At 41.0% G+C, this 60,948-nt stretch overlaps 1 protein-coding gene across 1 annotated transcript; it reads right to left on the bottom strand.

Annotated features, from left to right (window-relative positions):
* Window positions 1-20,007: 20,007 nt before the first annotated feature.
* LOC308225276 (protein FAM169B-like) lies at window positions 20,008-59,038 on the bottom strand (the record flags this gene model as incomplete). The annotated part of the gene is given in 11 exon segments (XM_080625983.1): window positions 20,008-20,070; window positions 20,072-20,155; window positions 20,158-20,214; window positions 21,220-21,296; window positions 24,410-24,538; window positions 27,460-27,642; window positions 35,405-35,579; window positions 37,147-37,232; window positions 43,935-44,034; window positions 46,682-46,815; window positions 59,005-59,038. Coding segments are annotated over 11 exon segments (1,122 nt in total).
* Between the last annotated feature and the right edge of the window lie 1,910 nt (window positions 59,039-60,948).

Below are 60,948 nucleotides of genomic sequence, written 5' to 3' on the forward strand. Positions count from 1 at the left end.
GAAATAGAAATGCTAATTTGACCGTACAAAGATTGCATCAATGCAGAGATTCAGACCGGGGGATGTTTTCTACATTCATTAATGCAGAATAAACTGCTCCGCTTTTCAGGAGCTAAGGATCAAGGACTGTCTTTTACATAATTAAAACTCTGAAATTTTAATATTATCTTCCCTGCACGAGATTCAGAATTCAGGAAACACCTCTCTGAGTATTAATTGTGCAGAATAATATGGCTGGCTGGCTGTATGATCTCTCCATCCTTTGATGTTTAAATTGATCCTCGTATTCTGGAGACAGCTTCTGCAGAACTGATTTCCTTGTCTTTATTTTAGCTAGGTTCATTCAAAGGGCAAAATATCCAAGCATTCAGCTTTTGACCCTACTAGCAAATATTTAATGTATGAATTAAACTGGACAGCACTTTGCCAGAAGCTCTCTTCATGTTTTATTTCTGAAGCTATTTTTACCAACATTTAATCGCTTAAATGTAAGGAGATAAAGACATCTCTGACAAACTGTGTTTATTGAGCTAAATGCCATCAAGGAAAGCCCTTTTATTTTTTCATAATGGGTTCAGCACACTTTGCATCTCTGGCTTTATTCTGAAACTCACTGTTACAGTCCTAAAGGATGATACAGTAGCTAGTATTACCACTAAATAAATGCACAAGTGGACGGACACAGGAGGCAACTTGACAAAGAGACGGATGGATAAAGTGGAAACAGCCTTTAATAGGCTCCCAGGAAATAAAAGAGTGGTCTACGATCTCCAGTTACTCTCCTGCCCTTTCTGTATATATTTACAAGGGACCATTCTGTAAGAACCATCAGCAAGCAAACAACAGTCAGACACCTGATTAAAGGTCAAACCAGCAGCAACAAAGCACAAATTAAAAGGGAAATCCCTGATTTTCACTCCCCTCCCCTGCTCCCACCAGCCAGCAGGCGTTACAGACCAGATTGCTGCGAGTCAGCAAGATCCTCTGGTGTCCAAAATATTTTAGGATATTAATGGTGGATTTTGGGATGGCCAAGAAGGGGAGGAAGGCAGTGAGGAGGAGAGGGCTCTAAGAACAAATAGCCAAAAGGTGGAGAGGGCAGCAGCAGAATGGTGAATGACAAAACCAAGCCTCCACCAGGTGGAAAGGGCACTGGGGGAGAATGTGATCAAGACATTAGCAGGTGGAAGGGGAAGTTAAGGGTCAAAATCAATCTGTCAGGGGGCAGGAGGGAGGTATTATCACTGCAACTGGCTCTTGACTGATCAGCACAAGGGTAGGTCCACAGGTTGGTGGTAGGAAATTGCTGTTAAGCATTTGCCTCCAGCCTGTGCTGGCTGCAGCACACTCCACCATGGCCCAAACTTCTACTGCACACCAACCACTGCTGCTTCTGCTATGCTTGCTCATTTCTGAGGGGAAAACATGACTTTGTTTTCCCCTAGCAGGTAGATGATGAACAGGCAACCTGCTGTGATATCCAGCTTTTCGTTTCTCTAAACAGGGGGACATACATTCCCAAACTAATTCCAGTCTACAAACCATTTTAACACAAGTAATTAAACACAATGGACCCTCCACTTCACTTCCCAGCCATCCTGGACCTCAACTTGTTTCTTTTAAATTGTTCCTATCAGGACTTGTGTTGCTCCTTTTGCCATGACAATGCAAACAGCAAGTATGTACTAGACACACGGGGAGGTATCTCCCCAAAGACATAAGGGGAATTTATACTTTCTTCTGATTTCAAGCACAAAACTGTGTCTCTGTCTTTCTGAACTACCTATCCTTTGATGTTCAAATCTCCCCTCAAGTACTGGATAGAGCACTGTAGAACTGAATTCCTTGTCTTTATTTTTTGTGAGGTTCATGCAAAGGTCAAAGATCCAAGTATTCAGCTTTTGACCCTAACTAATCTGGTGGGCAGTACCACAGACAGGAGAACTCTGTCTATAGTAAAAAGCCAGAGCAGCAAGTGCTGAGCCAAACTTCCCCACCACACGTCCTACAGAGCAGACTGCTGACAAATTGACATTTACCATAAGGGAGAGAGCAGTGTTGTAGCAGGTGAAGCCCTCCACCACTGCCCAGTCACCCTTTGGTGCCCCTGAGGAGGCCAATAATAGTGGTAATTTTTGTTATGGGGCAGTGATCTGTAATTTAAGTGGAGACATTCATCATTCAGAAGTCACAGTCGAACAAGCTGCTCAATGATGACCCGAGGGCACTCCCAGCCATGGAATCAGACTCAAACAGCGAGCTGGGGATATAAACACTCACGTTTAGGGATGAATGTTTACATCTTGTCTCTCTTTCTCTCACTACTTCTACTGTTTAAAATGGGTTGAAACCTCATGTGATGTCCTTCAAGAGTTTATAAAGAGCTGCAGCAGTTCCAGCAATCAAAAGGAAAAGGAGATTGTTAACAGTCCACACCAATGATCCACTTACATTCTTCACAAACTGACCAAAAAAATTTAAGAGTCAAAAACTCTTTTCCCCAAGAAGCCTCTAAATCCATTTTCAGGCTGGACCCAGCAAAGAATGCTGAGATTTTTCATGGAGAAGGGCTGGAAGTCAATACAATTCAGAGAACATTTCATGGCCAGCACACCATATGAGAGATGCTGGTGAGTAGATGATCAGGCATCCTTCTGACTGTCTAGTTACCATGCCCATCTAATTACCTATTGGAAATATTCTATCCATCATCTACCTTCAGTGAGAACAATACTACTGTCTGCTCCAGTTTCCAAGTCAAAGCAGATTGCCATGAACAGTAGCAATAATGACATCCCCTTCTGTCCTCACAGGAGCTGAACACAGAAATAGAGCTGCTGGGATTCTTCTGCACACTTTTGCCAGCTCTCCTGCCAGGTTCTAGCTGGAAGACTGGATCCAGAGATGGCTTCATAAAGTGAAGATAAAAAGAAGGAAAACCACCAAAACTCCCTAACGACCAGATGTGCCCCGGAACTGAGAAGAGTCCCTTGCTCTCATGCAGCTTTATGAAACTTGCAGCACTATGTGAGAAACAGCTTTAGCTCAAAGATAAAATAGGACATCAGAACTCCTAGGATTTTGCTCTTGCCACTTATCCTTCTGCAATTCACTCCTCTATGCCTTGGTATCCCTTGTCTCAATGGGGATGACAGTACTTTCCCATGCCTTCATGGTTTTATGAGGTTTAACCCTTATTAACATTTGCAAAGCAGATTGGGACCATTGAATGGAAGGCTGAAAAGAATTTTCAAAGCTTTATTACTTGAGAGAAAAATGTTGGGGGGGGAAATATCCCAGTTAGGAGCAGAAGACTCTGTTCCCCTTCTTGATCTGGCAGTATTCAACTCTCTGGGACCATTTTAACCCTATTCTGTAGGGCCATTCCCTGGCTCAGCTGACTCTGAACAATCCTGCTCTGCAACCACCTCTTTTCATCCCCATTACAAAAGGTGAGCAATATTTATTGGTTCAAGCAGGGCCAAGGGCTGACATTAAGCAAATTTCAAGGGTTATTTGAAGTTAATTGAGTTTAATCATATAATGATTTTATAATTAGTCAAAGTTCCCAGTCTTGTACTGAAAAAGTCACACTTAAGAATTATTTAAAAGAAAATTAAAGCCACTTTCTAAGAAGAAGGAGGAAACTACACCAGTGATAGGTGGGATGGGGTGAGGGGATCAGAAAGTGTGTTGGCTAAATGCGCTAACTGCTTTAGTGCACTGAATCTCTGCCTTTAAGTACAGTGAGCTGAAGTCTCAGCTGGGGACTTGCACTGTGGGTAAAGACAGCAATAAGCTTCCAAACGTTAGTCCTGCTGTCTGGTGGTATTTCTCACTGGCAATGAGCGGGATGGATCCTGCCCCAGGGGAAAAGAAACTTCAGAGTTTTCCCACCTCACTGGAGTCAGGTCCACCTACCTGATTCAAACGCAAAGACCAGGAAATTGTGTTTATATGTCCTCAAGACAGGACTTGCCAGTGAAAAACTATACTCCTCAGTTATAAAAGGAGAAGGTAAATCCTACAATGTAGCTACTCTAGAACTTCAAGCATGTGTTTGGAAGTTGAATCTGAAAAGAAATTTTACTTTCTTTATAAGATTCCTGCGAAAATGGCATGCACAGCATAAATGGGGTGTCAATAGATCAGCATCAATGAGTTCTGTGAAGTTATTACACTAATCCATCATCCATTCTATCCCCACTCTGCAAGGCATTCAGGACACGGTCAAATAACCACCTGTGGAACATAGCATCTCAGAAAGTAAAACTAAATCTCTGCTTAGGGATAAAGGACTTACTTGGGTACAAAGGACTGACAGATCAAACAGCTAACTACCTGCTTGGCACCTCCTGCTAATCTAGGACACTCCTTACAGCAGTCTTGATGAGCTGGGTATCATCATGCAATATTAAAACACAGCATGTAATGGGGGGAGTTCATTGTGGGTTTAGACACCATGTGTGGTGGAGGCAACATGCAAGTCAGGCTCATACATTTTCACTGTCTGTGCCTCTGAGTCTCTATATACTGTGAATATCTAGTCTCTAAAAGTAAGTGTATTCCTAGGAAGAGAAAACCCATTGCTTCCAGAGAAGAACTGATATGGTTCCCACCAAAGCTGCCTAAGGTGTAGAAAAAGTAGGAAGCAGCACGAGAACCAACTGCAATTGTGACTGTTGGGATTGAGGAGGTCAAAATGTAAGGCTGTAATATCTTGGAGAAGCCAGAAAGTGCTTCCCAAGAACAAAAGCTGTGCTCTTGCCCACCTTGCCCCACAGCAACAGAAGCCTCCTTCTGCTGTCCCTTCTGGTTCTGCTCTACTTCTATCTCAAACCCTCCTAGACACAGCTCTCTGGAGGTGACGGCCCTGCTCCTTCCCTTGGTATTATTTCTCACGCCTGAAAGGCACCCAAAGTCTTACCTGTGCAACTGAGCAGCCTCACAAGGATGCTGACTGGCTCCATCTTGTCCTGCTGCAAAGGTTTCACTGCAGACTGTGGTGTGGAACGGCACCATCGCATGCAGCAGCATGACCATGTTCAGGGCAGACCCCAAGGACTATGTGACTCCTGAAAAAATTCAGTGTTTACAGGTACCAGTTCAGTAAAGATTCTTACCACTCTGCACAGAAACATAATTATTGATAAAATTATACTTCTCCTCATCACCTACTGATAATTCTTTCATAATTGTCTTGATTATTTATACCAAATTACAGAACTGATGTGTCCCAGCACTTGGCAATGCTGAGCCACCAGCAAGGCTAGCTGAGACAGCTTTTTACTTTCAAACACTCAAATTGTGTGGAAAATTCATCCAAGGAAAAATAATCGGACAAACAAAAATCCAGAGCAAACCCAAAAATTAAGTAGAACCTTCTCTAACCACAACACGCTAAAAAGTACATTGAGTTTTCACTTCAGAAATAAGATTTTGAAGTGCCACCTCCTAACTTTGTTTACAGTATTGCAAATGTATATATTCCAGCTTGAAATGAGTGTTTCTGCTTTTACTGAGGAAGAGAGGTTTCAGTGATGAAGCTGAGACAAGACTTTCAGAGCAGCCCTGTAAATACCAGGCCTCATTCTCGTAAGCAAAGGAGTAACTGGGAGGCAATGCTGTGCCCGTGCTGCTGCAGGACCTGAGCCCTTGCAAAGCCTGACAACACCGCAGTGTGTGCCCAGGACACCACAATGCTCAGTGCTGCCTGATGCAAAGCCTTTGGTCCTTCTTGAGAGAAAAATCAAGAACAAGAGGAACCAGAAGTCTGTGAGACAGGACCAGTCTAAACACTAATTTGAAAAATTAAAGGAACTAAATATAAACTAGCAAGTTGTGACTACAGCAAAGCTCCTCTCTGGATTCAAACAGAGGAAGTTTAGATTGGATATAAGGAAGAAATTCTTTACTGTGAGGGTGGTGAGGCACTGGAATGGGTTGCCCAGGGAGGTTGTGAATGCTCCATCCTTGGCGGTGTTCAAGGCCAGGTTGGATGAGGCCTTGGGTGACATGGTTTAGTGTGAGGTGTTCCTGCCAACGGCAGGGGGGTTGGAACTAGATGATCTTAAGGTCCTTTCCAACCCTAAATGTTCTATGATTCTATGTTCAGCAGGAACCACACCACGGGACATGCAGTGTGCCCCATGGATAGCAGAATCACAGACACTCACTTTGGTGGCCAATTCTTTCAGAGCAATTCCTCTGAAAGTCAAAAGTCCCTCCTCAAAGTCCCAGGACAGTTTCCAAAAGCTAATACTTTAACTCCAGAAGGCAGTGTTTAAAATGATGTGCATAAAAAAGGCTTCTTCTCAGTTTAAACACAGCCTTCGCCACAGAATTCTTCCCTACAGCCATAAAAAATACCAGTGTATTACTTAATGATATGGCTTATTTATTATTTATTTAAATGATTTATGTAGAGCCTATAGCCTTAACAACTATAGCGATAACGATTCAAAAACCAGAAGCACCATGAAAAGGAGATGCTTAAATAATTAAAAGCCTCCCTCCTTTCCTGAAAGAGAGCCGAGGAGCCATGTGTTTTTCTTTCTTGAGCTTTTTAGTTCTCCTACAAGTGAAAGGGCAGAGTGCCATTGGCTAAATGCCGCCTTAGCAAAGGAAAACCAATAAATCAGGATAACCAGTGTTACTGTAGCTCTTGTCTAGCTCTTCCCATCCATGCACCTCAGAGGAGGGTCAGTACCACAGGACCTATTTTACAGAAGGTGAAACTGAGGACAAGGAGGTGATAGAAGTGGTCCACGGTCACCCATGTGCAAAGTTCATGTGCAAAGCTGGGCATAAATCATTCCTTCCCTCTGCTAGACCAGACCTCATCCACCAAGCCACTGCTTTCTTGTTTTCTCTTCTTAATTTCTTTATTTAGTCTCTGCCTTTTTAAGCATTTACCATGTTCCTTCTTTCTGTCCATCTCTCTTCCATGCCTCTGTTCTCAGTTCCAAGCATTCTGCTTCCCCTGGTAGTCTTTCCCTCCAGGTTTACCCCTCCTGGTATCCACATTTTGCCCAAGTTTTCCAAATAGGTTTTATCCTCTGCAACTAGGCAAATAGTTGGCAACTCACAGCACAAGTGGGTAATTGAGCACAGTTGTAAGTGGATTATCATTGAAATGAGTGATTTTACACAATGCAGTGGGTTCAAGGCAGCAACAGGGTGCTTTGCAATTCAAACATTGTAAGGAGAGGGGAAATATTTTCAGGTTTCATTTTAAAACTTTCTGAATGCAAAAATGGAAGCTGCTTCCCCAGTGGCAAGGCATAAATACACACTGGAAACTCCAGTCACCAAATGGTTGCCTAGTTCTATTAAGGAGAACACATGAATTATGAGAATCAGACATGGCAGAGCAGCTGGAGCAGTAAAAAACTATATAAAATGGTAAAATATATTCTGGACTAGTCTTCAAACAAGCCAAAAAGACAGAAGGTCCTTGGTATTGGTCTTGGAGTGCAAGAGGAAACCCTTAACACTGAAACTTTGGGATCTCAAAGTTTACACCCATGCTGTGGAGCATCCACAAAAACAGCATTGAGAATTCCTGGTCTTGACTGGAAATGCCTAAAGCCAAATCCAACAGCTCTCTAGGGATCTTATCTGTCAGTTTAACATAAAACTAACTCTTTAGCAAATGGATTCCTTCATTTTCACTGGTTTAATTGGGAGTACATAAAGATAAATGAATACCGATTATGATTCTTTTAAAAAAGCATATTCAGGACACTGGACTGAGATTTGGTAAAACTAATTCAATATCCAGCTTTGCCACAAACTTTCTATGACCTTGGAAAAGTCATTTAGGTCTTCCCATCTACATCAGGAAGTTAATCCACCTCTCTAATGCAGAGAGACAGAGGCAGGCACCAGAAGGGTGGGGATGCAGACCACCTAAATAATACATAAAGATATTATTTTCTCCTACTCTTCATCTCCTCTATTGAGTATTGTCTGTTCGATGATGCATTATCTTTATGGCTTAGACTTTCCTCCCACCCCCAATAGGATCCCCACTTCATACACCAGCCTGAAGGAGTGCATTAATACAAATCAGAATACAAGTTCCAAATCGTTATATTTATCTCATCAGAGCTGCTTACATTTAAAAGATGTAACTGTCACAGCGAACAGCTCGCAAGCAATCTGCAAAGTGAAAAGGCGAATAAATGTTTTGTTAAAAGTTCTTTGAGGAGTGATTCTAAAAACCACAATCAACACAAGAAAACCACGGTCTGCTCAGTGACCCATCGAGAACATAAAGAGATATGAAGTTTGAATGAAAAACTTCACAACTTAATCTGCCAAACTACCTCTCTTTATTCTCGGAAACAGCAAATAAAGGAGAGCATTCGTGAATAAGGACTATTCATGGCTGGAAGCAGGTACATTAGATATGGTGGACTGAGAAAGCAGACTCAGTCTGCTGGAGACAGACAGTCGCAACAATTTCCAGTGTCAAAGAAAAATCTGGCACCTTGTTAAATATTAATAAGCTGTCGGGGTCAAAATGTTTAGGTCCTCCCAACTCAATCACTTTCATTTCTACTTCTCAGAAGCCATTCAATTGGAAATACCCTTTCCTGTCTTGCCCCTCCTCATCCTGCCTTCTCACCAAGAACCACACAGAATCAGATGAAAACGGACAGTAAATGAGTTGGCAGCCAAATGACTTTTTTGCCTCCCCTGCCTTTGCTGCTATGCAGCCTGTTATTTTTAGCGAGGCACAGAAAACTTAAACACAAGAAAAAGAACAATGTGAAGAGTTGGTTTAGCAAATCTCTGCTGCATTTTCTGCAGGTTAGTGTTATTGATTACTGACACCTAAGGGTCTGACACATAATCGATAGACCTCATGACCCACATATGTGACATGGCCTGTGGGGGCCTTAGAAACAAGAATGAACATGGCAGCTCCAGCCAAGGCTTTTCATATAATATTTATTTATTTATTTGCAGGCAAAGCTGTTTCTACTCCAATTACTGTCATGGTGAAAGGGATTTGCTCATTTCTTCTCCTGGTACCTAAAGACTAGAGAAAAAAATAATACCTTAACAGGTGAAACAAAAATCTAACTCTACATTAGCAACCTAAGAGCTGAAACACCTCTTCCCTCCCAAATCTACTTACTCACAATGAGAACTAGCCATCTGATGGAGAAAGAACTGCTTGAATAAGAGAAAGAGGCAGAAAGTGTTTCACCAGCTTAGCTATCTTTCTGCAAGGTGCCAGGGCAGCACATGCTAGCGTGGAAAGCACCAGTTTGATTTCAGAAGATTGGAGGGACACAGTCCTCAAAGGTAGATAGTGAGAAAAGCTTTTGTACTGCAGTTTGGAGACCACAGTCTTCTCCAAACACCATTCTTTGTTTCATTTTTGTCTTCTCCCAATACAAAGTGATCACATAGGATTACAGCTGGATCACAAGGGTTCCTTGACTGCAGCATTGCTTTCAGCTGGGATTTTACACTGCCAGAGCTTTCGTTCTTGCAGGTCACTATCTTTGCTGGTTCTGAATGGGTACTGTCTTCTCTTAACAGTATTGACTTTTAGCTTGAGGAGTCTCAGGGCTGAATTCCTACATAGGCAGTATTCAAAGGAAGTCAAACATCTGAAATTGTCCATCTGGATTTTCAGATATTACTGAAGTTTCTCCTCCCACTTCTCCAGTCTATTCTATCGGTTGCCATTTTTCTAGTTTGTTTCTTTTACTGCCTGAAGTGCAATTGCTATAAATTAGTCATTATATCACTGTTTTCTAAGACCAGCCCATACACATAAGCCACATGCAGGCTGCTTGTGGTGGCCACTAAGATAAAGGCAGGCATGTAACTTCAGGAGCATGAACAACTGAGAGCACTATATACAGAGTTAGTGGATCCTGGCTGCAAGAAAACAGGAAACCAAAGAAAGTTAACCATGATCAGGTGGTCTGAGTATGGCTCTGGGTATACATCTTCACCCACATAAACTGACCCTGTCACATAGCAGGGCTATCACCAAGGCTGAATGAAGATCAGCAGGCTTAAGTCTTAGCCTAGTCTCATGTCACTGGAGTGCTCTGCTCTGTAAGGGCTAGATTCTTCACTGCTTTAGGGACTTCAGTATACACAGGAGAGAATGTCATACCACAACTAGGCACCCTGCCCAATCACAGCAAGTTCTTTCCTGGGTGAGAAAATCCATGCCAGAATAGCCTAGACTTCTTCTTAAGTGAGCAATGGCTTTTGTACAGTATCTGCCTTTTTACAGCAAGCAATATAGCTTGCTTTCAAGCCAGACCCCAGGAATCACTCAGTGAGGCTGTGTGAGGCCACAGAATACATCCTGCTGTTCTCTTGCCTGTAGACTTTTTATCCCGCTTTTGTCACATTGACACTTCCCTGGCATATTTTGAATGAAAACACATTTCTGACCCAAAGCTATGTGGACTTTCAATACTTCTTCCAAATCACAAAGAACCAAACTGCTGGAACCAAAGAGTTCCCACCAATAGCAAATAACCAGGACAGAAGCTAAGATCTCACAGCAATCCTTTCTTATATTAAATGCCCTACAATAGCACCTAATCTTGAAATATCAGTCAGCAAAAGTCAATTGAAAGGCTGTTGACAAGTCCCTCCACAGCCTTGTTCTCTGTGCCAGCTTTTGTGTAATGCTGGTAAGATTTCAGTTCTAATAAATTCCTTGTCAACACGAGAAAAGTTTTTATTAGGCCACTGAAGCATGTATTCTGTAATGCATTTAGTGTACTGCACTGTGTGTCATACAGAGGCTAATGCAGCTTAGGCGGTAGAAATGGAAGTATGTGAGGGGGACACACAATCCACACTCACCTGGTGGCCTTCAAGCCACTACAGTTCTATAGCAGTTCACTGCAGCTCTCAGTTCTATTTCAAATGCTTACTACTAAGCCAAGCTTGGCAATTCAATCCTTTCCATTCAAACCCTTTCCTGAACATCTAACTCCAGTGCTTTTCTTCTCTCCCTTAATAAAAACATTGATTCCTGATGCTGGGCAGCTTCACCTCAGTGTTGTGCTCCACCCCAAGCTGGCTGCCCTTGAGGGTGGCATATAGCATACAGCATTCTTGGCTTTGGAAGTGTTCTAAATCCTTCAGGATAGATAACACTACACATTTTACCCCCACACATCTTACACAAGCCACCTACCTGCTTTTTTTCCCCTCTAGTTTTCAATTTCTTTCAAGACACTGTTATTTTATGGAGAGATGAAAAATACCCGTAAGTAAGTCAGAGGCAAATAATAACACCCAGTCAGTTCACCACTAAATACCCGAGGAAGATTTTCTTTTTCCACCAGGCTCAGCACTATCCTGCAGGAGAGATGGCCTGCTGCTATCATTTTAGAGGTGCAATCTCTTTCTTTTTTCCATCCTTCCTGCCACAGAAAATCCTTCACCAGCTCCTGGTAAACACTATTTCTGTTTTATCCTGTTGTGCCACATGGGGATACACTCTGCTGGGTGCAGGTTATTCCTGGTATCTATTTTATGCCTCTGGGAGTTTTCCAGCAGCCGGCAATAATATAGAAGATCACCAGGGCCTGAGATGTGACCAATTACAGCAGACAGCAGTTATTTATAGAAAAGTCAGCAGCACTGAAGCTTAACACCAGCCAGCACACCCCTCTGCTTCCCATCACATAGTGCGTGCTAGCATCCTGCAACGCCCTGAGTAGCAAGGAGTTTTAAGGCAATCACCTTGGTACCTCACAAGACTGTAGAGACACATGGCATATGCCCACAGGACAAGGAAGGAGTAGCACTTTACACACACGGTATCTTCAAACTGCCACAGCACATTTCAGTTTCATAAATCGCTGACCCTAGATGACACTTTCATTCTGAAATCCTTGCCTGCCTACTCAGCAGCATAGCACATGAGGGCACAGCACAGTCGATGTGTACGACCCTGTAACACACACCTTCCTGATTCCCAGCTCTTTGCAAGTGTCTCTTCTCATCTTCTCCAGGACCTGCTATAAGGTCTTTCCAAATATTACAGTACAACACAAGACGACATGTTAGTTAGGTGCCTTTCTGAACTTCCCCAATCATGATATAAACTAAACTACTCGATTCAGCTTTCACTCTCTTGATGCAAAGGTGGAAAATCCACCAAAAAAGCTACAAAAACCACAATAAACAAGTGGAAGATGTTACTTCAGAGGTCATATACTGCTTCACTGAATCCCTCCCACAAGACAGACAATGCTGATGGTACCTAACAAGGCCCATTCTCAGAGCTGACACGCAGGATTGGGACTGTTTGGGTGCTATAGTTTGTAACTCAGGAACCTCACAGCAGTTGCTAAAGAAATGTGGGTTCAAAATGGAATTTCGAATTCTTTTGCCTCTGGAATATTTAAGAGGCTATGTAAGTGCAAACCCGCTCTTGGAAGCTGAGGGGAAAAGTTCATGGCCCCTTTCTGAGGTGAGCATTGAGAGCATAGCACGCTGCAGAATGAAATGCACCATTGCCATCTACTGCCCAGACTGGGAAAGGCTCCTCTCCGTCTGACATGCAGCTCAAGATGAGATCAATGTTTCAGGACAAGGAATCTTTTACTCATAATGAAAATGTGATCTTGACTGATCCGAGGCCACATTACATTAATACAGTCTTCAAAGCTTTTTTAATAATACAATTAACGATTTCTGCCATACCATTGAGAGAATTAAAGACCAAAAAGCTTAAGGGTATTGACCTATTCAGTTTCAGTTTTCAAAATAACCTCAAAGCAACATGGACTATTTTCCTTTCTTTACCCCTCCTCCCTTTAAACTCCCAGATACATAGTTCTTAGATGTGTTGTTCTAGTTGTGTTCATGGCTATCCCACTTGTAGTAAAGATTTGGATAAGTAGAGGGGATCTCCATTCTGATTAGCTAATCCCTTTTATCTTGTGAACCAACAGGTCACTGCTTGCACTACAGTAAGAAGAAAAACATTAATTAGGAAGGTTGAAAGTACAGTTTGACGCAGAAGGAGACTTATTCCCATAAAGGCGCTCTGTTTCATCACCCCCCTTTCTCCAAGCCAAGAGTCTCAATCTCTTCCTCGACCTACCAGCTTGCTAAAGCTCTCATCTGCGCCTTTGCAAATGACTCAGAAAGCCGCCCTGCCTCATTTCTGCTCACAGCGAGTTCACTCCTCAGCACCAGAAACCACAGATTCAAATGACATTTCTCAACAAGTGGTGCTATGAGTTGGCTACTAACTTTAGCCTGAGCACCCCTGGGTTCAAACCTAGCACCTGGGTTCACTCCCTAGCAGCAGTGCACGGCACAGAGTGGTGGCTCCCAGGAATACCCACTCTCAGGATACAGTGGGACTCAAGCTGCTTGGAGGCTGTGGCCAGGATGACAGGACTGACATGCACTGATATGGTTGTTAAATGAGCAAGGTCAGCATCAGAAAGCAGCAACATCCTGGATGAGTTCCAGCATTCAGGAAAAGATTTTAGCCAAACTGGCATTGTATCATGCGCCTCTGTATCAACCGAGTTCTGTTCTGTGCTTGGTTGTTTCCTTTCTTTTCAGGCATTGTATCTACCCCTGGCAGCCCATGTTTATCTTTAAGTAAGGACAAGTGAATCCAGGATAAGTCACTTAGAATTGATTGCAGATACCGGCAGGGTTTGTGAGGGAAAGCCAGCCTCAGCTGAGGCGCCGTGCTACTCCTGGGCAGGATACGAGAGGAAAGAAGCAGAACTGCGCCTGTGCATGGAAAATTGCAGATGAAACCAGGGGACTGTGAAAAATCCATAACAACAATGAAGAACACAACTCGGCCCATGTCATCATCGTATATATTATTGTCCTGGGCAGGGGTTCAACCATGGGATTTGGCTGAGATGATTCTTTGTGATCAGTTTCACCAATCCCCTGCTACAAATACAGAGAATAATCTAGCATCGAAGCTGCCTGCATTGTATTTCCCTGCATTTCTAGGTCCTGAGCAGCAGAATGCTGGCTGCCTCCTGGATTTCTAATAAATACCAGCAGCTTTTTCCCTTGGCTAGGGCAGGTGATATTGTTTGTCCTGACCTTGCTATGTTGAGTGGTGAATTACCAGAGTATGTCTTACCTCCCCCTTCAGATCCCATTGCTGGAATGGGAGGGAATCATTGCTGGCATTGTAATTATACTGCATCAGAGACTGGCTAGTCCAAGGGTAAGTCACTGCAAGGCTGTGATCAGGCAAAACTACAGAGGTAAAAATCAAGCACCTCTATTACTCATAACTGATGTCAGCTCTGTCTTTGGTAGAAACCTGCATTCCCACTCCTCTGCAGGACTGCAGCACCACTCTGTAAGCTTAGTCCTGTAAGTCAAAAGCCAGGCAAGGACAGAGCACAGCATGGCATATCCATCTGCTGGAAGCAAAGGCTCTCTGAAGCTCTCATTCTCAGCTACCTCAATGAGTAGAAAGACCTAAGGTCCCTCCCTCCCATCCCCAGCATGGCAGAGCAACGTGCTTTGCGATCTATTTGACAACTCACAAGGACATTACCTATCGAAGTGTTAGTGTCTTTGATGCCTTAACTGTTCAGGCAGGACATGCTAAATATCATCTTGCAGAAACTTCTGATGTCTACAGGGAGCAAGACCCCTTTTTGACCTTTTCTCTTGCTATTTTGCTGGTTTTGTTCTGTGCTTCTCAGAGGTGCTCCTCCATTCCAGATGCACAAAAGAGGTCAAACTAGCAGAGGTGGCTTGTGCCAAAGGCTTTGGCTTCTACCAAGAGACACTTTAAAAGGAAGATATTTGTGCTTGTGACATAGAGCAAAGAGGGACAATACGTCTTTCACTCCAATTGATTTACCCACCAACCTTCTACGCAAACAAGGATAAAAGCAGCATTTCAGTCTGCATTACAGCAGATGGGCTCTGCATGCAGCACAAGAGAAATAGCTTTAGAAAAGATTGAACCAGCCCCAAAATCTGGAGAGGGCGGGGGAATCAGAAAGCTCTTTTATACGATGCTTCTTGAAGACAGCATTTACCTAAAATGCATCTTAGTTAAGATACTTATCAAAGGCTTGGAGGAGAGGGGACATGCCAAGCAAGAAGAAACTTGGAAAATTAATCAGTTGAACTAATCCTTTTAGGAAGGGCTTTTCTCTTCTCCCTCCCTGCTTGCTCAGAAAGCTGGGATGGGATTACTGGTTCCAGGTAGGAGGATTGAAGGTATGCTGCACATCTGTATCTTTGAAAAGCAGCATGAAATTAATGCCATTAAGCCAAAGCCACTCCTATTGACCAGAGGGCACACACAGCTCTGAGGTGTTTCTCCTCTTAGGGTCACTGACCTTTAGCACCCCACAGTCCAGAGAGGCTGAGCTATTAATTTACAAATCAGACAACGGTGAATGAATACTGACATCCCCAAATGTACTCATCATGGTGAATGCAACCTCTGACTCTCCTCCCTAAGAATGAGAACAAGATAAAAAGTTCAGCTTCATCTAAGTGTCAGGTGGCTGGGAGAAAAGAATTCCTCCAGATGGAGTTTATTGATCTTCCAAAAATGGAGCCTTCAGTTTAAATTAAACCCAAAAAGATTCCTTAAAAAAAAACCCACCTCCAAAAAAACAACCCCAACAACCTTCAAGACAGAAAAATTCAATAAAGCAAGGATAAAGTCTAAGGCAAATGGAGAAGATTAAACTGAGACTTTACCATCACGTTGGATTGCAAATTGAATAGCGGCTAATTACAAACTCCTAATTTTGTCTCCTGTGTACTTAAATTTTATTGCATGCTCATCTGTAAGAAGGCATACATAAAGGAAGGCCTAAGTCAATACCAAATAACTAACTATAGCTGGATGCATTCTTTGTTTATGCAATTGAGCGCTAAATTTGACAAAGCAGAAATTCCATTTGGATGTGTTAATTTGTTTTTTTCTGCAACATCCTTGATAGGCAAATGTTAAGAAGAATCCAGTTGGGTGCTGAAGTAGAGAGTGTTCCCTCCCCCTCTTCATCCACAGAAAAGGACACTAAAATGTGGACTTGAACACCCCTAAGTGACTCCAAATCAACTGCTGTGTTTTATAGACCTGCCAAGGCTTCCTTTAGGAACATGGCTCATTCAGACAGAATCAATCCCAATTACGTCAGCCAGGCACTCAGCTCTAAGGATGTCACCCAGCCTTTGTTTGGACACAGTCAATGCAAAGGTGCCAAGTGAGTCTGTTTTTCACACTAATGAGTTCAGACAAGTTAGCTGGAGTTTTTCTACTTTGGCACCTACTTATAAGGCAGCTTTCTAAATGGTTCATTTCTCATAATCAATTAATACAAGTGAAAAGTGGTTATTTAGAGTGTTTAATTTGTATTTCTAAACATTCCACACAAAAACCATAGCAGAAAGAAGACATCAGAAGTTTCAATAAGGTGACTTCTAGCAGACCCTTCAAGAGCAGTCCAGGAGTGTCCAGACAGATCCCCTAATACATTAATGTCATCACAGAGATGGGAGGGAAGGATATTGACCCAAGTCAATTTGCCTTTAGGACACATACCAACCACTCTCCTTTTCTAAGGCTGAGAATATTAATAGCATGTTACATGACAAATGTCAAAGAAAGTGCTCAGTAGTACTTTGATGCAATGTATGTAACAGAGAGAGAAGGGAGAGAAATGGAAAATCAGATGCTCAAGTTATCTGTTGAACAGCTAAGACAGACTCCTCATGCTGGAAAACCATGAAGTATAACATGGAAAAGTCCTACCCAGGCTTCCTGATGAAACAAGCATACCAAGGGGGACAATCTGGGTGCAGTTTGCATACTGTGCTACTCTTACAACTTCACCTTGGCTTGAGAAAGTCAACCCAGGGCCCACTTGAGACAAACTCCACTGACACAATGAGACTGAATGGTAAACATGAGACAAGCTTCACCACACCCTCATCCTCCTTTCTCTGAGGAAATGAAGCCCACGAGTGATGCATTTAAATCTCGGTCAACGTCTCAAGCACCCGAGATGACGACAATGTTATGCTATGTAATGGTGCCATCTCGTGGTAATAATAAAGATAACGCTGGATCGACTACATTTTCAGTAGTATGCTGCAGCCATTGTGGCCACTGAAGACAACAACATTAAACCAGGTATGTTTTAAAGAGCATGTTCACCATAAAGACACCCACAAGCACGTAAGAATCCATGATGATTTACAACCACAGGTCACAGCAGCCCGGAAATGCTAACCCATGACAGTCAGTGGGATTGTAACTGCAACTGGGCCTCTGATGATGTTCAGGCTTCTAAGAGGAATAGGAAAAATGGAAAATGTCTCTGAAAGGATAAGAAGGATGAATCAAGGTCAGGAAAGCCTGACTCACAGAGACATCCAAAAACCAGCACTGTTCACTGATGTCGTGATGGGCATGAGGTATCCATCCACGCACTGAAAGAATCGTGGTAATACCAAGAGCCATAGCTCAGCATTAAACAGAAAAGCAAAATCCATCGTAGGAGACTAAACCAAAATGAATTCAGCCTAAAAACACTGGGTGCACCTGTAAACACAAAACTTCAGAACAACTTGCCAGTGAGTGTGGCAGAATTCCCACTGCCCAGCATCGGAAAAATCAGAACTGTCAAATCAAAACAAGCTTTCTAAAAAATGGGTTGTTTCAACCAAAACCAATGATTTTTTGATCCAGCAACCATGCATGAAATTGTCTGGCTTACATTATGTGAAACATCATGACAGATTAACGTAATGAAACTGCCTAGCCTTAAAATCCATATGTTTACTTGTCTTGAGAGTGATTCAAATACTTTATTTAGTTGGCACGCACACACCCAGGCCCCTGCTAACACTGATGTTGCTGTCTAACATATAACTTGTAGACCAGACTTAAGTGCCTATGCTTGTAAGTACAATAGGTACATCTGCCATCTCTCTCTCACACACACAGTTACCTCTAGGCCTCCAAAGCAGAAAATCCCATCATGTCAAGCCACCACCACCAGAGTGCAGATTCAGAAGCAGATTAAATCCAAGGTTTTGAAAGAAACACCAAAAATTGGAATGCTTTTTCAAGCCTTTGCCAACTTTTCCAGCAGTCTCAAACCACGTATCCTTGAGTAAATGCAGATTTATTTAAAAGAATTCCCACTGTAATGAAAAGATGTCTGTGCTGTTGTTTTAGGGTTTTTTTCTAGTATGTTCTATTAAGACAGTGAAGACATTGGATCTATTTCTGCTTCAGACCCTCTTAGGATTCTTGTGATCTCACCAAGAAGCATTTCATACTGCCAAGAACGAGTTGCAGGTCCAAACTTCTAAATTAATCAGACACCTTAAAGCACTAATATTACCCAAAAAATAAATAAGAAAGAAACAAAAATCAATATTCAGATAATTGCTCTGTAAGTCAGCATTTCTGAAACAATATGGAGCAAACCTGTGCAAACTAGACATGAGGTAAGTTTGCCAGGCTACTGCAACTCCGAATCAGCTTTCATGAGGACAGATATAACCATTTTCTATCATATTTAGGAGTAACTGGTATTGCCATTCTTCACAAAAACTGTGTATTTCTAAAGCCATACATTAAGTAACAATATAGGCTGCTACACAGGAGGACACAGAGTTTCCGTCAGTCTTTATAGCGCACCCTTTGCGACTTGATAAATCAACAACCTGAAGATCAACTGATTATAAAGTTAGTGCTAAATGCATTCTCTTTGAGACAAGAGAACCATAGCAACATGATTAAGGCTGGCACACAATTCAGTGTTTTAATTCTCTTGGCAAAAACTTGTAACTTCCAATTATAGCTTTTTTTTTAAAGTGATGCCTAGAAAGGTCTGATTTCGATTTGTCTCAGGCATATGGTTTACTGAGCAGCTCAACAGGGGAGGAGTTACTTGGATACATGAAGAATTGCTATATTAAATCATGACATCAAACAAAAATGGGGCAACAGGGCTATGTGTGAGCAATTACGCTGTACGAGGGGGAAATATACATCCCCACAGTGTACCCACAATGCCTGCCTACAAGAACTGTCTCCCTGGAAATGCTGCTTAAGTTTCTGGAAAGAAATAGCTACCTCTTGTTTTAAGGCACCCACTTAAGAATTAAGGCTGCTGGATCTATTCAGGTTCATCAAGAGCCTACTGCTGCTCACCACTGAGCCTACCTCTGCAAAACCTTCTCTGCCACTGGACCTGATCTGATCCTTTCACCTGTAATCATTAATACAATGGTCAAGCTTTAGAGATTCCCCATGAAGGATCTAGTAAAATGTTATGCTTCCAAGTTAATTAAGTTAACTAAACATTAGGACAGAGACTACAGGAAATAAAACATGCAATATGTAATCTACACGAAGTTCTACACCCTGAACTTACACATAACATGATCACAGTGCCTGAATTTAAAGTCAGTTTAAAGCCTGTGCCTTGCTCACTCTTCTCCGTACCAAACTTCTCCTGTACTACCCTGTCCACCACAGGGCTTGAGGCAGATTTTTCTGCTAGAAAAGCTCAAATGAAAGCAATTCAAGATCACTTGTTTGCTTTGAAAGGAAGGTTACAGCTGTCATTCTGATACCAACGTGTGTTGTGGTATCTCTCTTCCATAATGCAGGATGTGGTTTCCATAGAAATATCTTCTTACATCAGTATCTACAAGCCCTCCAATTATTCCCTTTTCGACATCTCGTGCAATCCAACAGAATCTTTTCAGAGCAGGGAAACAGCAAGGCTCAACTACTACTTAATGACTTGGTGAGAAGAAAAAGAAAAGGACAATTAGCAAACAAAAGCTTTATTTAAAACAAAACACAAGATGGAGAACATGTGTCTTGCAAAAAAAATACGTCTTACCTGAAGAAATCTCTCCAGTGTTACACATCATGAACAGTCAATTACAATGTTTAAGACCATACTGAGATTTTGCTGATTTTCAAAAGGGTAAGTATGGTATAACTCTGAATTATTTGGTGGCCTTATCTCCAACTAAGCCCCCAAGGCCTGCTCTGTTTTCAGAATCCTTTTCATTGCTGGGTATTGCCTGCACCTTGTTCTAAGCTCCCTTGTTCAGGATCCCGTGAGTTCAGAGTCCCTGCTGCTGCTGCTGCGTCATCTTTTTCTCTGTGGCATCTCCTGCCACTTTCCCAACACCAGGAATGTATTCAACGCCCTGAAATTAGAACCAAGACACAGGAACACTAAATTATACACCAAAAACATAAACAGTGACTTAATCCTAATATGAAATGCTTCTGTCAATCAAGACCAACATGTAAATGCAAGGCAATTGCATTGTTTGTATAGAACAGCTTCATTCCTGCTGCTCTCCCTGACTTCCCAGAAGTGTCAGCATAAAGAAAACTAGGAGTACACAGAAGCCTTGATCTGGTTGGGTGGGCTCTGAAGCCATGACCACAGCACATAATACAAGAGCGTGCACCACAGGGGCCAGTGCTGTCATAGCTCCCCCAGGAAACCCATGTCTGAAGAAAACAAACTGATTTAATTGTGTGGCAACCAAAATGTGCTGGGGAAACAACCCCTACAGCTCTTTGTTTTGCTTCCACTCATCTCTCCTTTTTCTTTAGTACTTGAAAAAGCTTCATTACTGTGATTTGTTTTCTCAGATACGTATACCCCTAACTAGGTTCAAGGCTTCATTCAAACCTCTCAGCCTGTTTTAGGCTTCCATCCTGCATAAAGCTAAGCACAGTCAGATCTGCAGCTAAGTAGTGGAATAAAATAATTAGGACCTTAAAGAATTTGGCTTATTCGTTCCAAAGGTGGCACACTAAAGCCCCTGTATAGGCACAGGAAAAATAACAATTCAATTCCAAAAGCCATTGCACACACAAACCTTGGAATTTGCTGTGTGCCAGCTTGGTTACAGTTCCCTTATCTCACTAAGGATCAAACTAAAACACTTAGTGAAAACTACCCTGTAGTCTTTAGCCTCTCAAACTACTATAGTTATCTATATTAGTTACAAGAATCAATTACACATGTATGTATCATATAGCTATGATTACCTACATAAAGCTATGAGTCAGTAGGAAAAAGAAACACCTATAGTGGTCTGTGATGGTCTCTCATATTTAAACCTCACTATCTCATTAAAAATTAAAAGGCCAACAAGGAAAAAATAGATCATAAAATAGCAAATTAATCACTGTATATTATTCATCTGGTCCACATCTGCTTGTCTGGGTTTACGAGTTTGAGCATTCTCCATACAAGAGCCTACTTCAGCCTCTGGAGAAATGAGGTGAACAGTTTTGCCCCACAAAGAAACAGGAAAAAAAAAGCAGACTTCCCTTCCAATTCTCACTTAAAAGAACACACCAGAACAGGCCACCTGAATGCTACCTGCAATCCCTCTTGCCTTGCTTTGGTTAATTAATCAAAGCAGGGTGCCCAGTGACACTACCACAAAAGACTAAGGGGAATAACTAAGGGGAATAAGCAAATTTCTTTCGGTCTTCCTTAGCATGAAAGTTCTGCTAAATAGATAATCCATTCATCTCTTACATCCAGAAAACCCATATCCCCCATATCCCTTCCTCCCTTTCAGAAAGTGCAGACAGTCTGACCAATTCAGACACAGGATTATAAGCAATCATTTGAAATTGATTTTCATTCCTGCTCAGTCTGCTCATTTTATGCATTACTTCACATTTATATGCTTTATGTATATTACTAAACTACTTTTCACCGCCTGTTAGATTTAGCAGCTAGAACCAAATCATGTTAAATGATTTCTGTTCCTCCAATCAGCCCCAGGAGACAACTGTCACTGTGTGCCTGTTACTATTTGCTGTAAATAAATCTCCCCATTTTTCAAACACTAAGAATTAATTCAGAAGGAACAATTGCAGCTGTGTGTGACAACATACTAAACAGCTTTATTTTTACAGGTATATGTATGCATGCAGACAGAAATATGTGTTTATTTATCCGTCTGTGTATCTGTGCACATCCGAACTGAGGTATCAGCTGGAGGTAACCAGCGTGCTGCAGTTCAGCTGTATTGCCACTAGATGCAGCCACATAACCTTGCAAAACTTAACACCCTGACCTCAGGGTTATAGAAACCTCTTTCAGAGTCTCTCTGACTGGAGAATTCTTACAACATTAATGGTGTTCAATCCTGAGCACTGGGGAGAGGGGGAAATGAGAATTGACAGGTTTTCTTCTCAATAATTTTGTTCTAAACCGTAGCATGGCACATGGCAATGGGGACGTAAGAAATCAGAGCAGAGCAAGACTTGTCTATTTTCATGGTTGTTGCCATAGATCCAGACTGGAGTTGACAATACTGAATTACACTGTGTTTTGCTTTCTACATAACAGAGCAAGTCACTGTGAAGCACTCTATTCCCAAGTGACCCCCTAAAGATAGAATCATAGAATCACTGAATAGTTTGGGTTGAAAGGACCTTTTAAAGTCATCTCGTCCAACCCCCCTGCAATGAGCAGGGACGTCTTCAACTAGATCAAGTTGCTCAGAGCCTCATCCAACCTGACTTCACAAGCTTCTCTTTATGTGTATGGGAAGCAGCACACTAGGTCAGATAATAAAGGATTCCTGCACCCAGAAAATGCTCTTGCTTTATCTGCTATTAACAGATAGCATGAAGCTGTGGAAAATTCTCTTGTAATTTCCTTACCAGCTATTAGACAGAGCTATGCAGAAGTAATGCTGCTTTCAGGACAAAGCAAAACCAGGGAAAACCTCCCTTACTTTTAGGAGGCTTTATCTGTCCTGTACCCTCCCTCAGTACTTCCTTGGGGGCACAATATGCACAGTACTGGGAAAACACAAGCACAAGAAGCACAACAGTTTCCATATGTGAAACAGACAGAATATATATTAAGCACTGTTTTAAGTATTTGTTGTCTAGTGAGTTGATTTACCACTGAAGATGGATGAAATAAAGCCTGTTCAGCACATTCAGTGTAAAGGAGAGTGATGCCCAGTCAGCTGTGCACCAGTATGGAGAATATAATTTAAATAGCTGATTTTTATTATATATTTTAGTGGTAAATTCACTTGTTTCTGCTGCCTTTCACTATAAAGATCACATTGTGATTCGCAACCCACATAAATACACATACAACACCCCTCATTTCTAGCTTATACTTTCCTTCCTTCTTCTGAGGACACATGAGATAAGAAGTACCTCATTTACATGCAGAACTGTCCCAGGCAGTTCCCAGGCCTCTGTGTACTTTTTACTGACAGCCACTCTGGTGGAATTATATTTCCCCATGTTCTGGGTCATTTCTCTTTGTTTGTTTTTGTGGCAAAAGACGGCAAAAAAAAAAAAGGAAAAAGAAGCACAGTCTCCTCCACCATCCACTTTGTTTGCTGATCTGATCACAGTTCTCTTCAACTGCCATCAATAAACTGAACTTAGCAAGATGGATTAAAGGGAAGAGCAGCACCAGTTTTTGTTGGTTTAAAGCATGAGGAACATAAATATAATGGCTTCAGAGGAACCCAGCCTAGGGCTAAATTCTGGCTTAACTCTCCTGTGGGATGCTGCAGACAAGATGAAAAGCAATGTCTCAACTGAAGGTCCCCAAGCCAATACAAAGCAGGATAGATGTGGGAAGGCATGGGAGCAATTTGCTCTGTAGCACTCCTCACGGCACTTCCAGAAAGAGACAATTCGTGCCCTTCTTTTGCAACCTAATGCTTATCACAGCTTATAGGCATACAGCAGAGGGGCCTGTCTGGGTCCCCAAGCCAGCTGAACAGATTACATCAATAGGATCCCCATATGAACTGCCGAAAGGTTTTCCTACTCTATCACTATCTTTTGTGAAGTAGACAGAAAATGCTCCCAGCAAGACAGATTTACCCTGTAGGACAGCACTTCGAGTCTTCCAAAAGCCATAATGAAAATGTTTGTGTTTCCATCCAAGAATGGCATTGGCAGCAAATTGAAGGTAATTAAACACACTGCCCATTGGCCATACAAAATTTCTTTTCTGTATTAATTTCAGAGAAACAAACCCCTTTCTATAACCCAGACATTGTGTTGTGCAACAGGAATTTTTTGGGCTAACTTCTACTCTTGCTGTAAGTGCACTGCAATGGGAGTTACAGCCACTTTATGCCAAGACTGTGCTTTGTTCAGTATCTCTCAGATGTTCTGTAGTTCAATTTCATTACCTCATAAGTTCTAAGAATTGTCCTGTTTACTGGGAAAAGACCAGTGAACAAGACTGCACACTCAGTAGTTTCTCCATGTGCAAACAACAGAGAAACCACCTATTTATTATCACTATCCACCCCTTGATTTATTTCTTATCTTTATATAACTAACATGGCCAAGTTCACACTGTTTATTTTAACTCACTTCCTGAAGAGGATGACTCCATCTGAATTTTTAACCAGATATTCACTCGCTGGCTCCAATCTCCTGGTGCTTCCACCTCCCACAGTCGCTTCTGCTCCTCAGGATAAGTCTGCAAGAATTTCTGGCAAACTGAACAGGAGAAAGCAAGGGGTAAAAGCATGAATGAGTGAAAAGTACAGTGGAGAAAGGAGAGTGTTCTATCCCAGAAACCTCTCAGACCTACTTTCGTTAGTTCCTTTGGAAATCTTTTCTTCTTCTCTTCTCATCTTCCTTTCTCTTCCTTTAGCTGGGGCTTTTAGGCAGAGTCTATGTGGAATTACCTAAACAGGCACGACTGAATCCTGTCCATCTGCTTCTGTCTACATTACCTCCTTGTAAGCACAGAAATACAGGACTTGAAATGACTTACTGATCCACCTTCTTCTGGCACTGCATCACAGAACTATCTCCAGACACTTGGCAGGTTTGAGACTAACAACAGTGTGGGTTTTTTCACCCTCACTACTCTGAAATGAAAGGTGTTTCAGTATCTTCCAGCTCTAACCATTAAGAATGCTACTCTAATTTCTATTTATAAACACAACTTTGTAGCAGTTTGTTCTTGGGCCAATACTACCCTCCATTTTCCTACTGCTACCCTGCACTCTGCTGCTGGGGTTCATTTACTTCTTTGGGTGTGGAAAACAGGAAATAAGAACAACTAACAGAAGAATAATGGCAATACCTGTGTCAGATGCACAATTGCCCTTAGAAACCATATTCCCACAGATCCCCATCACTGACAGTACACACTAAACATCAGTGTAATTTGGATAACAATCAAATTTTGGTTTGCTTATGTTATCCAACTGAAATCTGCCTTATTTAGAGGTTTCCTTAGGATGCCTGCAGAGCCAAGTGAAGCATATGTCGTAGGACACACAGTTCAAAGAATTTAAAGGGTATTTTTTAACTTTCTTTAACCACCATTCTATGAGTTCCATCAACTGCACTAAGACAGCAATCTGTAAACAACTAAAGTATTCTCATGCTCTCCTCTGTTCATTGTAGTTCATCATCCTACAGATTGGTAACGCATCTTTAACATTCACTTGAGTTTAACAATGGGATGTCAAAACAAAAAGGCTAATTCTGGTATGTAAACATTTGCCTTACAGTAATGAGCAGATCCCTGGCATTAATTGTATCCCAGGATATCCAAACTAAATTAATCATTTCAATAAAAGCTACTGAAAGTAACATATATGCCAAAATAGAGATATCTGCTAAGTGGCTTTTTACTTCCTTTTAGGCCTCTATAGCACATTAAATAACATCCTTGTGAAAACAGCGCACATTTTGTACAGAGATTTAGAGTAAAACATTGCATTCTTTTGTCAAAGTATGAGATTGTGGTTCCAATGAAATTAAAAACAGGCAGTGGCTTCAATAGACTCAAAATTTAACTTACAGTATTAATATTTTTATAAAACTAGGACCCAGAAAACCTAATTAGAACATGATGCAAGTCAAATTTATTCACTGTTAGCTCTAAACTTGAGATGAAAGCATAGTCTTGCAATATATATCGCTAGTGTTAACACATAAACAACACAGCTTTCACATCCATAGCGTCAACCATTGGTGCCTGACATAGGAAAATGGATATTGTTGGGAGAAGAGAAACCATGTTGTAAACACTATTTCTTCCTGAATTTTATAGCAGTACCTTAGGAGCTCTTGGGGTACCTCTGCATACATTGGGGTACATTTGTATACATTTAATGGCACATCCTGACCAAGAAAAAGAACCAATACAGTCAAAATTGTGTTGACACTTCTTAGGAAATGGCCATAAATTGCTAAGTCAACAGAAATATCTCCCCCAGAATGATTGTAAAGGCTGTATACCATACAAAGAGCAACTTCAGGGAGAAATGCTTTCCTGAAGAAAACAGATTTATAAATAATGTGAGCACAGGTATTTTCTGTACATTTTACTAGCAAAACCAGAACTTCAACCTGACCACGGAGAATATATATAACTACTTAGTGATCTTATAGAAGTGCCAAACGTTCAAAGAAAGTCGATAAGAAACAAGTACTGAAGCGACTGGATGAATGAGCAGAGCCTAGATATATCACAGTATCACAGTATCATAGCATGTTAGAGATTGGAAGGGACCTCAAAAGATCATCTAGTCCAATCCCCCTGCCAGAGCAGGAACACCTAGATGAGGTTACACAGGAATGTGTCCAGGCGGGTTTTGAATGTCTCCAGAGAAGGAGACTCCACAACCCCCCTGGGCAGCCTGTTCCAGTGTTCCGTCACCCTCACTGAGAAGAAGTTTCTTCTCAAGTTTAAGTGGAACCTCTTGTGTTCCAGTTTGTACCCATTACCCCTTGTCCTATCATTGTTTGCCACTGAGAAGAGCCTGGCTCCATCCTCGTGACACTCCCCCTTTATATATTTATATACACTAATAAGGTCACCCCTCAGTCTCCTCTTCTCCAAACTATACAGACCCAGCTCCCTCAGCCTTTCCTCATAAGGGAGATGCTCCACTCCCTTAATATGGTTTTATTAATATGGTTTTTATTATATATAATAAAATATATTTATTATATTAATTTATTTATATTATATAAACCTTGAATATGGTTTATTAAATCTGATTTCTTACAAATGCAGTATCTACAAGAGCATTATGAGTGTAATGCAGACTTGGCAACATCGTACGATTTTTTTTCCCTCTGGTGTAAAATAAAATGGGTAAGTCACTGTCCAGGGCAATGACATCTTTCCCTTTCTAAGAGTAAGATAGGAAAGCACAACATCAAAAAGGCAGAATGAGTTTTATGCTTCTCGTTATCTTACATAAATTTTGGCCTACCTTTCTGCAGGAAATTCCAGATGCCTCTAGAAAAGTGACCAGCTGCACGCTAACAACAGTGCAGTTCAGACAAGTGCACTGAACTCTTACACAGTTCAGAACATCCTACCAAGACCATATTGAAATGTATACATTATACATGACCCTTACCTAACGTTTCCACATCAAATGATTTACCTTGATACATGGCAGCAGAAATAGGGCAGCTGATCCCCAAGGCATCCTCAGCCACGAAAGACTGACAGAAATCATCCAGCATTTTCATCCCTAGGCCACTTCTTCTGTACTTCCTCCGGACAAATATAGTATCCAGAACTGGCAGCAAGTAACACTGACTGGTTGCACCATCACACAGGCTCCCTGAAAGCCGACAGTAAAAAATACATTAATTTGAAAACAGAATTGTTATTTCCGCACTAACTGCTATGTGATTCTATCCACAAATGCTGCCCTGATACCTTTCCACAGGCTGTGAGGGTGACCCCCAACTAAAGTGCATTTGCATAGATAGTAGAACACTTTCCAGGAGGAAGGTCTGTGCCATCAAGCTGCTTAACATGTGGTTGACAGGTCTTATCACAGTATTTTCCAGACTCCAATTCTTCATAATCAGGCCACGTAGGCACACAAGCAACATACATGGGAAAGTTCGCTGAAAAGAACTGGGCTACAGCCAGAGAGGCTCAAACATTCTGAATGTAATCTCAGTATCTTCCTTTAGCTTTTGGCTATTCCAGTAAATCACCCCACAAACTCTTCTATGAGATACACTGAACCACACAATGCAGTATGACCTGGATGCTCAGAAGGTCCATACTGCCTGATGCAGCTGGGCAGTGGAGCAGGCTTCCAGAGAAAACTCCCAATACTGTTTAAGTTACCAATTTCATAATGACTGCAGGGAGAGAAGAGAGGCTCTCCTGGCCTCTGCATACACTGCTGTTGTACCTTCCCAAATGGTACGGTAACACTCTTAAGCATGAAATTTGACTGGCCCCGTCATTTACACCTCCTTTCTGACTTTTACTGGTCAGAAAGTTATACAACCTCTTTACTGCATATTCAGTCTTTAATATTCACCGAATTCTGTAGGCAACTGTACAAAAGAATATTTCTCTCTTTTAGTTATGGGTCAACATATACCCAGGAATCATCTTCAAACCTTTGCTGGTAAAAGAACCGCACAAAAAGTGTTGGGATTGCTCCACCTGAAACAGATCCCTAACTGCTCATGCTCACAGTGACTCCAGGCCACAGGAAGCGAAGTCCATTGCTTGCCTGCTTCAGAAGCCAGGCAGCCCCAACAACCCAGCATGTAACAGGGAGACAAATGACTTCCTAAAGAGGAAGAACCATGACTGAGAAAACAACAAGCAGAATCCAAGTGATGGCTGAACTCACAGCAGCACCTCAGAATCCCAGACTGGTTTGGGTTGGAAAGGACCTTAAAGCTCCTCCAGTTCTAACCCCCTGACACAGGGAGGGACACCTTCCACTCAGCCAGGTTGCTCCAAGTCCCGTCCAACCTGGCCTTGAACACTGCCAGGGATGGAGAAGCCACAGCCTCTCTGGGCAGCCTGTGCCAGCACCTCAGCACCCTCAGAGGTTCAACCTTCCACTGCAGCACACAAGAGTCACACCTCTGTAGGTAGATGAGTACAGATGTTAATTAAGGCATTTGGGTATAAAACCATAAACAACTGAGTGATGCATTTTTAGGAATTGCTGCAAGTGCTCTTTTGTAAGTCACTCGATTTCTACTGAATAGTAATTTATCACACATATACGTGCTTCTAGTCCATCACTTGAACTTCTGCTATCAGTGTTAAACCAGGGTTTTCACTCCAGGATGGTTCTTGCTAATAAACACATCAAGTCAGTCACTTGAAATCACAGGGACACAACATAATGCTCCACTTGTGGACAAAATACAGACTCAAGTATAAGCCTCCAAGCTATTAAAAACTCAGTTCTCAGTGAAAACTGTCAAAAAAAAATAAAGAATGAGAACCAAGGGATTTATTTTGCAATCACTTATGGTAAACTCAAACTGGAGTCAAGAGAAAGTTGATTAAGAACAGACATTCAGAGTCCAAACTTTTAATGTTCACGCTAAACAACTTCGGGTCCTGTTGCAGGAGGTACATTAGCAATCCACAGTGCAGAATACCATAAAAACACAATCTCAAACTACTTGACAGCATAAACATTCAACCCTGAAATCAATAACCAACACCAGTTCACCAACTACCTACACATAGGATAAGGTCACCATCGAAATGTCTCAGTGATTTCATTTTCATTTTGAGAAAATATTTATAAAACCTTTATGCTGCTTGTACCTGGGTACATGGCGGTTGAAATAGAAATGGATATCCCTGCCTTTGTAACAGAAAAAGATTACATTTTCTGACTTTGTTGCTTAAACCTCATCAAGACTTTCTCGGTTTTCTTTCTTACCACCTTCTAGCACACTACGCAGTCTAGTTTTCAGTCTCATGAGACACAAAACTTTCATCACTTCACTAAGACCTGTTTCACAGTTTTACAGATACCCTACTGAATGGCTGTTCCTAAATTCCAGTATAAGACTTTTAACAGATTCCTTTCTTCTTTATTGTATCGCCTTAGCTATCTCAAACTGAGGTCCACTTCTGTTCCTTGAGTTGGTGGTTTGGTAATTTTTGCTGACAGTCACCAGGCCTGACTTTGATTTATTCTCTTTTCTAGGATGCTAATTCAGCAAAGCAATACATGACTATATTTAACTCTAGACACTGATTTCTCAAGGCTGTGAAGAATCCACACCACACATACTCAGCCACACAACAAGACCATGTCGCTCTATAACCAATCCATTCACATCCAGGCTTGGTCCATCCCTGCTTAATTAAAGTGCGTGCTTAACTTCAAACACATGTTCAAGCACATTGTTGGAAAAGGATGGTTTTTATGGTGGCAGTGTTTATAACTTCTCAATATTCGTAACACATGATGGGTAGTTACCCTCTTTTCATCAGCCAAAAAATTGAGTATATCCCAAGTCCCATTGTTAGCTGCCAGCCCAACAGAGATGCTGGATTCCAGCAGTGTTGCACCATACATTCTAAGAAAGGAACAAACTTTTCCTCATGAACTCAAGAGCTTTAAGAATTTCTGCATGTTGCCAAGTGTCCTTATAAGTTTATTATTATCTCATATAGTCTCTCTTCTATAAATCGTGGTGAGACTGCTGCGCACCAATCCCAGGAGCTGAGTGATTTATGTCCCTGCTCCTAAATCTGTGTTGAGAAGACAACAAAAACTCGTAATGTCTAAAGGCACTGTGAATAAAGAAACCATGAAGCCATTCTTCACCTTGTCCTTGGGAGGCACATTGGAAGAGTCATAGCCCACAGCCAGTTAAAATAAACAAACAAACCAACCTCTGCAACAGAGGCCACTTTGTCTCTGGTTCCCATCCAATTGCACAGGGGTTACCGTAAGCTAATGGTGGCCCAGAGGTGACCACCAGGATCTCACCCATTTGGTTCAGATGTTTGTTTCACTGTTGAAACACACCAACAGACCAAGTTTTGAGGTAAGGGAGGAGACAGGGAAAATAAGGGCATTGGGATGGAGATGGAAGCATTCATAGAGTCTGCCCTTTGAAAGCCTTTGATCTGTTTGGTTAGGTCACGAGTGCCAAATGACCAACTTATGAGCCAGCAAAATGGTAAACAGATATTACAAGGGCAGGAAAGCAGACAGCCATTAGCATTCCCAAAGAGCCACAAACCAGAAAAAAAAACAACAATCCAGTCCCCACATCCAACAGAAACCAAACAAAACAAGGTTGTGCATACTGACTATTTCCCTGCTGAACAAGCTGGCTTGGCACACACATGTTTGGACAGGCCTAAAGCAGGCTTAATGCTTGTGTAAAGGGTGGGGAATATTTCTGCTGAATAGAACCCAAGGTCAACCCATTGTGTGAGTTTGTATGTGAGAAGCGGAACAAAGGTTCTGGCTTCAATAAAATCAAATTAATTCATGTCTTGACTGGTATGTAGTCATTTAATTTTTATTACAGCCAGAACCTTCAGTCTGCTTCAGAAATGCACATTAAAAATATTATTGCTAGAAAACAGAGGGAGACAAAAGCAATTATGCAACAAGATTTCAGCTGATTGTCTGTCAGGTTAACTTCAATTCTGAGTTAATTTTTAATTCTAAAAGAAACATATGTAATCAGTGAAAAATAAAATCCCATTATCTTTTGGGGCTCTATTTCTAGAGAATACAACCTGGGCCACCAAAGTATTAAAGGAAATTTGTGAAGGCTTGCATGAAGAAAGGTGTGAAATGGATTTTAGCTTGGGTAGCCACTTCCAAAGACCATCTCTAAGGCTCTGGGATAGGTAAAAACAGAGCCTGGGCCAGTGCTGCTTTGCTGCTTACTTGATATCAGCTTAGAGTTGTGCAGTCACGTGTTCCCAAACTGTGATTTGTGAAGCATCCCTAAAGAATGAATGAGAAGCCAACAGCACATTTAGTCCAGATTCAAGAGCATGTTTTACAGCCTTCTCAGCGGACGCAGCTTTGTTAAAGCTGGTTTGACTCACATAACAGAGAACACCATCTTTCTCTACACTTTTACTACTAAGGTTTGACAAAAGAGACACAATGAGACTGGGAATGGACAAGCTTTGACAGTCTGACTCCTCTTTGTTTCACTGACAGCTTGGTCTGCAACTGGGCAGCTCCTAAGCATTATAGAAACAGTAATAGATAACAGTAGGGGAAAAAAGCTGCATATAAAAAAGGTGGGGGGGGGGTTTGTTCTGGTTTATTCTTAACAGGACTAAGCCACTCCTGGCTCACAGCATCCTCCAACTTCCTTAGTGATTTACTTGGATATGAATCTTTCACATTCTCCTGACATTTATCTGAAGGTGGCAAAAGTCCATTTCCAGTAATTACGAGTCCTCAGTAAATAAAAAAGAAAAACTTTCAGGGAAATACATTGTCTCATTGCACAAAAAACAGTGTCAGTAACCATGGTCATTAACTCTACATCACCACACAAAACACATTCTCTTTGAGGTTCTCACACAGATTTAGAGCATATCAAGAAAAGAATCTGAAAGAAATACTTAAAAGAATATAAACCAGATCTCAAGCATAAAGTGTCTATATGAAGGCTTTCTGCAAAAATATTTCATTTTCAGGTTGCACTCTGCAAAGAAAGGGACAGGGAACTGTCATTTCCTGTTGTACCTTTAGCTGCATTCAGTGAGGTCTCACTCCTCAGCTGTCTAATGTGGAAGCCGCTGACATATATAAAATTGGAGACATTTATCTTGTCACGTGACGAGCTGTCTTATCAGCCTCATTAGTGGCTTAGTACATCTCATCAATCTTTAGTATACCCAGTGGTAAATGCTGCATGCCTGACATTGGAGAGGAATGGGCACATACCAGAGAGGCCAGGTTGATGATCTGTGTAGTCATGAATAAATTTTGTTTTAATAAAGGTGTCTAATGCTCACAGCAAGTGATAGCCTTGAAGAACGAGACTTCTGTTTATCTACCCAACAGGTGCAGGATGGCTGGTGTCAGTATGTGCCAAACTGTCTCAAAACCTTGACTTGCAGTTACCACGACTTGGAGCAAGGAGGGTGCTTGAGACCATCTGTCCCTCTTTAGCCAGACTATCAAAAGAGACCCAGTGAAGGATCTTCATAAGATGGATGGATGTGTGGAACTGGACCAAAATTACCAAGTTCACTTTGTACAGGCCCCCTAGGAACTGGCAAATGGAAATGGCTTTACAATATTGCCAAGATAGTTAATTGGAATCACTGAAGTCCATGGAAAATGTAGTTTGCATAACGGTACACTAAATCCATAGCAAAGATAGAACAGTCTCTCTCCTCCTTGGTCACTGTTTCCGTGGTTTACCCAGATGACTGATGTTTGAAACAGCCATGCTCCACAGATCTGTTCTGGCTTATTTGGCTCCACTGAAGCATGGGTTTTGTCATACTGCACATAATGGAAAATTCACAGATGAGAAATACAGTTGAGTACAGCATCAGCATGAGAGTCTAAATTACATAGTGAAGAAAATGAAACTATAAAGAATAGTCAGGTAATTGCAGAGCATGGGACTAAAGGGAATCAGAATCACATGGTGGGCACAAGGCAAAATGATTTCTTCCTAGGACCAGAAGCTGTAACAGAGGTCAAGGAACATATAAAGTCCTGTACTTAAAGCTGCCCCTACTAAACATTCTGACCAGGACAGTAAAAGGCAAAAGAACTTATATTATGATTCAGAAAAAAGAAAATTAAGAAAAAAACCAATATCTGAAACAACCATGTGAAACACAGCTTCTAGAAGGAGATATGTCTCATCTTAGCCTGTTGTGTTGTTTGGTTTTGTTTGTTTGTTTCTAATAAATCCATGGCTCTTCTAGAAAGTAGAGAGAATAGGATCAGCCAGAGCATGGCTGGTATGAAACTGAAATCACAGAACTTCAGAAAGAGGAATTATTTTCTAAACACATACAGCAAATAGCAAAAAGGGGCAAAAAAAATCAGTTTCAAGCTTCCCGAAAAGGCTTTGGCAAGAGACTGCAGTAATTTGTGACACAGGCCAAAACCGAACAAATATAGCTGCCCAGAAGAAAAAAAACACTGGCAACAAAAGACAGATGCTGACAAAGCTGGACCTGAAGAATATGTATTTTATGTGGACCTGGTTTAAAACCAAACTGTGACTCTCAACTTACTCAGAAACAGTTTCAACTTGGCTAATACTCCACCCATAACAGACTACTGTGCAAATTTATTTTACTGAAGCATGAATCATTACAGCCCATACAAGTGCTTCTTTCCAAAAGCTTTGCTCAGAAATATTTATGGGCTTAAAGGAAAATGTACTATGGCGATTGAAGTGTTTGCCAATTACAAACCAGTTCATCAGCATATTCACACACATAGAGAAGATTACTTTATTATAGGCTGAGACTTGATGCATCATTGATAGTAGAGTAGCACTGCACAAGCACAGGGGTGTACAAACTACACCTCGGTGTGAATGAGGATTTTGCACATCTCAAGGCAGCAGAAAAGCAGAACATCTCTTATTGTTGCTGGCCTTTCAGACTCTCAGAGAAGGCGCCTTCACCCTATCCTGTGGAATCCAAAGCAATCCATACCTGCACAGCTCTCAAGGTATTTCTTATTCTCCCTTTTTGGGTAGGTGGCTACTGATGCTGACCTGAACAATATATTTACCTCCAAAGATAGAAACTTCTCTGCGCTTAAGCTGCTGGTATGAAGATGACACCCATGCATCTTAAATACAAACTGGTAACCAGCTCCTACACAGGGCTACGTACTCAACTGCATACCATAATTAGAATTATTCTAATGAAGCCTTTACCACTCTAGACATTGATACAAACTCTCTAATAAAAGACCTTCACTAAAGCTTATACTGGTGCAAGTATCCCTAAAGAATGGAATACATTCTGTTTCTTTTCTATGCCAGTTAATCATTTAATGATGAAATCAATTTCTCATCATCCTTTAAACTGGGAGTTTAAGGGTTATGGGAGTACCACAAGCGGACAAAGCATTCTAGGAATGATGTAGTGCTTACACCTTCCTCTACACAACCCAGACACTGCTCCTTATGCATCCAAGGATACTGCCATTCCCCACCACCAGCCACTCCTGATACACTGGTTTTCCACTGTGAACTGTACTTCTTTTTTCAGATATCATTCTTTCCAGGATGCAGTCCTCCACTCTGTGGGTAGGTCCTGCATTCTTTGTTCCTAGATGTATGACCTTCTACTTGGCTGCATTAAAGCATATTTTATTGGAATAAGCCAGTACCTCAGATCACTCAGTGTAACTGAGAATATAGTTTGGAACCATCATGTTTAAATGAAAGTAGTATGGGTGACTTCCAAATTCTGGGAAGGTTTGCTCCCCAGATTCATTCTGAGAGAGATTTGATATAAAAATATGTAGGAGAGCCGGTATTACTTATACTGAAAGATATACAAAAGGATGACATTTCTATCTATTAGGAACCAATGGAAATGTGTCTCTAAAATGACCTTACCTTTCATCTTGACCGAGTAGAAGGCAACAGCCTCGCCATTTCTCCAGAGTATCTTGGCACACTCGGTGGCAGAGTGAGGTAGAAAGAATGCATCATTAGCTGAACTCCCTTCCAGCATTCCAAAGATAATGTAGTTCAGAACAAAGAGGACAACCCTTTCTCCAAATGTCTGGACCTTTGAGAACAAACAAAAGCAGACCAAAGGAAAATGAAGCAGAGCACAGTATTTTGTGGTTCAGAAAAGGCTTCAAAATTGAAAGGGACTGGGAAGAAGGAGGTCAGGAAACATGAACACTTAATTTGGGGAAAATACCTCATGAATTGCTTCAAACAGAATGATAAAAAAGGTTTTCCCCAGTGTCCACCCTCTATGTAGAGGATGTAGAATAATCTAGTAATGATTTATAAAGCTTGGCATATCTCCTGTTGTCACAGAGAAGAATTCTAAAGCAGCAAGATGTATCTTGATTATAGTCAAAGCAAACCCATCACAGATTTGGAAGCAGGATCAAGGCAATCTAATCTACCCAAAAGACAAATAAAGAAAAGAGTCACTGAGCTACCCTGGTTACCTTTCCCTGTTAGCTATCCTGTCACAGTATCAAAGAACTTTGGTGACCCAGGACCTTAGAGAGATAGGCACGATACAAAACAGTGAATACATACAATCTGTCCCAAACAGGTTATAATCCAGGTGTAACATGAACAATTAGTTTTCATGCCGTGCTTCTTACTAGACCACCAACAGGACAGGAAGGTGGAAGAATATAAAGGAATTCATCATGGTGACGAGTGGTGCCAACAAGCTTATATGAATGCTGACAAAGAAAATGTGAATTTCCACAAGTATTGACAACTTACCCCTCGGCAATGACCTAGAAGGGGCAAGTTTTCTATTTTCAGATATTTTTCTATTCTCTGTTGATACAGCAGATGCTTGAAAGCCTGAAGGCCTGTGTTTCTGTTCCAAGTTCTATCTTGCAAGGATTGGTATCTCAAAATCCCTCCAGTTCAGTTACCCACAAAAAGCCTACTTAATTTAGTGAATAATTCAACTCTATGCATGGCATATATTAGGGAATGATAAAGGAATAGCATTATTAAGGACCAAAGTTGGACACGGAGGGTTGGGTATGAAACAGAACTGACTTAGTAGCCTCATGGCAACACAAATCTCACATCTCATTCATTGAAAGCAGAGTACAGGCCACCCAAGTCTCCCAAATTACGAAAAAGTAGTTGATCCTTACTAAGGTAATTTATTTAGAAAAAGAATTACAGACATAAAAACTATAAAATAACAACCATTTCATTAAATGAACACATTACAAGCATTATTCAAGGTAAGAAAGTTTATAATTAGCTAAATAAGGCATTGTTCCAAAGGGCAGTAACACCTTCCATCAGGCAGTCAGTCAAGCAACACCAACATGGAGAGTTACTGCTAAGGTAGTAATTAGGTTTAGCTAATTATTCCTTTAGTAGGCAGTGAAGGTAAACTAAACCCAAACCAACATAAATCCCACAGCTGAATCATAAACTGCATGCAGAAAATCATTTACAGAGGGTTAACGTGCATGTTGCTGCGCAATGGGAGATAGGTGAACTACCTGGTGAGCCAAACAGTCCAGACTCCACAGGTATAAAGCATGAGCTATAGGAGACCACAGACACACAGACATGTGATTGTTCTAGCTGGGAAGTTTCAGGGTAAAGGCAAGTGTTTAAAATAGCATCCTTACCAAAATGAGCCCATCTCTAGAAGGATCAGCTGTCTTTACTACATCTTCAACAGGCCACCAACACTGGTTCACATAAACTGCCAAAACTACAAAAAGAGACAAGGGAACACATTAGCTGCACATAAATACAAAGTTGGTTCTGAACCTCTCCACAAGCAGCCTCTGATCTACTTCTCCCTCCAGCTGGCTCCAGTTTGATCTGCTGTGAGATAGCAGAACAACAGTTGTATTTCAATTTCACCTCTGTGTCCCCTGACATCCAATTTTCAGTACTGCACGAGGCATCAGGTGAAGGGAATTTTTCTCAGGAATTGATGTGACTTTGGTGTGACAACCTGTGTGTCATGTGAATAAAGCACATCCTGCATAATATCTGTTCACCAGCACAGTAAGTTTGAGTGGCATTTGGGACACAGACCGCTACCTAGCTAAAGGTTACATTTGTGAAGTTTCTTTCAGGCTGTTCCCTGTTCACATGCATAGATGCTCCTATTTGCACCTACGAACAGTCAAATACAAGTTTTCACATCCACTTTATCAAATACCTTTTCAGCTGCCTTTGTGATTGAATTTCTATATATCTGAACCTTTAGAGGACAGACTCCTAATCTCTGCATGGTCAGATATTCACACAAGTTCAAATGCATATGGAGAAGTTTCTATCAACAAAGGACAGGCATATGGACATACAAGATACACAGCCCTGAAGCAGAAATGCATTACCAGCCTACACATAAGTCCTTATGTAGGTGCTATGCAAAACTTGCACCCCACTTCTCATCCTTCCTCAATTTTTCACATAAGCAGAAATATGTATTTAAACCCTACTCCTACATGTTCATCTACAGAATTCACTGTCTGCCATTAGATGTGTAAGAGAAAGACTGAACCTGCAACAGTGTTACAAAAATTGATCCCAAGCTCTGTTCTGTAAGAAAAGTTTTAAGCCAGGGTGATTTCAAAAGATATAGAATAGATTTTAAAGACTTAGATTAAGTTTTAGAATAAAACCAGAAATTTGATCATTTATGACACATCAAGAAGCAAGTATTCCCAGCAAAAAGAACTTTTATTACGGTGATGTCCACCTAAAGAAGGCACATGGCCACAATTCCAGGATTGCTCAAGAACACCGACATCTTTGCTATCTTCAAAAAGGGCAGCTATTATCCCCATTTTTAGACAAAAAGATAAAATGTAATACAGGAACTATGTTGTTTGAATTGCATGCAAAGAACAGCATGGAATTCACACCTCTTGAGTCCTGAAAGAGTGCACTGCCTATGGCTTTCTAACCTACCCAACTAGGGACAAACCTAAGAAAGTTAAAAACCATCTATGAGTTGGAAACAACTGCACCCACAAGGAAGTGAAATGGCTTTAACAGGATTCATCATTTATCTGGTTTAGCCTCAGGTTGTACAAATGTCATCGACGAGCACAGGTTAGTTCCCTTTTTTGCTTCAGCCTCTACCAACTCTCACTGCTTTTAAGGCTGGAGATTCTGCTTAACTAACTTATAGCTCAGATAAATTATTAAAGCATGTGCCAAAAAGTGTTACACTTTGTGTACTGGCTTAACAATGAAGGAAGTATTGCACGCAAGGGCAGACGCCTGTTTACAGAACCAGATTCAATTCATTAAATATTATGCACTTACTTGCATGGGAGTTTCATACTTTTTCTGTGATGGATTCAATCTGTTCCCTCAATCCCTTTACTCTGCTTTCAAATACAAGCAGCCACTGCTCCGTTACACATCCATGAAACATGCAGCTACAATGGGAGCCAAGTCAAAGGGCACATAATGGGCTAAGCATGGACTTTAATGAGAGCTGCATGGAGGGTTGGCACGTAGTTCAGACATATAAGACACAGAGCAATGGTCAGGAAAGTCTGAAAAAAGCTTTGAGGAAAATAGGCAGATGCATAACCATGTTGTAAGGAGCTACTTTTATAGAACATTTACTGTGCTATTCAATAATTTAAATGTGTGGAAGGGAACACTAGTTGACATAGCAACTGTCACATCACATTACTTGAGCAACCTGATCTATATGGATGCCTTCCCTGAAGGAAAAACATTTCTCCAGATTTCACACAAACATATGTACTTTGCTTTTTGTTATCATTTTTCAAGTCAACATCTGGTCCGCAGTTAAAGCCATCCATACATCCCCATATTCTCATTTTCATTTTAGAATCAACTTTCAGGAACACTATTTCAAATGCAAACATGTTTTGGAAGACCACATGTTCCTTCACTCTCCCAGTCTTGTTCTAAGAGATTTGGTTACGTTCACCTGATCATAAGAGATCAAGTTAGTGCTGACAGTAGGTTACATACATCACCCAAACCCTGTGTATATAATTACAATGACGTTGCAACTGCAAGACTTGATAAGCTTGATCTTGCAATTGCAAGACTAGGTGAAATGGATTAAGTTCACCACATTTCAGTTCACAACTAATGGAGTATATACATGTTCAGTTGGGTGGCTTGCCCTGTAAGCACCAGCTTGCTAAACCTCAGTACTTTGATCCCTTGCAGTCACACAAACATATTCAGAGTGTTGCAAAAAGCTGCGAGCCTTTGAAGCACACGATTCCATACGAGTATTTGGAATACAGTACTGACCAACACGGACTTGAATTAGGCACTAAGCATAGCGCAATTGTGATTATGAAATGCCTCTTCTTGCTAGGCAAACATGGATGTCTTCCCAACCCAGGCCTGGATTATATTTTCACTTTCTAGGCTGTGCTGGCCAAACGTTCTCTCTCTGGTGTGCAACTATTTGAATGAAATGTGCACATCAGGACTCTACACAGTGTAAAGCATTAAAATCAAAGCAACATCCAGCCTGGTACTTCTTTTTCTCCAGCCTTCATCCGAGTTGCTGATATGCATCCCTCAGTCACAAACTAAATTAAAGGCAATGCTATATATGAAAGATGTACTTGGAGTTTAATAAATACAGAATGCAACAGGTCTTCACTTTAGATAAAGTCACCTTTACCTTAATTTTGGCAGTATTTCAGATTGATGACACACTTACAGAGGCTGCTTTTGCCAGATTTCCACCTTGGAAGCAGCATGGTAAATTACCACAAATAGTTCCATGCAACTGAGCCTAAGTCAGTGCCAACACCGGAGGAAGCTCAGAGAATATACATGCAACTGCATTTTGCAGCACCAACATACTCTGAATAGCTATGCCCCCAGTTCCCTGTCTTTAAACTGAAATAAGAACATATCCTTCTCTTTCCTAAGAGTTTTATTGAAATAAATACATTATAGCTTGGGAGGCATGCAGATGCTGCAGCAATGGCAGCCATTCAAGTATCTAAGATAGATCTCTTTCCTGCAACCAATTACATTTTCTTCTACAATTCCAGTTTTACTCAATGATTTGTTGCAAATGTCTTGTGATAAATGTTCCATGGCTTCTAACAGTTATTGTAAATTATTATATACAGCAGACAGAAAATGCCACAATAGGGTATGTTTATTTAGTGTTATCAAGATGTTAATCACCCATGCTACGCTTTGGAAGCCCTTACAACACAATTTACATTCCCATAAAAATATCTGTACAGATATACTAACAGAACAGAAAAGTCGGCCCATCAAAAGTAAATTACAAATGCTTCCGACCAAGACCAAGTCCTCTGCAAAAGCTGCCATACCCATTTTCTCTTTGAAATATGCAGGTCATTTCAGAACACAAGCTACGCATCACTTCTGGACAACCCATCTGATCAAGGTGATCAGATAAATCTCAGTATTGGAATCAAGGACCACATTTGCATTAGCAAGACTAATGCTATCAAAATTGAATTCACAGAGCAAAACATCTGATGCAGAGAACCTGATGTTCACAAATTCAAGCCTGGTCCTGAGACCTTAAAGCCCATTAGCGGTTGGGGTACCTCAGTGTGCTTCTGGAGTACATCTTTTAATTTCATTTCAGCCAAAAGCAATCCAGTTCACACACTCTGAGAGTGCTCCCTGATGTGAACTGAAGCACAGTATGTGGGGACAACCAGGAAATTTGCTTCTAAGAACACTCCTGGTGTGAAGTAAAATTAAAATGCAGATCCACCAGACAGCACATGAGAAAGTGAAGAGCTCAACCCCAGCAAGACTGTTTGCCCATCTGGATGGGACTTGAGTTCACAAGGAAAGTGTAAAGCTCAAGGGAGGAAGAAAATCACACAACCTATTTAGTGTTTTAACTTTCTGCCTATGTCCTTAAGGAACAACGACTGAGTCAGTAAGTACTGCTTTTCTCTGAAGGAACTGGTTTTGAAACAATTGGATCTGTTCAGTGGTCAGAACAAAAGGTCACATAGGTAAGCAAATCCAGATGGACTTGCCACATTAATACAGTCTGCTGCCATAGGAGTCAATTCCAAAACCGCTGAACTGTGAGAAAAATCCTTGGACAAAATAGTTCAAATGGATATACCCCTATGTATTAGGTATGCACACACATATACACACAGCACAGCAGGCTTTAGAGAACTAATGAAAATTGATTAAAATACATCTAAAGGAAAAAAAAAATCTCACATCAGTCAAATCAAATGCATGTCAAAAGACTGGCCACATGTTTATAGCATATAAAATCCAGAAACAAAGAACTTGCAGCAAAATCCTTTAAATCATACTTTGAAAAGGCAATATTAAAAGCTAGATGATGTGGGCTTTACTTAAATAACCAGACTTATGATCTCTGTGAGTACAGGCTGATGACTCAAGCTAAACTTTTGCAAGGGGGTCATAGCAGTCAATCAGTCTGTAGTTTATAATAAAATAAGGTGTTTATTCTGCAAGGTTCAAGCTTTTAATAAAGATAGCTATCATTTAATTTAGGCTCCAATGTGGACTTGTTTGACTTGTTCCTGTGGGAAATCATTTTTACCTTGTGTACATGTATCTCATTAATACTTGTTGTTCCTAATACTGTTAGATCATTTCACTGAAGGTTTGTGCTAAATGCACTGCCTTCACCTGCATTTATTTAATAACTCTTTGTTTTTGCATCGTAGTTGTTACAGATCCCCATTCCTCTTGTGCAGCCTAAACTAACTTAATGCTGTTTATAACCACATTCCATTGAACATGAGTCAGTAGCTCTGCACAACTGCACTCACAGAGCAAGTTTGGCCTCCAGTGTAGATGCTCCTTTACCACACCAGTGCCTCTCTCTCTTCAGAAAACCATGAATGGAATATATAAATTAATGTCAGGAAAGTAATTCTATATCAATAGTTTTAGAGGGACCAGAAAGTCTTTTGACTACACTTGTAACTTGGAAAGGTCTCCTACTTTCAACTACATGAATCACAACCCATTAGCAAACATCAAATTGAAATCATATGTAGAAGGAGCTGGAAAACTCTGCAGAGTTCACCTCTAACCACAGATGATTTTAATCTGGTTTTTGTTCTTATGAAGAAATTTCCTGGTTACAGGGTTTGGACTGAATAATGAACACTTAGTTATACCAACAGTACCTGTTCTAGGAGTGTAAGATCTTTATCTGACACACTGTAGAACTGAAAATAGAGTGCTAAACTTCTTTGCCTTGCCTTTGCTGTATTATTAAGAATACTGGCTATTAAAGCCTTTCAGTCTTATCCTTTAAAAAAATAAAGTACGCTTTTAATGACAGCTGTTGTTAGTTTGCTGCCACATTTGGAAGCTGAAAGCTCAAGAGGTTTCACGTGTTCTATATTCCCTGACACAATGGGCCAATGCATAGGTTCATGTCTTTGTTGTAGATGTCCTCAAAATTCTATAGCCCAAATTACTGCTTCACAAGAGCTCCAACACTCCTCATTTAACCAAGGTGGGTCACAACGCGGGCTTTTGGTACCAGGCAAGTTGGAGCCAAGCTTCCTGTTAGTGATATCAAGATGTGTTACTTACTTTACATTTACATTTTTTTGACATTCCATAGTCAAAGGCACATGCCTAAAGGAGTAAGTAGGAAGAAACTAGACTGTGTCTGAAGATCCTGATAGCAGGAAGATAAAAAAACTTAGATATAACTCCTGATCAAATCTTAACAACCTGTTGATACTCTAAGCAGTGACTCATGAAACAGAAACACCAGTATGCACATGTTGACTTCTACCGCCTGTAACACAACTGTAGTGTGCCCCTGTCAGGCTGACACATGGCTGTAATAGGAAAACACTGGTATTACAGCAGCAAGCAAGGCAAAGCTGGTAAAGTTTAAAGAGTATCTGGGGAGAACTGCCAAATAAAATAGATTTAATTCAATTCTTGAACATGGTCTCAGTCTAAATTTACCCCTCACACACCAGTACTGGAAATAGGAGGCAATTAAACCTAGGACTGAAGAAGATACTATAAAGTAAAAATAATATTAATAAGAATCAGGAAGACCTAATACAGTTTCACATACATATTTACTCTTTTTTCTTGAGGATTTCCGAATTCTATCCAAACTATAATGCATTAAATTTCACATCATCCTGAATTAGAAAAATATTACCCTTCTGAACAGACTCAGAAACAGAATTACCCAAGGTGATTTTTCAGCTACAAGCAGAGCTATCTATGCATAAAATCCCTGACTGCCAATCCTCTCTTCTGATCAGTAGCCCACTGACATAAATCCCTGCCAGGGAAAATGAATCCATATCATATTCAAAACAAACCCCCAAATATTTAAATATACAAGCAAGAGACCATCTTAAAAGAAAAGAAAGCACAACTACTCAAATTTCAAAATATTTTGACCAATTCTAACCTGTCTCTTTATCCTTTGGATCAGTTAACAGCAACATTTTGCAAGTAGGATTATTTCGGTAGAGAGGGGCAAAACACACACAGGATTCTTCGAGTTTAACCTAAAAAACAAACAATCCCTGTAGCAGTTTGTACTGCGATGCTCACAAGAAGTATTTCATGTATTAGATGCACTTAGGATATGTTTTACTAACATGCATGGGTTAAGCTTAGCACAACACCTTCTCCATCCTGAACTTCATGGCATTGAAACATACATAAGATTCTAAGATTTCAGTAAGCAATGTTAATTTAAAAGAAATCAAGCTACCAAAGTTAGTAAAGACTTTAAAAACAACTTAATATGATTAGTACATAACCTGGCTTTGAAGACTGTTACATGCAGACAAACAGTGTTATGAAAGCCCAGACACATCAAATAAAAACAAATACAACTTGCACTTCTTACAGCATCGTCCAGCTGAGTACTTGTGGTGTTTTGCAAACAATGAATTAAGCCTGAGGGTACAGGGAGTATCAAAGCATTAGGGCAGTGCCTGGGCAGTTTATCTTTGAGGCACAGGGAGGGCGGATAATTGGCACAAGGTGGTTTTGTTGAAGGCAAGGCTAAAATCAAAATGCAGCTCTCAAGTTCTCAGTCTTAGACTAAACTTCTAAATGATGTGACACATAAACACCAAATTGCTGTGCTCAAACAGCTCTATATGCATAGAGATGACAATTTCCATATGAATATTGCAAATGCTGTCATGTAAGTTTAGGTACAAGGCAAAGAGCGTGTGTGATTTAGCACAGTATGTACTGTACTTTCAAAAATCTGGTCCATTGTGTATGTGTGGGTGTGCCTCTCTCTCTAATTGCACCCATTTGTCAGTTTGCTCTGAAACCCAAATCAGTCATGTGATACATTTAATATTTCTTGGTGCATGGAAGTAGTATGAATATGGATTATTCAAGATAACGACTTTAAGTTGAAACTGGTGTGCGCTGGTTTGTGAGTCCCAAAATCCTGGGATCATCTATGTAAACACTGGGCTCCAGGAAAAAAATAGGAAACTGCCTGAAATCTGTATTCATGAGCTTCCCAAAACCTCAGTATGTTCTGGGGATTCAGCCATTCTTTGCATGCTTCAACTATAACAGCATCCATGTCATTATGGCACCTGGGAGCATTACTATAATGAAAAGGCCAGTCCTATCTCCAATACTGCTATGATTGGTATTTTGTTTTATAAGGTAATGTGCACTTCCACAGGTGCTAACAACATCAGCAGGAGCCAAGCATAGCTTTCTGTTATGAACTGCTGCCAATGAGCTTCCATTCTGCCTTGCACTAATCCTTGCTATTTGTGTACTGAATGCTTGACCAAAGACCATGCCATACCAAAAAGAAGTTCTGTGACCCGAGCAAGTGGGCTGACAGCCACTTAACACTTGCTAAATAATTACTCGTGGTTGCTGGTCCTGCTACTTGAAACCTGCTTTAATTCAAATGCACAGAAGCCTGGAAACTGCAGCCATTATTCAAACACCAAAATCCTCATCCTTCAAGTTGTAGGCATATATAATGTAGGTATATATGCATATAAATTTATATATAAGTTGCAAGGAAAAAAACAATATAGCAAGAACATTACCGTTACTTATGCCCTTGACTAGCTGTCTGACTGCAGATTAGGTTAGACCTGAATTAAATGAACGCACAGAGAAATGTGTTGCTATGAGACTCAAACCAGTCATGTGATATATTTAAGCTCTGATGACAAGCCACAAAATCAAGACAGTTTTGAATCAAAAGGCAGAAGTCCACCTTTAACTGTGTCTCGCTATTGCAGGAATACACCCTTCTAATGGAACAGCAAATGAGCCTCTGAAAGTACAACCAGGCATGAAAGGCTGAGGACACAGAGCCCTGGATTGGGGGATCTTTGCATTTTCAGTTTTGTTTGTATTTAACCCTACATACTCCACTAGAGGGCATTAAAAGAGTATTTAAAGCTAGTTACATTCACGGCTCAAAGCTACCCACCTGAAACAGTGTTTTTCTGGAAACTACTGCATATTATTTTCCTAAATTGTAAAAACACCACCTTATTCCAAACATTTATTTCAACTAATCCACTTACTGGTTTGATAGTACAATAACAGTTAGCCCAGCACACCTTTTATGACTTAGAAAATGCCCAGAATTAAAGCTTTCATAGGTTGACTGAAATCAGAATTTTCAATAGGCCTGCTCAGTCATGTCCAATGCATTCCTCCCAGGTGGCTCAGGACCCTAAAGCATTGGCACCTATGGTGTCCACATCATCTATCAATAACATGTGATCAGAATTCCTTTAGGAGAACCCATGTTCAAAATCATCAAGATAAGTCTTGGAAAGAACAGAAACATAGAACAGACTATATCACAAAACCTGTGTAAAATGCACAATAAAGGCAGGAAAAAGAGCTGCACCATAGTATAAACATCTATCAAATTCAGTTTTGATTCGGTCCTATAAGAAGGCAAAGTTCAGCTGAGTACTCCACACCCTCATCCACACTCAGAGGGGTTTAGATTTGTAGTTTAAGCTTATCTCTCATTTGCAGCATGCAAAACCATTTGAAAATTATGCAGAATTTGCTGATTTTAAGAGATTTGTAATCCGGCCACACCAGTTTACCCTATTCACAGACTATGAGCACAACCAAACTGGTTTGCAACTATGTATCTAACTTGCAGTATGAAAAACATCAGCCTAGTACCTCTTCTCCTCCAGGGATGGAAAAAACATCAGGAATGGACGACGATTTCTTCACTAGTTCTCCATAGTATGTTTCTGTATCTGCTTGCAGAACCTCTGGATCTCCTGCTAATGCATCTACCAAGTAAAAGCAACCTGTAGGTAAAACAAAACACAAGATATTTTTACTTGTTAAATTAACTAAGACACATCAGTATTAAAACCTCAGTTTCCCCAGAAGTAGCTTGGTGTATCAGGGCCCTTACTGCTCCCATTAGAGCCTTTGGCATAATCCTAGTCTAAAATAGTAAGGCTGGTGAAAACCTCTCTATATGTTATTTACCTCTTGACATGCAATTTTACACAGTAGAACCGTGACAGCATCAAATCACATTTGTCTCCTTTGAATTCAACGAGCAGAGTCTCAAATTCCTCTAGGTGCAAGTAAATTGCTTTAAAGCTGGAAGAACGAAACCAGAAGAAGTCTTCAAAACACAGACTCAGTTTTAGTACTGTCCAAAAATATAACAGGAAAAGAATTCCACAGCTTCCACTCTTTCTTGGAAGACTGCCCCTTTATGGTCAGCCTATGACCTGTCATGTATCATTAGTTTTCTCTTTCTCTGTTTTTGAGTAACTTCAATTGGGCACTTTCACAATGAAATAATGTAAAAAAAAAAAAAATATTACAGTATTTACCTGCATATATTCCCCAAATAGTTACTATCATCTTTCATGCAACAGTTTCTAATGCCTGTGACTCAATGCTGAAGGGTATTCATGCAAGGTATTTGTGAACTGCATGCAAACACAAACTACAAATATCTGATATCTGTTACCTTAATACAAAGTCCAACTCAGTGCTCCTGAGGAACCAAGCAGCCTGCTGCTGATATAACAGAATCACAGAATTGTTTAGGTTGGAAAACACCTGTAAGGTCATCAAGTCCAACCATTCCCCAGCACTGCCAAGACCACCACTAAACCATGCCACTAAGAGCTTCGTCTACACGGTTTTTTGAACGCTTCCAGGGACGGTGATTCCACCACTGCCCTGAGCAGCCTGTTCCAATGCCTGACTGCCCTCTCAGTGAAGAAATTGTTCCTAATATCCAGTCTAAACCTCTCATCACAAACCAAACTGACTGGTGGCTCATCACCAGCTCAAGACAAAGGACATCACAAGAAATGGGTTAGAAGTCCAAATAACATGCTGCCAGTCTTCTATCATATGGAGGAAATGGTTTCACTTTAAGGGGTTTTCAATCAACAAGATACACCTGCAATTCTTGTAAGCACCGAACTGAAGGCAAACTCTTCTATCACTCTGCTATAGTTGGAATCTTAGTTCTGGAACCTCCACTTTCAATCATGGTTTGCTCTCACATGGCAGCTCCTGTGACCCAAGTTTAATGTCAGATAACTATATGAACAGTAAGTGCAAAGTAAATGGCTGAGACAATGAACAGTTTTACAATGGCCTCTGCAAGAACTGTCTATGTACAGATACAGAAACTATGAATCATAAAAGTACTATATTGAAAATGACACCTTTCCACATACGAGTAGGAGCATTGGATTTGCATACCAGGTCAGACAATTCAACCACTACTATCCCTCTGGCAGTGATCAGTATCTGATGCCTCAGCAAAAGGGTTAAGAAACTACAGCTGGTAATTCACCACTACCCAGCACTGCTTAAAATGCTTTAAACACTATTTCCCTGCCCTTTGCAGACAAACAACTTACATCCTGAGGCTTGACAGCAAAGCTATGTAGTCAGAATGCCGAAAAGAAGCTACTCTGTAAATGGTATTCATAGTATGTTTGTATGTGACAAAATGGGAGAGAAAACAGCATTGCAACACTGGTGAATTGAGTCACGTTATAAAATCCTAGCCAGTACTTAGCACTGGCAGTTTTCCTCTGCATCAGCCTTCCCCAGTGTACTGTGTAACATCAGCAAGCAAAGAAGCCATAGAAAGGAAAGAAATTAAAGAGTCTTATTAAAACATTTAGTAATTTAATGAAGTAAATTTACTAGTAAATTAATTCTTTATTAAAAAGCAGCATGTAAGACTTTGGTTTAGCACAAAGACAAATATTGGCCATGATAATAAATACTATTCATGAGATGCTGGTTACAAAGGTACATCCTGCCACTGTTCAGCCAAAGCAACTTAATGAGCACAATCATGTTTCTTCCTCACTGAGCAAAACAACCGGTACCTTCAAAGTTACACTAACTTTCTGGTACATCATATGCTTGCATTCTAAGGTAACAGCGACCATTTGAAGGATGAAATAATGTCACAGATTTAAATAATGAGGCATTAAAGACAACTTCTGATCAACTTTGCTTTAAAAGAAAAAGTTCCCTGTCAGCATCTTGGGATACCAGAACTGCTAAGTTCCAAGGACAGCCTGTTAACCCAGTGTGAATTACAGGATTTCATCTGAGTTTGATCTTACCTAGGGGCAACAAAAGAGCACATTGTGGCAGCCAATCTGCTGGACACCCAGCGAGCACTTCTTTCCAACAGGCCGTGTGCACAAAGGTTACCAGCTGCGGGAAGGAGGGAGTGAGGAAGGGGGGAGCAAGAGGGGTAGAAGCGAAGAGTCATAAAAAGGGGGCCTCTTGCTGCAGCCAGAGGAGGGACCATAAACCGTAAGGAGAGTAAATTTAGAACGGGAGGCCTACTGCATTAGAGGGATTCCTGACATTCGTGCTGAAGTGGCTGACATCTTAAATAGCCAAAGCTGGTAAACAAGGTCAAGACATCATCGAGGTGGATTCTATGTCAGCAGTGACAATGAAGGGTTTACAGACAGGTACCAGACTTTGTCTTTCACATGGCACCAGCATTCCGGGCAAAGGAAAAAAACCAACTTATTTAGAAAAAAATAAAGAGAAATCTGGATGCCTCTATTTCCATTTCAAGCATACAGAATAGATTTTAAAGCAAAACCTAACATGCTTCTGCTTCTCCTCTCTTTTGTTTCCATGGAGCAGTCTGGGCTGCATTCTCAAGCAAGGATGTGTAATTGCATGTCTGCTCTAGTGATCTGTCATCAATTGCACTAAGAATCTGATTTCTAAAGTGAAAAGCTACAGCTAAACCCAGCTATACAAACAAGCAGGTACTGCCCATACAGCTCAGTCACCTTTATGAGATACTACCCTCCCGCACCTATAGCTACCTCAGGCTAAAATGTCACACAACTCTGCCAATAAGGCAGAAACCAAGGCCCCTGTTTCAGTCCCGATTCCTAAACTCAGCTTTTTTTAAACCCACTGCTATTCCACCTCTAATCTCCAGAAGAAAGAGCTGAATTTTATGGTGGTTTTATGAAGTGGACAAATATCCTTCTTGAGAGGTAGAAGTCAAGCAAAGTTCATTTATGATGATCCTAAAAAATCAGTATGTGGGAATCCAGATAGACCTGATTAACACGCTCATGTTCTGCATCAGGTAGATAAAGAACAAATGCAGTCACAACCAAAGACAATGCTCTGCTTTAAACTAGAACTTAGTTTTTGTAGATTAGAGACAGACCTCCATCATTACAGATTCAGCAAAAATCTCATTCTATGAGCTAAAGTAAGCAGGAAATATTTTTCTATGGGCAAAAGAATTTCTTCTCAATGCAACAGAAAACACATGGTGCACACACTCGCATGTGAAATTCCACAAGTGAAACTACAGACTGCTGTAATGCCTAAAGGTCAGTAACACAGTTCAATCTAGTCAGATATTCTGAAGATTTTTTTTTTATGATCTTTCTATATCCTCTGCAACTAAACACTGTGCCATAATAGAGGTAATTTAACTAGGATACAGATAATCACAGACTTGCCTCATGAATACAATGCTACAGCAAGTCAAATCACTATTATACCCTTCAAGCTCTCTTTTACTAGACTAATCCTTTTACTAACCTATGTATTAATTTTACTATATTGCCATTATCTAACAGATCAGTTACAACTTTGGACAACCAACTCTCTTTATACAGATGTCTTAAACACTCATTTAATTTTCAAACTAGTAGGTACTGGCAATGTTCATAAGTCCTTTTGACCATGAAGCCAATACACCATTTACTAAACAAGAGATACTTGCTTTCACTGTCAAGAATTTTCTGTTCCTGAAGTCACGTGTAGCTTACTAATACTGTTTCCTTAAGCCAGCATAGTTGGTGATGCAGGTTCTTCAGACTAGGCATACCACTGGGTTGATTAAGACACACAGAGAAACTGCTGGTACTCCCAGGAAATACCTACTTGTTGAAAAGACCATTTCAGAGATTTGCAAGGGCATTTAGGATACAGCCAGACTGTAAAGCAAAATACATCAACCTCACCATAGATGAAGCATGAAAAGTGTTGTGTCTGAAGTGAATTAATCATTTATCCTACAACTACTTTTTCATGTTCTACAAACACAGAGAATGATACTACATGCATCCATTAAGAACTGTCTGTTTACCCAAGAGCCATCAGCCACCACAGTATTTGTATTTGGACTGTGCATTTTTGGACATTTATGCATAATTTTACATATAAAAATATGAACAATACTTAAAGTCTGAATTCTAGTGGCGCAGAAACAAGACAGATAAAAAGAACTTCCCATTTCTAATTTTCAAATTTCATCATTTTGTATTTAGTTTTGCCATTTCTAAAGTTTGCAATAGCAGCACTGGTTTTATTTATTGGCTTTATTTTCATGCCAATATATTTCACAATTAAAAAAAGAAAAAGAACAGAACAAAGCAGCAGGTTCTAAGTGTTTCTGACAGCACTGTGAGGGGTTTTGTCTAAAAGAATTTTCCAATTCTTTTTTAATCAAAAAACACTTTGCAACATAAGACAAACATGTGCATCAACACAAAATGACAGCATATTATGCCAGTATTTAGGAGAGAATGTTCTTCTAATTAAACCAAGCAACTGAGAGCAAAAACTCCTGAGATTTACTCGTAATACAGGTGTGTTTTTGTGGCCTGTAACAAATCACTTCACCTTCTGTCTGGGTTCTTATCAGGTAACTGTATGTCTTATCTACCACTTCAAAAGGGTGTGACGTTTTCCTTATCAGTTGCTCTGAAGTCACAACACATGAAGACAGAGAAGTCATAACAGAAATTGTTCCTTATTCTCCTGTGGCCTATAATTTCCACAGTATGGCAGCACAACCATGACAGTGTCTAGGATCTAAAAAGTTTTCTTTTGGCCCTTCTAAATCATGCACATATAACAAAAGTGCTTTCCATTACCCTCTCACAGGAGTGGGAGCTCTGTGTTAAACAGCAGCGCTTAGCATCGATTCTTCTTTCCTTCCAGTGAGCTTGAACAATCCATGCATGTGGTTATCATTAGACAACCATATTTGTTTAACCTTTCAAAGGAAGGAAGAGGTCTTTGGCACGTTCCCGGGAGTACATGCAGAACCTGAATCTCATATCCTGAATTTAATTGAGCAAGTACATGTCAAAAACCCAAGTTCTAGTGTAAGTGAAACTTCAGTATCATAACAACGTGCTGTGGCAATGGAGCTATAGTGGGCAAACACCACAGTGTGATATCTGTCCAACATGGCAAGGCAGCTCTTAACCACATACTGTACATCATTAATGAAAACAATGTGCTTCCCCACTGCATTGCTTCCCACCGTTACTAACAGAGCAATCACTCTTGGAATATAAAAGATGAAAAAGTGCATTGGCGTGAACAGGTTTCCATGTTTCCATTCAAAAATTCCATTTTTGTATTGCTATTCCATCACAATGAAAAATGGCAAGAAGGGTTACAGAAGGCAAACCAAATATAAGTTTCTGTCTGTAAATCACTTTCTTCTGTGGAATTTATATATGAAGGCAGAAAGGAAATAAATAATCCTAACCCCATTCCCCATTAAGGAACCAAACAGAGGAGTTCAGCCGTAGCTACATGTCATTACTGCAAATTCTGACACTGAAATGGTGGGCAGACCAAATGTCAGGCATTCCAAATGAAGGATGCAATCATATTTGCCATCTCATTCCTGCTAACACATTTTTACTGCTGATTTCAGAAAAGGGAAGAGAAAAACTTTAAGGATACACATATATTTAGCAGAATGCAGATGAGCAAAGGCAGAGACTAGACAAGCTTAACTCTGAAAAATGCCAAACACCTTCAATATCCACTCATTTCAATGAGCTCTGAAGGCCCTCAGAACCTCATAAAACTGGGGTGTATAGAACACATGTTATTTATTTTCCAAAATTTAAAGTAATCCACAACTTATGAAATGGGAAAAAGAAAACCAAATTCTTGGACAAGGGAATTAAATAATTGATTTCATTACTTAGCTCTTTTTGGAAAAATACCTAGATGAAACCACAGTATTTCAAATGTTTTCAAGGCTAGAAAAGCAAGTGCGTATTGAAGGGCTCACATAATGGCAAGTGCCTGCTGAAGGCATATTTCCTCCACTCTAACCTGCAGTACTCCAGTACAGAAAGGTCTAGCAAAGAGGTTCCAACTCTATTTTTCCTCAGATGGGCCTTCAGCAGTGTTACACATAGAAAAATAAAGCCGCATCAAGCTCATAGCACAGATAAATTAAAATACATCTGTGTAAACAGGCTCCCCCTGTCCTATAATACACAGAATGCACATCTGGATTGGCATGTTTTGCAAAAAGTTCTAACCTAATGTAATTGAAAAAAGCTGAGGTGCTATGGCCCAGAAACAGACTTTATTAATAAAAACTGTAGCATACTGTTAAACCATGGAAGTGCTACCAGCTGTAACTGTGACATATCAGGAATTCATACTTCTGCACATCTCTTTTTCACAGAGCTTAGATATAAAAAAGAAGGAAGGAGCTTACACAATAACCCAGAGAAGCTGCAGTTCTGAAGAAAAGGAACATTCAGGATTGTTATTAATTAAGGTTTTAAGGTTCATGTTCACATCAAGTTTTCCTCAAGGAAATTCCACTGATTCAGTGGGGTTGCTGCTAATACCTCTGAACCTGTGAACATCAGCATCGAGTTCTTAGTACGTACTGATTTTCATTCAACCAAGAAACAGGCAGAAATGATCCTGGTAAAGTTTAACTTCAGCTACTGAAGGCAGTGGTATGGATTTTCTTGTAAGAAAAAAAAAATCTACATTTGCAACTTACTATTTGTCTACCCCCAAACAAAGCAAAATATAGAAAAAAAATAGACAAGGTTTCCAGAAACCATGTCCATACTGGGGGCTCTTTCCAGCAGTTACATCACTGCTACCTCTCCCTTCTACATACCCATAAGCCAAAATAGTTGAGCCAGCAGAATTTCATCATCCAGGCCTGACCTCAAATTAGAGTCTGACTCTTAAAACCTAAGCAAAGAAGAAATGGGAGGCTCTGACTGACACTGAAATATATCACTGAAGTATTTTCATTATTCAGACAGGCTGATTTAAGAGGAAAACAACAGAAAAGATACCCTGCACAGCAGTAGAGCTTTTGTGAATCACAAATTCAAACGTAGACAGTAGTAATTCAATCCTTTACAAAGGTGGAAGGCAGAAAGAAAGGAGGATGCATTGGTCAAAAGTCATCCTATAACTTAAGGGAAAAGAGGAAGATAATGTCTCCCAGTGATAAACAAGGAATAGTGAAAGAGCAGGAAATGACAACTGAGTTTGGCAAATAGTCTAGCGTAAAGATGATTTCATCCCATGGGGAGAAGCCAGACAGACTCACAGGACAGTTTCAGAAAGAAAAGCCGTATTTTAAGACGAAGGAGCATTTAAAACTGTTACTGAAAAACCCACTTGTCACAATCTGGCACCAGAGCTAATATTTAAGTACCACATTAAATGCATTTGTCTGTTACTACCATCATTCAAAGTAGGTAGGTGTAGGAAACCTAAGGCTGTACTACAGATAGCCCGTATCCTCACATCATACAAACTGTAGCAGTATGTGTGCCATACCAAGAGTACCTGAAAGCCCTGGTTTGCTATCAGAAAGAACAGCATTCCCCAAACAAACCAAGTGGCAATGAAAATATGAGACAACTGTCTAGATTTTCAGGGATACCAGTTTCAGATTGCACATAATTTGAGTTGCAAATGCTTTCACCTCTGACAAACCTACTACTCCCACCAGTAGAGTGCGTAAGTCTGCCTAAGAAAGCCCAGCAGCCCTTCTCTAAATTACTTACAAGGAGCAATTTGTACAGCCAGAATAATCTCAAAATAAAGCAGTTCATTTGAGTGAAAAAAAAAAAAAAAGGAAACAAACAAAAAAAACCCTTCCCCCAGTGATTTCCACTTTGCTAAATTTATTATGTGGCTGCAAATTAATACATCACCTGCACGAGCTATCACAAGCCCCTGAGCCAGTCTCAGAACCTGCTTTAATAAACAGCTGCAAGTAGTGGAAGAAATATGTAAACATCTCTTTTGTTTCTCTGTGCCATTGTGTCAGTTATTCTACATGTCTTTGAAGGTGCTCCAAAATCAGCATGGTTCTGCTTTTCCCTTTTTCTCCTTTTGGGAAGAGGAAGAAGCAGAGAAGGACAGGCTGGCAACAGAGGGCTACCTCTGTGCTTGCTGTGCTTTTGACAGTAAAGCTGAGAGTGTTCAAATTCATTTTGCACAGGCTCTTCTGTCAGGACAAAAGAAACCACTGCTGGTGGTTAAAAATGCAAAAGGTTTTGATTGTAATGGCTTGACAATCAGCCAAAGATATGACTAGGGGGAACAACACAGCAAGGCAGCTATGACCAGAATGGAAGAAACAAGGAAAAACACATGGCTTGACTTCAGAGCAGAAAATTGACTTAGGCTTTGCATAAACGATAGCATACCTCCAAGCTTGCTTGATCCACAGCCTGCCTGGAATGAGAACATGTAGTCTAAAAGCAGAGCCTATTAAAAGGCATAATGTTTCTAAACGGCATCTGTTATGTACTAATAAGCATTACTTAAAGGACACAGGCCTTAAATTGCTACCAAACGTGCACTTATCTGAAACTGCTGCAAGGCAATCATTACAAAATGTCACATGACACCACGGGAATTTGAATAATATAAAATGTTTTTATTTAGTTTGGCTTGAAACCATTAGGCAGGAAAACTATGGAGGCACTTTCTGAGATTCTGAAACTGTGCAACTTCACAGGAATGAAACACTAGCAAGAATTACATCAGCGAAGCCATTTGCCATCTGTTGTCAGTAATACTATAAAGACCAGCCACCAGACAGCAGTTTCAAAGGTTACAAACACTACGTTTTTAAGCATCCACAGACCTCCTGGTAACTGAGCAGGACACGGTTTACTTCAGATACGTGCAACCTGAGGGTCTGCAAATCGTTTTGCAAAGACAACACAGCAGAACTGTGAATTGCCATGCGAGGTGTTTGGGAGTCTCTCAGTATGCAACCATTATACAATGTGGAAAGCACATACCAGCTTGTTCTACGTAGGTTCTTATAATACACTCACAACCATAATGTCTGCACACCTCCCACTTGCAAATTTAAACTGGCTAGACTTTCTCTTGTGTTGTTTGTTTTCTCATACTTTCCCCCAAGGGAAGGAGCATATTCTCTGCAGTGCTATTATAGAAAGGGACTTGGGTTTGTTTGCTGGGTTTTGGACTGTATTTTTTCTTTTGAGGGAAGTAGTTACAGTTTTGTTTCCTGTTTTCTTTCCTTCTAGACCACAACTACATATTCATGTTAAAGAAAGCAAGGTTTTAGTAACTTGCCCTTCCTATGGCATGGAAAGCAAGGAGGTTGTGACAGCCCTTACCTCTTAGATACACACACTCCTCAGCCTGAGTAAAATTCTGCCTGTTCCACACCTAAGATTTTAGTTACACTGGAAGAGTATGGTTGTTGATCAGTCTCAGAGCTTTGAGTAGCTTTTCTAGATGTGGGCACCACATTCATGACATATAGCACCTATACACTACCTGAATTTTGTGGTTCCACCTTCCAGGCTGCCGATCTCCTGCCTGTAAACTGATTAACATGGATTTCATGGAGGGCAGGGAGGTTTCCATCTTCCTAGAGTGACAGATGGAAATTCAAGGCTTCATTAATGCAATTGTTAAACTACACATACGGGTTTCTCATCTGGTCGCTATTTCCCAGGCTCCAGCAAGTTGTGTATACATTGTTACTCACTGAATGTCCTTCCTAGCTTTACTGATGGTTAATTCGCACACATGCAAAGTGTCCTAAAATCAAAAAGAACTTGTGACAAGGCTGGATTTAAAACAAGAACCTCAAGTTCTAGGTCAACAGCTGTCCTGCTTCTCAATGATGTGGTTTGCCTAGGATCTATAAAGGAGATTAGAAACCTGGAAGCGTAAGCAACCTTGCCCTGTGAAGAACAGTTACAGGAACAGACCTCAAGATCTAGTAGTTGTAGCATCTCAGTTACAGCAGGACATAAAACTGAAGAGCACCATTTGCACAAGAAGAGCTAATGGCTGACTCCAGTATGCTTTTAAAGTGCGCTGTATTGTACACTCAACCTATTGCCAATTGTTCCATAATCAAACATAGGTGCATCCAATTAAGTAACTAAGCCAAAACTCAGATAATACCTAAAACCAAGAGCAGCTGTCCCAGAAAAGGAAGGGGGTTGAAGAAGAACTACTCTAAACGTTCAATTTGAGAGTAATGAAACAGAGGAAAAATGTAGATGTCAACTGAAGTGCCCAACAGTTCAATGCTTGCTTAGACATGAAAAACCAAGTCCCACTCATCTAGATATTTTATAACATCACCAGAATTGAGAGTCTTTCAAAAGAAACCCCCAAAACCCCAACAGCATTATTACAAATGTTTGACTTTCACAAGTGGCTGATAGGAACAAAAAAACAGAGCAATCTGACTATGGTGCATTTAGCCACGAGCAGCTAGAGGAACTAATGAACAACATCATTATTTTACTGAAGGGGGTGAAGTAGGTGCTTTAGATAAATGGTAGCAACTTAAAATGCATTTCAGAAGATAAATTCACTTTCTCGCCATTTACCTGCTAGCATGACAAATTAAGAAAGACGTGTATAAAAACAGACCAGGAGGGAAAGCAGTGCAAAAGCTAACTGAGGCGATGCAACGGGCCCTTATCCAAACAAGTGTGTGAACAGAGATTCTTGGAAGTGCTCCTAGTCAAATATAAACCAGGAACGCTCACTCCCTTGGAAATCCACGGCGGAGCATGTGCAGAAGATCCACCTGTCCTAAAACCTGCTCCCTTACCAAGCCCTAGCAGCACTGCCATTTGGGAACTGAACAATGTCTGCTGTTTCAAAGCAGTAAAGTCCACCAGGTAGGGAATGATGGAGTTCTCTCTACTGGCCTCTGCTGGGCTGAGCAGCTCTTTGCCCACTGTCAGAAACACCAGAACCTTAACTTCTGCTGAAAGAAGGTGAGGGTGAGTGGCTTTTTCCCCAAAAAATTCATCATTAGAGACCATGTATTTCTTGTTCTAACCAGCTCATGATCAGCAAAGTTTGTACTGAAAGCTAAGGACTCTGAAATATAAAAAGCCTTTGTATCTCTACACCAAAATAACCCAACTAATTATAGTAGTCAAGAAGAACGTGTTTACTGCTCCTTTTGTCCCTGTTAAACCATGTTTTCGCTCAATTTGGGTAAACACTTGCTGATGCTGCCTGAGATATGACCTTAAAAATGTAGTGGTATTTTTACACAGCATTCCCTCAGCTCTCCAGTAGTTCTCAAGTACTTCAAGTCCCAAATCTGTGTAGCTGTGCTGGGAGAGCCCTAAACACACACTGGAAACCAGAGTTTGGTGAGGCTTTCGACAGCATCACCTGCTGAAACAACGCCGACAGGAATCCCGTAGCCATGTTCAGCACAGGTCTGGACTAGCTTAAAACCTGGAAGAGTTACCTGAACACTTGGGAAAAGGGCAAACCCCCGCTCCGGCTCTCCCTGCTTGGCGCAGGGGGGCCGGACTGGCCCATTCCCCTCAGGCGGTGCTGTGAGAGCAGGGCGCTGGGAGCATGGAGGTGAAGCTCCGGGGCTCGCCCGGTCATGACCGCAGGCGGCTGAGCAAAGTTTTCCTGAAAAGGCCCGAGTCTTTCGCGGCGCTTCGGCCGCCTGTGGAAGGCGCCCGCGGGGAGCCCGCCATTTCGGGCTCCTCACAGGAGGCGCCGGCCCCGCCGTGTCCATCCCCTGCGGGTGGGCAACCGGCCCAGCATGAGGGAGGCGAAGAGAGCGGGGGGGACACAGCTGTGAAGAAGGCAGAGCCGGGGTCGGGGAGGAGGCCGGGCCGCGGGGGAGCTCCCGAGCGCTCGCCCTCCCTTCTTACCAGCGGCGGCTCTTCCTCCTCCCGCGGCCTCCATCACTTCCTCTGAGGCGGGCTCCCACCGCCGCGGCCCGCCCCTGCCCCGCACGGGATGGCGGCGCGGGCCGCCGCTGAGGGCGGGCCGGGAGAGGCGGGGGGAGCTGACAGGAAAAGCGGCCGTCGGAAGGCGGTTGAGGAGACAAAGGGACCGGGGAGGTGATGGGGACCGGTCCGGAGAAGTTTGTGTGGGAGCCGAGGCCCGAGGGGCGAGGCGAAGCTGCCTGCGAGCTGCAGGCTGAGGGGCAGCCCTCGTCCTCTGCCATCACAGCCCGGCCTGCAGCGAGTGCCAGCACAGGGCTGTGCCTTAACTTCCCAAACTCCGAGAACAAGTTCCAAATCCTTCATTCCAAAGGCACACACAATGGCAAACCATAGAGCTGACACCAGCTTCTTTAAACTCGGGTGGCAGCAGCACAAGTTTTTTGAGGGAAAATAAGTAAAAATGACATTTTTCGTAGTATGCTTCAGCCATGTGCCGTAGTGATTTGTTGTCAGTATTTAAAAGGCTTTTGGAAGACGTAGGCAAGCAATTTTTAATGTTATTACATTAAAAATTGTAATTAAAAATGTTATTACAAATGGTAAAACTGAGGTACAGAGACTAAAATGAACACACATGTTAAAATTATAAAGTAGAATCCAGGTGTTGACTATTGGGAGCTTCCTGCGTGTCAGATTGCTTCCTTATCCTTAAAATAGCAGCTCTAACTTAGCAAAGTCAAAGAGGTGAACAGTACATGGAACTAACAGTATGTTTGCAAAGAAACAAACTTACCTTTGTACTTATGGCTGTGACCTGGAGACTGTTTCAGGACAGCATCTTGAGCGCTTCCATTAATTAGCACTCCATTGCCTGCCAGCACAGTGACCAAAAGCTCAATGAGGCTGCTCCTCCTTTCAAACGGTTTAAGACACATAGTAAAGTGCATTTGTTTTTTCTTTCCTCAACAGGAAAAAGCTCTCTCAGCCCATACACGGATGCTCCCAAAAAGCAGATGTCACGCAACCACGCTTCACAGCACATCAGTGGATTTCAGCACAATCTCATGATCACTAGAAGCTTTGTACCTTCCACCACACCCTGTGTCACACTCGGCCCTGTTTGATGCAGCATTGCTGTGTGACCTTGCCTGAGGTTTAGTGAGAACATTGTTAAGCTATGAGAAAGTACACGAGCTAAAGGCACGAAAGACAAGAAGCTAAAGTCACAGAAGCATTGCTGTTGGCTGGTGAGAGATTCAAGGGAAAAGATACAGGAGGAAAGAAAAGCAGAAAATGTGAAGATAACTCAGTAATGCTGAGGATCAGCCTTTACCAACAAAAGACACAAACTGACTTTCCCCAGCATACTGGAAACTTCCCCAGCTAAGACTCCTCAGTTTTCTTACAAGGAGTTGTAAGCATATGACTGTTTACCCTCATAATCTGTTAGTCCTAGCTATCTATTTTGCATATTAGCTGATAAAGAATTACTTAAAGTGTATTTCTGGCTTGCAAGGTCTGTGTATGGTAAATGACACCTCAACAACAGCAACCCACTGATCTTGAGTTGCATCCTCTCCTGCTAAAATACTTTCTGCCTGCATTAAACTATTATAAACAATTAAAAATATAACTTAAGAATCTGTCCATATGCAGCAGTTGGTTTTTGCTCCTGCAAGAAGACAGGAACTGAAATGGTAACAACCCCCTAACAGCTTGGCCACATTTATATTACATACAATTTCAGTTTTTTCCACTATTGCTAAGCATTGAGTATACACTAGTAGTATCAATTGCAAAAGAGCTAATATAAATAAGGCAACAACATAAAATATATAACACTTTATATCCAAAAGAAAGGTAAGTGAAATTGCCATTACATTCTTCCATTTACCATTTCTATGGAGTTTGCTGTAGAAGAGGCAT

The sequence above is a fragment of the Psittacula echo genome (assembly GCF_963264785.1).
Source record: "Psittacula echo genome assembly, chromosome: 10".
Lineage (NCBI taxonomy): Eukaryota > Metazoa > Chordata > Aves > Psittaciformes > Psittacidae > Psittacula > Psittacula echo.